Below are 72,089 nucleotides of genomic sequence, written 5' to 3'. Positions count from 1 at the left end.
AAACTGTTAAAATTGCACTTCTTTTTCTCTTGTTGTGTCTCTTAGTGAAAGTGCAGAGGGTCATTTTTCTACTGTGCCGTTTGAGTTATTCTCATTTTCGATTCTAGTACAAGGACTCACCATTGTCACAGATAATGGTCACAGATAGTGTGTGCTTTTAAAAAAAAAAATTACCCAAAGGAATATAATTTATTCAGTCTGTTCTCCAAAATTGGCTGTGACTCAGGTCAGGTTGGGTTAACTAGCAAGAGGTACTTGGACCTGAATGTAGGCGCTGGTACACACCAGGTGGATGTACAGGCAATTTACAGCAACAGTTGGGACCAGACACGTAGGTCAAAATCAGAGTATCTGCAGATTGGCTGGACGTCAAAATCAAATCAGCCAAAAATTATTTCTGACAATTGCAAAAGATAGCAGATGGGAACAGCTGAAATGATAAGGGATGAAGATAACACAGGAATCGAGCTGGTACTGATGACAGGCCTATACTGCTCTTGAAGGAGTGATTGACGGCTGAGTTAGACCAAAAACCCATTATATTTTGTCCGAAGCCATGTAATGCAAACACAAGAGGAAGGCTCGACTGGATGATGTTTGGTTACAAGTACATATTTGTATTTTTTTTTACAAGTTTCAGTTTGGGTATGATCTTTCTATGTGTAACCATTCTGTCATTCAGTGCACAACATGATTGAAAAATGTCCGAGAGAATGACGGAAAAGAAAATTAGAGCCAGCGAGGGTGAGCGAACGAATAAAAGGGTGCAAGATGAGAAAGGAAGAAGGCATTTTCCACGTGCATAAGAAAGTTAAACACGTATCTGGTGAGAAACACAAATGAAATTTTATGCCACACTGGCACCGCTCAGCCATCAGCTTGTCCACTCGATCCATCTTAAAAACATGTAGCTTACTGCAGAGCCCCAGACAGATACAGGTACTGTAGAATACAAACTACAACAAGCCCCAGAAGGATTGTCAATCCACATAGACTGAAACAAGACTGAGCAGTTCTCTCTTTGTTGCATTTAAATGCTGATAGTTCAACCAACAATTAGATATCATTTTAATAATCCTGTTAATTACACTGGCAACTTGCAGCAGATCAGTGCATTTTAACTAAAATGAGATTTTTTTTTTTTAGCTCAGGCTGTAATAAAAAGATATCCAGGATAGCTTCACTGAACACAGGCAAAGCATTTAGGACAGTAATCACATTAAGTGGATCGGATGGGGGCCATGAAGCAGATCGTCTGCTCTGTTCGGTTTAAGTGGGACAGACTTCAAGCCCCCACTACCACCGCCTTCACTATAGCAGCTACATGAAGCAAAGAGCGAGGGCACCTTTGTCTCAGACAGAGACACAGTGGTCTATTTAAGTCCAGTGGCAACAAGGCGGAAAGGAGGGACGTTAAAGAAGTCTCTGATTTTTCAGCTTCCACAGCGATCAACAGACTGTAGAATTAGATAGATAGATAGATAGATAGATAGATAGATAGATAGATAGATAGATAGATAGATAGATAGATAGATAGATAGATAGATAGATAGATAGATAGATAGATAGATAGATAGATGATAGAAAGAATATGAACAGACACAGAGAAAATCTTTACATCTGTCTCATCCTCGACCGTGTTTACCACTGGGATTTCAGCCAGTCTGCTCTCTTTCTTCTTGCCACATGTCTTAATTAGACCACTGTGTCTCTGTCTGGATCTGTGGCCAAGGTGCTCCGAGTCCTGACTCTGCTGTAGCTCCTTCTACTTGGCGGTCAGACCACATCTGTCACAGCCACTTCATCCTCCACCCCCACCTCCGTTGAAATATATTGGAACTTTGAACCATGATTACACTAAAGTACTGCAGTATTTCTTTAAAATTAAACACCAAATAGCCACGCGCAGAAAAAAAAAAAGTCATATGATACATCAGTGCCATGTCAAATTCTCTCCTGTCACGGTTGCTTGAGGACTGAATCATCTTAATGCTCACCATAAAATTAAGAATATAGACATGAAATGCACTTGGAGATCGAACACTTCCATTTCGCCGCCAACTTTCTTTTTTATTCCTCCTCCCTTTCCCTCACGTCTCACTGAATTACAATGCATTCAGGTCCCGTAAAGCAAACAAATCACTCCCCTGCCCTCATGTTTCTCTCTAACTGCTTGCCTGAGTCACTTTGTCCTGCACACACTCTCATCCTGCTTCAGTGTCTTGCTCACACCCACACACACACACGGTCTCTCTCTGCCAGTATGAGTTAATGAAATTGCAAATGCCAGGCAGCAATCGAGTCTGGAATCAATCAGTGCAGATGTGATGAGCTTGATTTGATTACATATAAAATTGTGATTTAATGTTTGGCTGAGGTCTTGTGGTTATTATGGCCACCATTGACAGGGGTTTGAGCAGGCAGACTGGAGTAGCTATTTAAATGACTTATTGACCTGTTTGTTTTTGTTTTGATGGGTTATTGGCACTAATGTGTCATGATAATAAGACTTTAGTATTGCCCCTTTTGTGAGGTTGAAGGCTTTTGAAAGTCTGTCATTGTCCTCTAAATATGGCAGATGTTTGAAAAAAAATAAATATGAGCATAATATTCTGATCCAAGAGCAACGGCTTCAGATTTGTGCCTTTGCTGTGCATCTGTCTCAAAATGAGCTCATAGGGTCATAAGCCATGACTGCTTTGCTGTTTTCCACTGTCACTCTTTCATGCTCTAAGATGGCATGTGTGGGATCTGATGCCCAGAGATAATGGACCTCTTTTCACTACAAAGTGCTTTATGAGGCTGGAGGAGTGCCAGTGTGGTAAGTCACAAGTTTGCCAGCCATGACATCACAATTGATCTGCCAGTATTTGGAGTTTTGTGCTTTGTGTTTTGTATGTTCGTCATTCATACTTGTTGGTGAGGTGTAAAGACCAAAAAAACACATATAATACAAAAAAAATATTAAATAAAATACTTTATACTTTAAAGTTTAAGTTGAAACACTTTCATTAAATACAAACCCCCACATCCTTAAAAAATTGCTCTGAGTTTAAATGCGATGCAATGAATACCTTTACAAACTTTGATACGTATAAGTTGGGAGTATCCATATCCATCCCACTATTACAATAAGGGTATGTGGGGTATCATAACTGTTTTTAATTCTGTAACGTCCAGTATATCATATTTGATACATGAGTTTTTGCAGCTTTTTGAGACCTCTGCATCATCAGTGTGATTTTCCCCCCTGAAAAGCCTAAATAAATTGCTCAATACATTTTTTAACAATAAATTGTAAAAATGTAAATTTGTTAAAAGGTTCAATGAACACTCCAGTTTCCAACAATGTTAATTTTCTGTCAATTATCAAACAGTTCCGGCTATACAAGGTTAAATTATAACCACTAAGTAAAGAAATAAAAATATCAAAAATACTGCATTTGAATTTCAAGATGAATTTTTGACCATTTAAAGCAGATCAGAAGTCAGCGAACACAACACTGGCTCACATGTATGGCAGTTGTGGTGTATTATTTACATAAAGTCATGGGCACTTGCAGTTCTTTTTCTTTTGCCTGATCCCTTTAGGGATTTAGCTCCATCTCACTCTATCCCTAGCATCCTCTTGTGTCACACCGGCGAGCCACAGGTCCTCCTTCAGCACACCCATGAGTCTTCTCTGTGGAGGTCCTTTTTTCCTCCGTCTTCAATATCCTTTACCCGATGTATCCACGAGCCCTCCTCTGCACATGCCCACACCTTCTCAGCCTCTCCTCTCTAAATCTGTCTCCAAGCTGCTCATACTGAGCTGTTCCTCTGATGTACCAGCAGTACGTTTCAGCTATGGAGACACTCTGCAGTTCACAAACCCCTGTTGACTCATGATTGTCTTACTGGTTAAGCAGAATTTATCACTTACTTGCATTCATATTATTTGTTTTAAAAAAACAAACAAACAAACAAAAAAGAAAACCTGACACACATCCACATACAAGACACACGTATTGCCACTTTATTCCAGCTATTTATCACACCTTACAGTCCACACTTTAATTATCCAAGTTAAAAAGTGCTAAATGTGACACCAAGGAGAAGAATGGAGGTCCAGAAGACCTTATGCATCCCAGTCCTCATGATTTTTCCAGCCTTTTAACAGAATGAGAGTTAACTCTACAGGTTAACTCTACTTGGTCTCTGCTGTGATTTAATGTGACTGTTGCTACAGAATAACCAATACCTCTTTGTTTGGAAAGTAAGATGCTAATATATAAAGTAAATAAGGGCATAAGATGAGGGGGAAATAGTCTATAGTATCAGCAACTTGTTTCTTGTCTCTTTTTGACATCTGTAATATAGGCCAAAAGAGCTGAGAGTTACCAAAACTTTATACGTGCTTAGAAGGACTATAAGACTATCTGCTTTAGTAATAAAGGGATACAGGCTCATCCCTCACATAAATCTTCCTCACTAGACTCTGTTTGACTCATACTTATCTATTCCTCAGTGGTAGCATACAATTACCCCTTGAAAAATGCTGCATAAGGCATCACTCGCCTTCCTTATCAAAGGCAGCGCAGCTGTGCAGACAGATAAAGAACCAAAATAATAAAATAAGTGTCTTTTCACACACACTGGATTGGCCAGATGAACTTCTTGCTGAAATTTTGACCTGTGTGTCGTACAATATCAAGGCGAGACACTTGCTGATAGAAATAATAGAATGCCAAAAATTGAGTTTAAATTATTTATCAGTTATTACTGACTTTAGTTCAGTCATACCCCAATGCATTTATTTTTACATAGTAGTTTATTTACACGGAAAACAGTTCTAGATCATTCAACCGTGTAACAAACCGTCTCGTTATTCATCTGAGAAATGGGCTAAATCTATGGTTCTGCCTTGATTGTTGTCTGTCTTCTATAAACTGTACAGATGAAACTGGTGAAAGCAGTCTAAAGGGGTGGACATGACTGGCAGCAATGCTCAGGCAGGCTGTGGTGTGCCAAGAAAATATCCCCTACACATCACCACCAGCAGCAGTCTGAACCGTTGATACAAGGCAGGATGGATCTATGTTTTCATGTTGTTTACATCAAATTCTGACTCTCCCATCTAGATGAAGCAGCAGAAATTGAGACAAGGTCAATTTGGGGGACAGCAAGGTGTTCTCCAAGCCAGTTGGAAGATGTCATGTCTCCAGTCCGTCATGGGGCCTACACCTGTTGGGACATGCCTAAAGGTTTACCACTGTCACCACTGGGATCCTCTCTTCTTAACAACAGTCCATAAACATCTGAGAACCAAAGGGACCAGCAGCTGGACATTTGGGAGAGGAATGTCCCAAAAGAAGAATTAAAAAATTTGTTTGTTTTTCACTTTTCTACTTTCCACCCTTTTGTTTCCCCAGTCCAATGTTTTTTCAAGAGTTGCTGCTGCCATCAAATTCAAAATATTTTTCTTAAAATGATATATGTTCCCACTTATTTCCCACTTCCACATATTATTATGTGAGAGCACCTTCAGGTAAATATTATTTAATTAAATCTTTATTTGATTAGATCCGGTATAAAAGAATGTGATCACAAATCACGACTCCCCAAATAGTGTAGAAGACAGAGCAGTTAAGCTGCCTTTTGTATTTTAGCGATATGTTTTATAACAAGTGTGGTGTTGATGTCTTTTCACCTGCAACCGTTCATGTCTGCACAAAGGGGGTTGCGCTTGACTTCAGACTTGACTGAAGAACTTGTAACTTGACTTAAGGCTCACACTTCACTGACATACTGCAGTCCGTCATTTGGACCTGTTCCACTATCTCTTTTTGAACCTGACTTGAACGTTTCTGCACTCAGCTAAAAGTTTAGTTTCAAATCAATAAAGAACCTTTGAGTTTGGAAAAAAAAGGCTAGTTTTCAGTACCTACTGCTGTTCTCCTTTGACTTTTTCCATCAAATGTTTGGCTTCAGTTCCTTAAAGCAAAAAAAGAAGAAGAAAAAGAATAAAAGTGGAGTGTGGGTTCAGGTTTGTTTCTTACCAGAACATGTCAGCGTGAGGACGACGGTTTGTGATGTCAGTCTGTACCACATGACCCCACCAGTCTTGAGATGCTGCAGCTCATTGTTGCCTGATGGCAGAAACAAATGTCTCCTTCCACTTTCACTCCCTGCAGCATGGCACAGCCTCTGTGAATGTTAACTGTAGTGATCGATGGATATATTGCTAGCTATTGCAATATGCTAAATATATTATCAACTTCATCAGTGAATGGATTTAATTAACTTTGCTGTAAATTATGTGAACTCTTCTTATATTGCTGTTTTTGCTGTAAAACATTTCCTGCCTTAACTGTGTGAGACTCTCCCCCCTCCACCCCCACTCCTTACAGATTTTATATGATTAGATAAAAAAAAGTCTGCAACATAATTGGATATATGGTGTTATTAGAGAAGCAATTTCCTTCCAATCTATTTCTACCCATAAACATTTGGGTTGCAAGACTTTGTGTTTAATAGACACTCGTGATTTTAATTAAATTTAGTTGATTATCGACAGATTATTTTTGCCTTTTTTTAAGAGTCTCATTTGCAGAGAAAGATTTAAGAGCTTTTTAACTTCATTAGGAGACAATTGTTGCTGTTTCCATTATGCAATGCAAATGTGATTAAAAACCTCTATCGACCAGATAGAAGCAGAGGCTGGAAGGAAAAAGTTTTGAGTCATATTACTCTGGCAGATGTATTTACATTTTTACATTTATTATTTCAATAAAAAAAATATGTATATGAATTGTCGATATGCTAAATAGTAAGCATTGAGATTGGGGTCGGAGGTGTCATCTGATTGTTGGGTATATCTGTTTTCTTTGTATTATTGCAGGGTCCTTACCTTATACAGCGCCTTGGGGCAACTGTTGTTGTGATTTGGCACTATATAAATAAAGTTGACTTGAACTGAACTGAACTGAATTGGACACCCAAGACAAAGTAGTTCCAGTTGAGTAGACCAAACTTAACAACACCCCCGAGCCCTCTTTGGACAGCAGAGTGCTAAAGTTAGATTGAACACATGCAAAATCTTTCCAGCATTTTTGGGCTTGAACTAAAGGGACAGGTTTTTAGAAAATATTGCTATTGCTCCAATAAACCCATTGGAGAATAAAGCGGGCAGGAACTGAACCACCAACCTTTAGTTGGTGGATTAGTAGATGACCTACTCTTCTTCCTCAGCTACAGCCACCCCCTTAAAAGTGCTTGCTGTAGATTTTTCCCTGAAATACATTTTAAGACTTCATAAAGGGAGCAGGGATACAAGTTAAGAGATAATGCAGTCAGTAGTATCAATGCTTACTGTAATAGTTTGACACTGGTGAAGTGGTAACATATCTTCTTTAATAATCTAAGCATTACAGCAGGAAGCCGAGCTAATACCAAATAGGGAAATGACAACAGGTAAGCTCATAAGAGGGGATTACTATAGAAGGGGAAAAAACAAACAAACCATCAAAAGCAAAGTGTGTCGGTGTCAGCTGTTCATGTTTTTCTGAAGGGAGGAACCATTTTCACGGCCGGAGGCTTGAAGCAGCTCTTCTTTTATTCTCGTTACGTTTCTGTAGAGTTTCCCTGGTGGCACGGGGGCAGAACTGAGTATTAATGCAGTCAGAGGAGGTTTTGAACTGCTCTCTGTAGAGATTTTGCATCAGCAGGAGCACTAAGGATGTGTGTGATGGTGCATATAGAGCACAGGAACATGCTGACTTTGGATGGCAGAGCACTTTGTTTCTCCGACTGAAGAAGTTTTGTCCTCCAGATGCTATCGCGTCAGGTGATCTGAGTTATTGCGCTAAATATCCCTCAAGTGTGCCTAACTTGAAAACACTGCCATGCTGGTACACAGCTGTAACTCACAGTTAATGTAATGGATTATTATCACCTTGCCACAGCGTTGCAGGGCTCTGCAGCGCTCTGCTCAGGTTGCTGGAGCAAAACTTTAAATGTGAGCAGAACAAACAGAAGCATCAGTGATTTTGTAATTAGTTGCCTGTTTGAAAATAGGTTTTACGTTTTAGTGATTAAAGACATGGCTTTAAATGGATTATGGTTCAGAACATTTAATCACCGGTGAGCCAGCGCTCGCACCCCAGTAATTCGAGCTCGAGTTTACCAACAATTTCTGCATCCTGGTTTAAGTGAGCACTGGGTCGCAAGGGCCATCGCAGCAGCTGCCTGGAGGGTATGAGGCAATCAACAGTTTTCAAGGTTTATGCTGCTGACAGTAAACTTTATACAGTCAATAGAGGTTATTGCTTGGGGGCAGGGAATCTTTTTTATTTTCCTTATAAGCTGGGCACCCCAAATAAAGAGAAGAAGAGAAAAAGACTTAGAGGGGGGATAAATGTGCTGTTGAGCTTTGCACACCTGTCTTAATGGAGAGGGAGTCACAACAAAACCCCTTTAGAATTACTTGTTTCTCTGCTTTAATTAGTTTAACAATGTCACCTAATCCCCAATAACACACAGACAATTACAGCATTTCATTCCTTTGTTATAAATGTCGACAAATAAATACTTTAAATCTCTGAAATTACTTTGTAGTACTTAGTGGTGGGACCTTTCCTTTTTGATTGATATCAGATAATTCAGATCAAACTGAAGATGTGTTTTCAGTAAGCTAAGGCAGCTCTAACATAAACTTTCAGACTTGTTTCACTAATTCCACTCATGCAGTAAGTGACATACTAACCCCGTTCAGTGGTTTGCTTCAATCAATATAGAGACAAGAACACCACCGTGGCTCTTTTTGTTAGCTGAAATTGATTGTTGGTAGTTGCTGCTCATACAGTGCTGTGCAAAAGTCTTGTGCCACCCCAAATGTCTTTATATTTTACTAGAAAAATACAAAGTGTATAAGGCAAAAAATATTTTTACAATTCTAACAAGATTGAAAGTCCATATTTGGTTTGATCACCTTTATTCTTCTACACAGCCCGAACTCTCTTAGTCAAGCTTTTTTGTAGTTTCTTCAAGAAGTCTTCAGGGATAGTTCTCCAGGCTTCATGAAGACATTCAAAGCTCTTCTTTGGATGTCGGCTTCCTTTCGTTCTGTTCTCTGTCAAGATGATCCTACACTGCTTCAGTAATGTTGAAGTCCAATCCATGGCTGGTACTGTTCCAGTGTTTGTGCTTTTTTCTTTGCAGCTGGTTTTGCAACTTCAAATCTGATGATACTTTTCGACCTTCGTTTAATTCAATTTTGACAAGATCTCCAACACCACTGGCTGCGGCCCCAATGACCATTTTAAATGAAACTCAGATGCAGCTGAACTCCCGACTGTCAGTTTTAATTCAGGGGGCTGAACAAAAAGATTACATAAAAATGTGAGGAACTAAAGTATTTTTGAATACACTCCCTTCATTTCAGGGGCTCTTAAGTAATTGGACAAATTAAATAACTGAAAATAAAAATGACAATTTCTAATACTTGGCTGAAAACCCTTTGCTTACAATGAGACCGAAGTCTTAAACTCTGTCCATCTGTATTATGGAACGCTGCTCAATCAATTTGACTGCATTTAGCTGGATTTGAGCAGACAGTATGTCTCTGAACACCTCAGAATTCATTCGGCTGCTTCTGTCCTGTGAGACGTCATCACTAAACACTCTAAACACTAATGTCCCAGTGCCACTGGCAGCCATGCATGCCCAAGTCATCACACTGCCTCCGCCGTGTTTTACAGATGATGTGATGTGCTTTGGATCATGAGCTGTTCCACACTGTTCCAAATCCAGTTTTCCTTTCTACTTTCCTTTCTTCCTTTCTATTCCTGAGACTTATGAGTGGCTTGCACCTTGCAGTGAATCCTCTGTATTTACTTTCATGCAGTAATCTCTTTATGACTTGGATATCGATACGCCTACCACCTAGAGAGTGTTGTTCACTTGGTTTGCTGTTGTGAAAGCATTCCTCTTCACCATAGAAATGATTCTGAGATCATCCGCCACTGTTGTCTTTCATAGACATCCAGGTCTTTTTGTGTTATTGAGTTCACCAGTGCTTCCTGTCTTTCTTGTTTACTCAAGCTGTACCAAACTGCAGTTTTTGCCACTTTGACATGTTGTCTGTTCACAGTAAAATCTTCCAAATGCAAGCACCACACCTCAAATCAACTCAAGCCCTTTTTTCTGCTCAATTGATAATGACATAATAAAGGAACTGCCCACACCTTTTAGGCTTTGAGTCAATTGTCCAATTACTTATGGTCCCTTTAAAAAGAGGGTGGCACATGTTAAGGGGCCGAAACTCCTAAACCCTTCATCCAATTTGAATGTGGATATTCTCATAAGAAAGCCGAGAGTCTACACATTATAACCATGTCCATTATATGACTATAACTGAAATATGTTTCAGTGAACAGGTAAAAAACAAAAAACAAAAAAAACTTGTGTCATTGTCCAAATATATGTGAACCTAACTTTTTTTCAGGCCTGAAACTTCTTCTGTTCTCCACTTTTCCAGGCGGACAAGTGGAGGGCAAGTATCTTAACTACACAATACACAGCAAGCTAAAATATGCTGAGTTTTTGGGTAATGGCTCTGTGTAATCACCTTATTGTTGCAAAACCACTATTTTATCCCTGTCGAACTGTGTTAGCTTTGGCATTTTTCAAAGATTTTACTAAAGAAATGGTAACAGATTATGTGTTTGTGTGACAGGCTGCTGTAACAAAAGATATTAGTTTGTAAAAATATAATTTAAAATTGGTTCTTTGTTGCCTGTTATATGTAGACAGAGCACTCATTCGTCCCTTGAGGTGGCGCCATTTATAAGCTCAAGTGATTCTTAGATCAGTGGCTTAACAAAGAATTTTTTTTTTTTAAAGAGCCAATTTCTGAAACAAAATATAATGAAATGAGGTGTTGCACAGCACTACATTTTAAACACATTATTAAGAAATGCTCAGGTTATTACTAATTATATATATATGTGTGTAGTTTCTTGACACCTGGTTATGTGGAACTCCCACCAAATGCAAGACTGCATCAACAAGGTTACATTTGACTCGTGGGGAAATTATTACATTGCTACATATATGATACACTTGCACAGGAGGTTGTGTTGTTCCAACATACAGACAGAATCTATTCACAGACACACACAAACACCACGTCAAATCCGCGTTTGTGGCGATTAGAAGTGTCTTCCCATTCACAGAAAATTCCAGTTTCAAATTTTATTGATCACTTTTGATCACTACATAGTACGACTCCCCTTTATATCTCGACACTCAGACTTTGATCAACCACCTTATTTTGAACTCAGACCCCTCAGATCAGAGAATCAGTTACCATCACAGGTTCCAGAGTGCAGAGTGCTTAAATCAAAGGGGGAGTTATATTTGTGCTGAGGGTTTGCTGTGGGATAAGCTCCAGTTTGATTTTTCCCCTCCCTCTATATATATTAATTTACTTCTATAGAAATAGACTGGCTTTCTTTTTTTAATAATACATGTCATGTCACTATGGATCTTTTGTCTTTTTTCCCTTACTTAATTTCTGTGAAACACATTTTAAGTGTTTTTGAAAGAAATACCAAGGGCATTATCCCAGCTGGTGAAGAGGGAAAGCATCCTAAGAATAAATTATGACACTTCTACTTAGTTTGCAATCTCCAAAAATTGATTCTGTTCATCTGGACGTAGCGTTTTGTGGGAGAAACGTTTCGTCACTCATCCAAGTGGCTTCTTCAGTCTCAGCTGACTGCAGGTTTCCCCAAACTTATAAACAGTACATTTGCATAATGATTGAAACCAGCCCACTGAAGGAACAATGGGCTGGGAGTTCCTTAATCTTAATTATGCAAATTCTCATGACCATTGATCAACAACCACTGATCAAAGACCACTGATCAATGGCCATGAGTACCATTCACAGAGAGTTGGGGAACGGCTGCAATCACAGCATTGTAAGATGGTGAAAGATGTACCCTTAGGCCCCCTCCTCGATTCAGAGATGGTCTTTCTCTTTTCACGTAAATGGCCTCCTTGACTCCGCGCTCAAACCAGCGTTCCTCCCTGTCCAGGATGTGTACATCCTCATCACTGAAAGAGTGTCCACCGGCCTGTAGGTGTGAAAAGACTGCAGAGTCCTGGCCTGACGAGGTAGCTCTTCTGTGTTGTGCCGTCCGCTTCGCCAGAGGTTGTTTGGTTTCCCCGATGTATAAATCCTGGCAATCCTCCTGGCACTTAACAGCGTACACTATGTTACTCTGTTTGTGTCGGGGGACCCGATCCTTGGGGTGGACCAATTTTTGGCGCAGCGTGTTTTGGGGTTTAAAAGCCACAGAGACCCGGTGTTTAGAAAAAATGCGTCTCAACTGCTCGGATACTCCTGACACATACAGGATCACTACAGGTTTTTGCTGGGGCAGCGGTTGTCCTTCTCTCCTGGATTGGCTGGAGCTTCCTTTAGGTGCTGGGATAACCACATTTACTCAGGGCCTACTTGATGTGCTGTTCTTGCCTCCCTGGCCGCTGTGTCAGTGGGGATGGTGTTCGCTCTGTGTTGAGTGACGAAACGTTTCTCCCACAAAACGCTACGTCCAGATGAACAGAATCAACTTTTGGAGATTTACTTTCCTGGATGATTGAGAATGCATCATTAGTTTCTAATCATTTTATATTTGAATATTCATGTTCCAATTATGTAATCTTTTTTTTTAGCCACAAGTACAATTTGTCCAATATCTAATGCACTATAACAACCTGCATTGTATCCATTTTCTTCTCCTGACAATTTTTTTTTTTTTGTTAAAAGAAAACAACTGAAGGCCACACGTAAATCATAAAGGAACTTTTATTTCATTTTGGATTAGAAAGTTGTTCTGCATTCAGCCCATTACAGTACAAACCAGGAACCAAAATTCAAAGGCTGCACATTGCAGCTGATGGACAGAGTAAAAACAAATTACTTCTCAGGTAGTAGAGTAGGCGCTGAAGAGAAAAAGGAAATGAGGAAAAATGATGGGAAAATTAAATTATCAAAACATAAGCCTTCATAGAAGGAGAGCTTCCAGATTTCCTGCAGCTGATGCTGCAAAGAGTGACTCGTAGGAGAAAAGCATCTCAAAACAGGAGGCAAACATTATTTCACATTTGATTCTCCGTGCACCAAAAACATAGCTGTGACTTAATCTCCTGTCTTATGAGCGGTTTTCTCACACCGGCCGTGAAACCAGGTGCTCAGGTTTCACTTCAGCGTACTTCACACTTACGACTCGGCACAAGACGTAACACAATCAAACTGAAACTGTCGATGCTCAATTCTTGATGAACTGATAAATCATGGATAAACAGAGGGCTCTGAAACAGCTGCGGGCCAGATAAATCTCCAGGAAATCGGAGAATACCACTCGCCTGCAGGCAAAAGTTGTCACATCCAGAAGAAAGCAACGTCCTTTTTAAGAATTGGGAGGCTGGAAGGTCTTGGAGGTGGCAAGCATGGCTCGCACTTTGGCCATCAGATCCTGCACAAAGAAGACGAAGAGAGAAAAACAAAGCATGAGATGAGTTTTAATGTACAGCTTTCCCACTAAGACCCCCAGTACAATGTTGCAACTGGCATGGCAAGAGATATGCCATGCCTCAGTGGGTGTAATAATAATACAACTAGTAGTCATTTAGTTTGATCTAAGCAGATCTACTAAATCAAACAGAACCGATCAAAATTTAGGAGCGGAGCAAACACACTGCACTGGAAGGGGACAAAACAAAGCACTTTATTTTGAAAGAACTACAAAATGGAAAAAGTAGATCTGCCAACGCTTTTCTTTTCTTGTCACAGTGTGTTACTTCTCCTTAAAGAGGAATAATTTCTCCTGTAATTCTTCAGCAAACTATTCCCTGCAGTACGAAAGAGCTGCTAGTAATGGTGTTCCCACTGAGAATCAACCATGCAGCTGACAGAAACACAAGTTCATCCATTTGTTTTTTTGTTGCTGCTTGTGGGATGAATGAAGGCAACACTTCCATTCATTTCATAGAAGAAAGAAAAAGTGAAGGAAGGAAGAAAACGAGTATGCAGGAATGTATAAATAGTGACTGAAATGTTACACCAGCCTCAAAGTTTTGTTGCACTGCTATACATTTTAAAAGATTAACAACAGAATCCCCTTAAAGGCAATTAGAAAACACATATATTAACTCCTTGGCCAACCCACACATATCCCTGACAACTGCTCTGTAAACAGGTTATTTACTTAAAACAATATAATTAATAGGAAGTTGCAACGAGAGTGCACAGCAGGGAAACAGAAACACAGTGGAAGAAACTGCCAAACAGCAGTTTTTCATTTCCACTTTCTCCTCCTTCACTCTTCAGGTAGAAATGTAAACTATGCACACCACAGGGGCAAGTGCTTACGCTGCAGAATAGGAAGTGTTAATTTGCATCGCGGTGCACGAGCGATTCATGCACGCATGGACAAATATCCACCCTCAAGCTCTCCTGACAGATGAGACGAATTAACAGCTGTAATCACAAGAGGGGGAAGGAGCTGTCATATCAAATTGCTCTAAAGGCCGTTTCTCTCAAAACCCTGATGTTCTCGGATATACACAGATAACGGAAACACACAATGACAACGCTCAGAATTATCATCAAGTGGCTGGACGTGTGCTCTAAATTCCTATTACTAAATTAATTAAAGACAGACACCTGAGTTTGATGTTGAACATTTTCATAAAGTTCACATTTGACTTTTTTGTTTGATGCTGGAGTTTTAGTTGAGTGTGACAGTTAAATTGCCAGCTGTACTTATACCTCTGTAATAATGAACAGGGATACCTGTAAGAAAAGCATGTTTTTTTCTCCACACTGTAGCACTTGTGCATAATTTAAGTCCTTATCATTTTATTATATTTGCCTCATCTACACTGGAGTAAAGACCGACGGGCAGCTGCTACTCCACAACCCCACCACATATACACTTTACACCAACAGAGACGACATTTAACGACCTCCCCGCACCCATAATGACGGTTTTGACACCTCAGTATACATCAATAAAGATACAGTTTGATGACCACTAGAACAGTTTTGGGGTTTTACACGGGTACCAGCAGAGGAAGAGACCACCCTGACTAACTTCTGACGCACACCCACTCATTTTGTTCTATAAGAAGGCCTGAAGACACACACTGGTCGCTTTACACAACGCAACTACAAAGCTACTTTCTAATTGTGTGTCTGTGCTTTTAAATGCCGCCTGGCTTTACGCTGAGAAGTACAGCACAGTATTTCCTTATTTGACTGCAAAATTACACCAAAAATGTAAAAAATTTTTCACAGGAAGCTTTAGTATTAAATGTAAACATTTGTGATATCGTAACATTTGTATGTTGGTAATAGTGGGGAAATAGAAGGAATAGATCGTGCGAGGTGCACACCTTCATCTACTAAAGAACACGGCCTCTATTTACACAGTTTTGCTGTTGTGTGTGGGGTGGAAATCAGATTGTGGCTGCGGTTATTATTGACCGGCTTCTTTAGAAAACAATGCGAGACTGTTTGGAAGCAAACAGATATCACTCCTGCCTTTCTGTTGTATTTCTGATAAAGCTGTGCCAGAATCCTGTCATGAAATTAAACAAAAGGAAATGTCACACATTACAAGGACAGCTTTATTTTTTCACTGAATTGGGATGTTGGGTTTTTTTCCTCATTAGGACAAACTATTTTCCTTGTATGCTGTCAGTTAACCACATTTACCTGTTTAGGATTGGAACCTAATGTTACAAACACTAGGCCTGAAAAACTAACATGGAAGCACTATTTATAACTCTCACTGGGCCCTTAAGACAGTTTTAAAACTATAACCAGTGGGTCAAGTTAGGAAGTGGGATTACAGAAATAAGGGCGTCACATATTTGCTTTTAACGGCAACAACCGTTAAAAAAAACAAACAAACAAAAAAAAACTGTTAGGAAAATCTTGAGGGAGCAATGTAGCAGCCACATGTATTGATATCTAGCCTTTCTGTCATTAGATTCCCCTCCAAGAAACTATGCAGTGTTTGAGATACCCACACTCCTAATTTAAAACACTCCCAGTCCCAGTGCAGTTCACTGTAAAGGTGAACAAAGTATCTTTCAAATGTACAGCAACAGGGAAGACGGGAAAGAAGACAGAGGAACACAGACAAACACGAGAGAAATAAGAGCTGGAATGAAGCAAATAGCAACTAGGCACCCGGAGGGAAGCAGAGCCCATTAGGCAGATGAGGATGTGCTGAATTATTCAAGATGTGTTTGTAAAACATCACAGATGGGGTATAAGTAGTTAGCGGTTTTGAATCAGAGTATGTTGCAGCAGCATGTTTCCACCAGCTAGCTTGTGTTGCTATGTTGAGATGAAGGTGGGAGAAGCGACTACGAGATAATGAGAAAGAAACCGAAATAGGACTTTTTTTTTGTTGTTGTTGATGACAGAAGAATCAAGAGATGTTCATTGTGGAACACACACACACACACACACACACACACACACACACACACACACACACACACACACACACACACACACACACAGAGCCAGGTGAGCGAGTTAGTTTCACTTCAGTTGAAGTTATTCCAGTGTTCATAGAAGAGTTAGTGTGAACGCAGAGGCAACAGTATCGACCTGCATTACATCGACTCCCAGAAGCTCTAGAAATCCAGCACACTGCAGCCTCACTGTAAGATGCTGTCTAGTATGTACAGTATTCAATACATGTGAGAGCACCGCTGTGTTTATTAAATGACTTAAAACTGTATCGCCGCTTAATTAATGCATTAGTCACAACCTGAAAAAGAGTATCTCGCCTTTTAAATGGCGTGGATATCGTGATGTGAACCGGTGGCTTCTGAAGACTGTCTTGAATCCTTGAGATGAACATTTTCACCATTGCTGTCTTAGTATTTTAAAATTGGATGTGAAACTGCATGCCCATTCGCTCCTAACTCTGCTCTAGGCTCATCTTTTTATATCGTGTCCAGTTTTACACCTACAGTGAGGTGAAAAAGAGCTTTTAGTCACACTAAAAATGTTTCAGATCCTCAAACAAATTATAATATTTGGCAAAGATAATCTGAGTAAATACAAAATGTAGCTTTAAATGAGGACTTTATTTATTAAAGGAAAAAAAGTAATCCGAACCTACCTGGCCATGTGTAAAAAAGTAATTACCCTCTTGTGAAAGTATGGATTAAATGATTACTCACATTTATGCAAAGTTGAGTTCAATTTCCCTCACCACACCCAGGACTGATTAATGTCAGACTTACTGAATAATGAAATCACTTAAACAGCACCTGTCTGACAAAGTAAAGCCTAAAAGATCCTAAAAGCAACTCATCATGCCATGATCTAAAGGAGCAGCTGGAACTGACATCCATCAGTCTGGAAAAGGTTATAAAGACATTTCTAAGGCTTTAGGACTCCAGCGAACCACAGAGAGAGCCATTATCAACAAATGGAGAAAACCTGGAACAGTGGTGAACCTTCCCAGGAGTGGCCGGCCTACTAAAATTCATTTCCCATCCAGGAGGTCACAAAAGAGCCCAGAACAAAATCTAAAGAGTCACAGGCCTCGCTTGTCTCAGTTAAGGTCAGAGTTCACGATTCATAACAAGAAAGAGCCTGGGTAAAAATGGCATCCATGGGAGAGTTTCACAGCGAAAAACAATCTGCTGACCAAAACGTACAGAAAGGACACAACACACACACACACACACACACACACACACACACACACACACACACACACACACACACACACACACACACACACACACACAGGCTTTGGAGAGTCTGGACCAACTGACATGCTTGGCATGACCTTAACAAGAGGAGCTATTAAAGTGTGACTAATATGCAAAAGAGAAAAAGCACTGAATGGGCTGCATCTGTCTAAAATCATCACTGATCTAACAGTTCTTCAGGGAGACTAATGATACATTAGAAAAACAAATATTAAACACAGTTGAAGCAATAATCAGGAGGTAGAGAACAAGCCATGGTCCCACTCAGAATCAGAGTGGCTGTTCGCTGCCAAACACACTGAACTACTTGCACATCTTTGAAAACAGACGGACAAGTGCTTTACCCTGGGCACAGGGGTTATCGCTGGAAATTACAGCTTCTGTGTTGGCTCAGGCAGTGTGAAGAAAATAGCATAACATCAGCTTCTATGGACAGTGCCCCCCCAAAAATACCATTTGCTCTTCAACATAAATGTGCAAGATTACACTTTGCTAAAGTACCAGAAAAGAAGCCTGATTGACACTGGGAGCACCTCCTTCAGTCAAATGGGAATATTTTTGATATTTTCCTCTGATGAAATTAGGGCTGCCACAAACGATTATTTTGATAGTCGACTAGTCACCGATTAGTCGACTAATCAGATCATCATCCATTGGACGTACAGCGTACAGCTTATTGCACCAGCAGCATCTGCTCTTATATAACTATCATTAGCTTACAGCTTTGAGTGTTTAAGGTATGTGCTAACTAAAAATAAAGACAAGATGATAGTTTATTAAATTTTAATGAAATTTGCAGATTGTTTCGGTGAAGTTTAATAAACTCCTTGCTATCTAAAATATAACAGGACGGAGTATATTCTCGACCATCTCACACTTCTGATAATCAGTTGTCTGCTTGACGTTTATTCAGCTGTGTAAAAACTATAACTTTAATCTCAGCCAAACAGATTTTACTCAGGAACAAATAAAATACTAAAAAAAGCCAAACAATTACATTTTTAAGTTATCCAAGTGACTTATATGAGTTTAACCTGAGTAGCGAAAGACGGCGGTGGGTTTGAAAACAATCTGCCGGGAGTCCGGTGTTCTCACGGGCTCCAGTGAGCCTTGCCCCCGGCTAGCTATCGAGCTAGTGGGTAACAGACGTCTCCGAAAACGTCGGAGCGCTTTTGAAAACATGTGGTGTCTTGATAAACTGAGCAGATATTTGAGGTTTACACAGTTACATTCTCGCCTGAAAATACGTTAAACGTTTATTTTGTGACCCAGAAAGAATAATAAGAGTAATATTAAAACTAACTAGCTGCTGCCATTGTTGGAAACTGAGCTGGGCTGTGCTATGAATTCTGGGACAGAGCTAGTGATGTGCGGATCGATCCTGAAATATCGATTCCTCCGATACCAGTCATTTATGTTCTAGAATCGATTTTCACATTAAAATATCGATATTTTAGTAATTTAGGGTAAATTTGTAGTTTATCATTAACAGGAACAGAGTGGAAAGAAACTATAACATTCGGATTGTCTACATTCAAAGGAACTACTTCCTCTTCCGCCTTTCATAAGAAACTGTGCGAAATACGGCTGTATAAATGTCTCGCAGCCGCTGGCGTGCTCACTCACAACAATGGCTGAGCGTAGTTGGAGTCATGTGCGGACGTATTTTACCTCCACAAACAGCTGAGACGTGGTTTGCGATACATGTGGCAAAAAAAGTAAGGTGTTGTGGCCATACTTGCCAACCTTGAGACCTCAGAATTAGGGAGACATTCGAAAGGGCTGTTGGGGGGGTGATAAATACATTTTGCAGTGTTTATTTATCGGATACAATACGTTAAATGTCACCGTTGTTATTGGCCGGCCCGGAAACAGCGGGGGTGTCCAAATTCAGAGGCTGCTTCCACCTGAGGACCCGGCCTTCGCGGTCTAAAGAAAGCCGGGTAGTACGTCACGAGCTCCCTCGGTGGAGTGAAACTCTGCCGTCTGCTCCTTGCTATCTAAAATATAACCGGGCGCTGACTTAAACTCTCGACCGTCTCACACTTCTGTTTAATCAGTTTTCTGTTTGACGTTTATTCAGCTGTGTGAAAACCCCGGAGGAACCCTCCCGAGGGATTAATAAAGTTTTATTTAATATAATCTAATCTAATAACTTTAATCTCAGCCAAACCGATTTACTCACGAACAAATAAAACACTGAAAAAGCCAAACAATAAAATTTTTAAGTTATCAAAGTGACTTATACAGGTCCTTCTCAAAAAATTTGCATATTGTGATAAAGTTCATTATTTTCTGTAATGTACTGATAAACATTAGACTTTCATATATTTTAGATTAATTACACACAACTGAAGTAGTTCAAGCCTTTTATTGTTTTAATATTGATGATTTTGGCATACAGCTCATGAAAACCCAAAATTCCTATCTCAAAAAATTAGCATATTTCATCCGACCAATAAAAGAAAAGTGTTTTTAATACAAAAAAAGTCAACCTTCAAAAACTTATGTTCAGTTATGCACTCAATACTTGGTCGGGAATCCTTTTGCAGAAATGACTGCTTCAATGCGGCGGGACATGGAGGCAATCAGCCTGTGGCACTGCTGAGGTGTTATGGAGGCCCAGGATGCTTCGATAGCGGCCTTAAGCTCATCCAGAGTGTTGGGTCTTGCGTCTCTTCTGGCGCTTCTGCCGCTGTTTCTGGTTCAAAAGTGGCTTGACCTGGGGGAATGCGGCACCTGTAGCCCATTTCCTGCACACGCCTGTACACGGTGGCTCTGGATGTTTCTACTCCAGACTCAGTCCACTGCTTCCGCAGGTCCCCCAAGGTCTGGAATCGGTCCTTCTCCACAATCTTCCTCAGGGTCCGGTCACCTCTTCTCATTGTGCAGCGTTTTCTGCCACACTTTTTCCTTCCCACAGACTTCCCACTGAGGTGCCTTGAACAGAGGCTGTTGCCTCTGTGAACAGCCTATTCGTTCAGAAATTTCTTTCTCTGTCTTACCCTCTTGCTTGAGGGTGTCAATGATGGCTTTCTGGACAGCAGTCAGGTTGGCAGTCTTACCCATGATTGCGGTTTTGAGTAATGAACCAGGCTGGGGTTTTTTAAAAGCCTCAGGAATCTTTTGCAGGTGTTTAGAGTTAATTCGTTGATTCAGATGATTAGGTTAATAGCTCGTTTAGAGAACCTTTTCATGATATGCTAATTTTTTGAGATAGGAATTTTGGGTTTTCATGAGCTGTATGCCAAAATCATCAATATTAAAACAATGAAAGGCTTGAACTACTTCAGTTGTGTGTAATTAATCTAAAATATATGAAAGTCTAATGTTTGTCAGTACATTACAGAAAATAATGAACTTTATCACAATATGCAAATTTTTTGAGTAGGACCTGTATATCATGTTTAACCCGAGTAGCGAAAGACCGCGGGGGTTTGAAAACGATGTGCTGGTCGGCTTAGATATTTGAAGTTTACACAGCTACATTCTCACCTGAAAATATGTTAAAAGTTTTTTTGCGACCCAGAAAGAGAAATAAGAGTAATATTAAAACTAAGTCGCTGCCGTCATTGTTGGAAACTGGAATTGGCTGGGCCGCACTATGAATTCTGCGATATGGTTTTTCAATTTTGTTGTCTGGGTGGAAAATCGGGAGATTTTCGGGAGGGGCACTGAAATTTGGGATTCTCCCAGAAACATCGGGAGGGTTGGCATGTGTGGTTGTGGCAACATCATTAACCTTGTCAAACACCTCAGAGTAAATCATATCACAGAATATGACGAGCTTTTGTTGAGGCGAACTGAAGAAGAGGACAGGGACAGGTGCTGCTAGGGCGAGACAGACGTCTCTCATGGAGTCCTTTAGTGGTGCAGGCAGGCAAGGTGTTCAAATAGCGCACAACTTCAGGTTTTTTTATTTCTATATGATGAACTCTGCATTATTAAGTGATAAGAACAAGAAATCTGATGTCCTGTAATCATTATGACGCTATAATTTGAGATACAATAAATAAAATGTTTTTGTACAAAGTATCGGTATCGGATCAGTATTGTCGATACCACCCTGAATATTACTTGGTATCGGATCGGAAAGGAAATCAGTGGTATCGCACATCACTAGACAGAGCTACTTCTTCTTCTTCAGGGTTTAACGACAGCTGGCATCCTTGTACATGCAGTGCTGCCATCTTCTGCTTCAGTCCGTTATTACACTCTTAAATCCTACTACTTATTCCTGCGTCTTTTGTGATCTTACAAAGCTTCAAACGACGCGTCGACTATTAAATCATTCGTCGACGATTTTGATAGTCGACGTAATCGTGACTAGTCGACTAATCGTGGCAGCCCTAGATGAAATCCAGCAGGCTACACATGAACCTGCCCAAGACTGCCACAGTGAATACATAGTCATAAGAGTAAAGAATGGAGGTGGAAATAAAGATGAGATGGGCTGCACGGACACAAAAACTGTTGGAAGAGGACACAGATGTCACCGTGAATGCCTGAGGATATGACAAACTCCCGTCAGACGAGATGACCTCCAGCCTCCAGAAGCACGGCAACAGAGGAATATTCCTGCATGATAACAATCTAAAGCACACAGCAGACACACTGTGATGTGGTTAAGTATGTCACCTAATGTCAATCCAATATACCTTGGGAAGATTTTAAAGAAAGGCAGAGCAACATAAACCCTCCAGACTGTCTATGAATAATGGCAGAACACTTCTCCAGATTTGGCGCCACATAAAAATCGATGCGAAAGACAATTAAAAAAAGAAAAAGAAAAGTCAGTGGACAAACAAAGTACAGAAGAAATAAAAGATCCAAGTTTACATGCGAGTAAACGCTCTGCTCAGCTTAGAGAAACACATTCCCAGTAAGGTGACACAGTTCTGAATAATCAGTCTTTTAGGTGATATTGCACAGGGCTGTACTCCCACGTTTGACACTTTATGTTTACCTGCATGCTAGGTTTATTTCGCTCAGTTGGAGGAGAATCCGTGTATCAAAATAATGCATTGCAGAGGCAAGTATAAATTAAATTACTGACATTTAATCAGAGAGGTTTATGGTGATGTAGACTTAAAAATCAAAGTACGTACAGACATTTTTAGGCTTCTCAAAGTTCTCCTAAGGTTTTCAACAGCAGTCAAATACAAGTAGATTAGGAGCAAAACACTTGTGTGCTTTAGGAAAGAGATAAAAGCTACATAATAAATATGAATCTAAATGAGCACAATGTCCAAATGAGGACTGACAGGACTCAACAGTAACTGCTCGTGTTTTTGCACTTTTGTTTTGTGGATTTTACAACAATTTTAAGGAGAATCATTAAACAGACATGAATAAAGACAGTGTTTAAGAATATCAATGATCTCTGTGGATTATATAACGCTTCGTCTGTAGAAGTGATACGCGTGAATGCACTTATCTGAGGTGCACTTCTGAAAGCAACAAAATAGTGGCTATAAATTGTCTATAGCAATTTAAAAACATGCAGGCAAGGACAGTGCCTGCCAGGGGTCAGAATTTATTGACGAGCCGTGTGTGAGGTTACACTGTGAGTTACGGGTGTGTAGCACTTACTCAGATGCAACTGTTTTTCATTTTTCGCACCCAAATGAGACAAAACACCAACACAGCCTGCCACTTATCTACATTAAACAGGCCCAATATGACCCAGACGCACTATAACAATACAGCAATAATTATGTGACACCAATAAACACGTTGGTTCTCCTTTGGTCTGGAGGTGCCTCTCACTGTCAAAATCAAAGGAGAACCTGATGCTACGATGTGCTTTTATATTTTGAGGCATTCTGTGCTTCAGCAGTTTGAGGAACAAATACCCCGTTGCATAAAACAAGACCGACATTTTTAACTCCAGTAATCTGAGTTTGTCTTGGAGGAACATGAGCGGTCTGCACAGAGCCGGAAACTGTTCTGGCAACACAACGCCATCAGTTTTTGGGAATGCTGAGATGCTGCACAAGCGCTAATTGTACTGTTGTGTTGTTTTGCGTGTGTTCGCAGAGTTTTCAGCCATGCAGCCTATTTGTCAGCCACAAAATGAAAGGGTGGACTAACTGGCATTGTCCCATCTAGAAAACTACAGGATAGCTGCTGTAATCCATGTCAGTGCCACCTTATCAGGCTGCATCAGAAACAATTGTATGCAAATGTTGGATTACTGTTAAATGCATGGCACTGATGTAAGCAGTGTGTAAAATTCTCGCACGCACGCACGCACACACGCACGCACACACGGTATTTTAACATTTGGTTTAGTCAACTGTCAGAAAGTGGCTACACGCAGAGCTCTATGTGCAGTTACTGTAATTTTACAGCTGGAAGTGTCTATGCTGTGCTCATCACTCAACAGGAGACTATGGGTTGCATTAGGGCATGACGACAGTGGCAACTATCCAATCAAACCTTTTCAGTAAGTTTTCTTTGGGTGTTTTTTATTAAAAGAGAAAAGAAAAGCCTGACAATTAATTTTTTTAAGCAATTTGGGGAAAGTGACTTCTCATCCTGCGCTCCCAGGATGAGATGCGCAGGGCCGAAGAGCAATCTGGAGCCAAGATGCACTGCCACGATGAGAAGTGATGAGAAGCAAAACTGACACAAGGTTCAGCTTTTAAGTTGAAGCGACAACTTCTTAGCAAACACTCGCTTATTTACACATCATGTGTGTCGTTTAGTGCCAAGCAGGTAGTGTATGGCGAGCTTTTACAGCTTTAGGCTTAAACCCAAGCTTCCAAAACTGTGGGCTTAGTTTTTACACAGCTAAGTAATAAACTAAAAAAAGTTATAAAGTTATGTGAAGCCAACCTCTGCTTCTCTGTTGCATTATAAAATGTAAAAGAAAAAAAACACATGGGGTATAAAACCATACTGAATGTTGAAACCTGCCATTTTCTTAACTTGAACTGACAACTTGCTGAACTTGACCTTGTGTTTCTCAGCAGTAGTGGTAATGGTCCTTCTTGTCTGAATTTACAAGTACCACTGGAGAAAACATTTTCAAGACCATGTGCTGCTTCTGCCTCCTTCCTTTGCAGTGAAGTGAAATCCATCTCCCAAAAGACTTCGGCAAGTTTGCAGAGGTTTCTGTTTTTGCCTCTCGCTTCATCGGTGCCAACTAATATTCAGTCTCTCTTATCCTAAATTCTTGGCGAAGCTCCCAGGATGAGATGCGCAGGGCCGAAGAGCAATCTGGAGCCAAGATCCACTGCCACGATGAGAAGTGCTGTTTGTTTATTAAAATAAGAGCACATGTACCCCTAACACCGGTAAACAAGACCTCAGCAACACGGTTCAACAATGTTATCCAACAAAACACTATTAGAAACCTGCGCCTCCGCCATCAACCGGTCAACCATCAGTCGACTATAAACTTAGCAGACACTTTTAACAAATCGAGGCCATCTGCAAATCCGTTCTCACCGCTTTGTTTTGACAAGTGTTACTTCCAAGGTTATGAGAGAAATTGTCAAGTTACATTTTCATCCAAATCAAAACGGATGACAAGTCCCAGAGGCAAGCAAAATCATGACGGTTTAATATCGGTCGTTCCGTGGCAACGAACCAAATTCAATTTGCTGCGGATGATCATTCAATATGGCTGAAAGCGAGTGAACCTGGAGTCCGCACAGTTTTCTTAACGACAGTTTCAAACTGTCAAGAAACAAAATCAGACTGGCAGTTTTTCTCCAGGTATGATGCATGAGATTGGATTACACTGCCACTGAATACAGAGTGCAGCTTTATCACATTTGCACCACATATAAATGTAAGACAACGGCCTCCCCATGGTTCAAACAAACAAATATAGCACACCGACGTGCTGTAAAAACACACAGAAGGTACAGGGAGAAGTGGATAAATATAAAATGAGTTCAAGTCCAAAGCTCTAAAAACTAGCTATATTTTGGTGTATGAAAGAGAACAGCACTTTCCATCCTTCCTCTTTGCATGATGGAAACAAAGAACACCACTAAGTACTTTCATTGGATGGGATGGAAAAGTTCAGCAGGGGATGCATCTGGGATAAGAGCAAAGAACAATACCTGAGTTATTTTAGACTGAACAGAGGATACTATGGATGAGGACACTGCCTTGTCTTTCTCCAGAGAACCACCCCTGAAAAGAAAACAGAGGAGAAGGACACAAAAGAGTCAAAAAGCATAAAATCAATCATGTAAACAGGAGAGAATATTCAATATTTATGATGTTTCTCTGAAATGCCCAAAGTTCGACAGGCATCGAGAGCGACAGAAAGAAAAGATGGAAGGAAGGAAAGAGGTGAAAGAAGTGTCCTGTAACACTGAAATATCCATCTAGAGCTAAAAGACCAAACACAGACAGAGTATTTAATCATGCAGACAAATTTCAGGCCTCAAGTTCAGCTTCACGGCTCCGTCCGAAGCTTAAATGTCTCTACAGTCCAGCATTTCATAATTCATCAAGAGATTAAAAAAAAGGAACAAATCATGTCCAAGTTGATTGAACACAACAGGTGAACACAACTGCAGAAAAGACCGCTGCTCATGATAAAAATTTTAGCCTTTCAAACGTTTGTGCGTGTGCACGGCACTCAGTACAAAGTACTACCTGCCCCTCCCGCTGTTATTATGGCATCATGATCTAGGTTCCTTTCCCCGGAGAAAGTAAACAGCAAAACCTTTCATGCTTTCACCCACAGTTTAGGAAGAAATGGCAACAAAAGACTGTCTTCTATTGGAATGACTCCTGCGTCTGCCAGGATAATTGCGCCCCACATGAAAAGACGAGCATTTGCTAAATCTATGGAAGAAAAAGCATTCTCCTTCGTAACAAAGCGCATGAGACGGCTGATATACTGGTTAAGCAGAGCTTTTAAAAACATTAAATTATGGTGCATGCAATACTTCAGTTTGAACATAAAAGGAACTGTTGTGTTTTTCAATTTTGCAGAAGTCAAAAATATTTACATTGTTTCCTGTTTTCCCAGAAGCCTGTTTTTTAATGACGGCAGATTTTAAAAGTTATGCTGGGTTACACAAACTAAAGACTGAAAAATAAAACTTTTATACATTAAACTACAAAACAAGTGAACATCCACAAACGCACCGATTGGTATCAGCTAGAAGGCATGACGCTTAAAATCTGGAAACTTTGCAATAAAACTTTGGAAATAAAAGAGGTGGAATTTTAAATATTGTTATTTTGTAATTAACAGGCTCTATTTACCAACAAGCCACAAGTTCATAATAAGTCCTTCTCTTTTAGTTAGATATTGAAGTGAACAGAGTGCGCCTGGCCAACATTTAATCTTCTTGCATTGAAAAGTCAACACGCTGCTAAAGTGGCAGACTACCAACTGCAAGTCTTATCAAGTCTGTGGCCAAGATCATTAATGCGCTTTTGCCCTTGTGATCTTTAAGCTGAAAGACCCAAGCTGTGCGCTGTGATATCAGGAGAGCAAACACTGTTCAGTAGAAGGAGTTTAGAAACACAAAAAAACAACAACAACAACAACATAAAAATAAACATTTCTAAATATTAGTCAGTGAAAAAGAGTGCATCAGCATAACCTCTGTTAGGTTCTTAAAACGGCAGCAGCTGGAGTGTTTGATTATCAGACCTAAAGGAACAATCTATTGTTGCAAATAAGAGAGATTTAAATGCAAGAATACATCTTCTCATTTACTTGAAGCTAAAACAAAAACAAAAAAAACCCAAAACAAAACATTTAAGCCTTCAGTAAAGAGACTTTCATTTACATCTACATGCTGGATGCAAGCTGGATTATTGACAAGCGTCTGGAGGGGTTACCTTGAGTGAGCCAGGCTGGAGGCGGGGCTCGCTGATGGAGACAAAACTCTGCCGGGTGAAGAGTATGGTGAGAACGAGGAGGCCGCAATTTGCATCTGTCCTGAGGATGACAAGGAGCTCCTCTGCTGTTCAGGAGGAGACCTGACAAAAGCAAGAAGAGCACAGCAGGAGCTAAAAACTAAAACGTCTCAATCAGATATTAACACTGCACAATAAACAGTGGTGGTTTGTATCTGCCAAGCCTTGCATGAAATATTGGTGTACTCAAAACAAAATAAACATCTTTAATTATAATTTAACTGAGCATATGAACTGCTGTAATATACACCCTTAACTTCACAGGCCAATTAAACTCTATTTAAGAGGCATTTTGCATAGTTATTCCCAGTATCTTACTCTGGTTTGAACAATTCCCTGCAAATTTCATTCAGTTACAAGATTTTAGAGGATTTTCTTGCTTGTGCTGTTTTTTGTTTATAATATTGTAATATTAGTATTGCCTTGTGGTAACAACTAGTCCATTTCATAAGGCTTCATTCTTTCATCATTATCGTGATGAGAGGTCTGTTTCTGGTTTAGCTCTTTCTTTTGGACGGATGCCTTAAAAAATCTTTAGAGACTCTTTGGTATGTTGCAGAATTCCCAGGTGAATCAATGACAGGAGGCTGCCCAGTGCCTAAAGCAGTGAAACGCTAGTGAGCATATTTTTTAAAAAAAACTGTACTTCTATTTTTTTGTAACAATGCCTATTTATCTGTCGGTATCAAGCGACTGTTGTACAATTATAAAGACAAAACTATATTTACTGGGATGAACTTTGCAGTGCATTTACCAAAACTTCCTCATGCCCTCCCCTTTTTGGGGAATCAAACCGTCTTCTAGTTACATGAAGTTGGCCTTAATGACACATGGAAAACCTTGAACACTGATAACGGTTCCCCTGTTGCTTTTGTAAAAATAAAGAAAACTAAAGAATATCAAGAAAATATGGACTAACCACCCAAGAGTTGCATCATTAGTGCCCCTCTCAGCCTTAAAGGCTGCAAAAATCAATGTTTTTAGTGTGAAAACAAAGCTGCATGTGAGGACCTATGACTTTTTTCGCAGCACACGGTGAAGACACCTGCTGTTAGATTTACCTGGATCTTGAAAGCCCCCTGGGCAAGTTGGAGCTGCTGCTGGGATGATAGTGTTCCCGCTCTTTCTCCTCGCGTCTCCTTTCTGATGAGTTGCCCCTTCTGTCCTTTCTTCCTGGGGAGTGTGAACGGGATCTGGACAGAGAGCAGAACAAAGAGAATGAAAGATGGAAGAAATCGTTAAATATCAGAAGGCAGAACATGAGAGAGAAGCAAATGTATTGGAAATAAAGAAAAAGAGGAGAAGAGTGAGGCAGAAAAAAAAATGATAAGCCTAATGGAGTTAAAGTGAAAAAGAAAAAAAAGGCGACATGAGGGCTTTGCACAACTGAAAATGAAGAAAAGATAGGTTTGAATAAGACTTTTAATTATTTCAGTAAACTTTTGGAAGACCTGAACGTGGTGCAATTTACAGATAAACACTGTTTAAATACTGAGGAACTGAACAGGACAAAAAAATCATTATTCAGTTCATTACTTTAATACAAGTTATATAAAAGGACTCACAAAATGGAAATACTACTTTTATTCTTAACTAGGCAGAAAAGCATTAAGTATTCATAAATATTTTAAGAAATTAATAACCTTGTCAGATTTCTTTCCATAAAGGGCATAGCCAAATTTATTTTGTCCCACTGCCCAATGTGCAGAACATGCATGCCATTTACAAACACAGCATAGCAAGGCTGGAAAATGAAACAACCAGGATAAGATTAAGAATACAGCCTGCGTGTGTGCGTCTCTTTCCTATCACAATGTTCTAATAGTTGAACCTCTCAGTTCAGTTACCTTGCTCAAAACAAACAAACAAAAAAAAAAAAAAATCCCCAAACCCCACAAATCTGTAGAAAGGCAGCATAAACTCAAAGCAAAACATAATGACAAAAAAGAAATAACAGAAGGTATTAAAAGCTTCTTTTCAGCCGCCTGTGGCTGGAGTGAGCAGCATCACTGTTGCATTCATTCTGACTTTTTTGTGGTGGATTAAAAGAAATAAAAAAAGACTGAGTTTTTAGTGGGAGCGTCTTACCTGGACCTGCGGGATCTCCTGTAGGCACTGGGAAGGGAGTGTTTGCTCTTTGATCTCGATGCTGACCTGGATCTTGACCTCCTCTTGTGTTTTTTCTTCTTTTTGTCTTTGTCCCTCCCTTTGTTCCTATCCTTGTCTCTGTCTCTCTGTCTGTCCCTGTCTCTGTCTCGATCTCTGTTTCGATCTCTGTTTCGATCCCTATCTCGATCTCGATCTCTGTCACGATCTCTGTCACGATCTCTGTCGCGTTCTGGACCTTTGGAGGAGGTAATATACGAGGAAGATGATGATGACGAGACGGATGGGGGCTCCCTGCTGTGGTGGCTTCTATGGTTCTCCACAGACGATCTTTGATCCTGAGCATAAACAGGTGGTGCAGGGGATACTTGAGGAGGTGCAGGATCCGCGAAAGCAGAAAAAGCTTCTTGCAGCTAAAGAAAGACAAAATAAGTACAGAGAGCAAACAAACGTCAGTATTATTTTGTTGTTTATTTCCCCCCACATGCACAGTACCTTCCTATATCTGATATTGTGGACAATTAACAAGCTCGTCTACTTAAAAAGATGAAGGCAATGGACAACCCTGGCTGGAATGTGTTTACCCCAGCTGGGGGAACACTGTGCAAGTAATTAGGTTAACTGGTGACAGATCAGTAACATAACTGGGTATTAAACGAGCATCTTAGAGAGCCATTGTTTCTCTAAAACATAGGCAGAGTTTCACCAATCTGCAAAACACATACGTCTACAAATTGTGGAACTATTTCAAAATCCATGTTTCTCTGTACAATTCTGAAGACTTTGAATATATAACATCAAAAGATTCCTGGAATCAGTATTGGATGCTTGTGATCTTCAGGGCCTTGAGTGGTACTACATTAAAAACAGGCATAATTCTGTTATGGAAATCACTGCATGAACACAGCTCACCGTGACATTCACAAATGCAGGTGTATGATTTATCGTGAACAGAAGCCACAGATAAACATGAACCAAAAACGCCACTCTGGGCTAAAGCTAATTAAAAATGGACTGAGGCAAAGTGGAAAACTGTTGGTCAAATGAATTTAAATGTGAAATGTCTTTTTGGAAAACATGAATGCTCCGTCCTCCAGACTAAAGAGGAGAGGGAGGATGTGGCTTTTTCCAAAGCAAAGTTCAAAAGCCTGCATCTCTGATGGTAGCTTGCATATCTGGAAAGGTGCCATGAAAGCTCAAAGGTATATACAGGTTTTAGAGCAACATATGCTCCAATTCAGACAACAACTTTTTCAGGGAAGGTGTTGCATATTTCATATCATTCCATATTTACATCTAGATGAGGCCTTTCTCAGCAAGACATTGCTCAACTGCATACTGCATCTATTCCAACAGCATGGCTGCCTGCAGTCCACACCTTTGACCAGCTGACAGCATTCGTTGTATCACTAAATTTACAATCCCAGAAGTCCCACAATTGTTGAGCAGTTAGCTACTATCAGACAACAATGAGACAATAGTCCTCTCTCAAAGGGGGGGGGGGGTGTTGCTACACAGTGGCCTTGTCCCACGTTTTTTGACACATGTAGCTGCCATCAATTTTAATATGCCCTTTTAAAAAACAAGAAAAAGAAAAAGGACATATACTCCTAGAAATATTTGATATATTCTCTGTTTTATATTGTAAGTAATGATTGCATTTTGTTTTTATTCACATTTACACAGTCACACAAACGTTTTGGAGGTGTGGTTGTATTACACTATATTATGCTATAGATAGCGGAGATACCACGGGAAATATAAGGGTAAAATATGTCTAGTCTGTATTCACGTATGGTGGTTAAAAATGCTTTAGATAAATTTGATTAATTGTTTTCTTAATTTTCTAACTTGACTTATTTTCTGCTCTAAGGCCTACAGCTGCACAGTGTCTAAAATCACAAAAGGTGAAGAAGAAAAATGTATTTGAGGGTTTTTTTTTCTCTCTTTAGAGACGGTACTATAAATAGTCATATGCACACTGAAAGGGACAAGGGATTGTAACAAGGCTGGCTCAGGAAAAGTGAAAGTTTCTTACTCTCCTGGGAAATTATTGCTCATATTCTCTCCTTTAAAACAGAAGGAAAACTGTGGTTACACAACACAGTGCAGCCCTCTGGCTACACACTGTGTTACAACTGTCAGCTGCAAAGTGCCTCTAATTACCCCAGTGTGAGTCTGTCTGTTCATTTCAGATTGGTCAGCTGCTGGATTCACACTGAAAAACTGGCTTCAGTCCATCAGCGGATTAAATATAGCAATAGATTTTCCAAGGACAGACTTTATCTAACAGGGTTAGGTCTTAGATTGCTCCTGAGACGGCCAATTTTAAATTTGTGTATATTCCCGGTACTAAAGGGGCATCTGGATGAAAAAGAACATCAAACGGCATCCTTTATGCGGTGAGATAAAAAAAAAAAAGATTATGAGTTCTGCAATAAAGCAATCCAAATAAATTTTTCCAACTTCAGCTTAGTATCAACAGAGCTGTCTCATGGATCTAATTCCCCTCACCCTCACCCATCTGCTAAAATTTGTCAGAAAAGAGAGAGAAAGGGACAAAGAGAAATATGGGGTGAGAGATGATGATGATGAAACAACATGAGAGAAGAAGCCAAAAAAATAGAAAGAAAATGTGCTCATGACAGAAGAAAATAAGTGTCTTAAAACAGACAGAAGCAGAGAAATGGAGGATATTTATTACACTGCAGTTTTTACACCCAATCTGGTGTCTAGCTTGAGGGAAAGATAATGAAATGATAGGAAGAAACGATGGTTTCAAATTAGGATTGGCATATGGGAGGCTTATCCCAACACCAGGCACACAAAACGTCTGCCCTCTCACACCTGTTCTAGCAAGATATAGAAGTTCAGACAGTAAGAGGCGCGGGAAAGAAAAGTACTGTCCTGGGAGCATAAAGGAACAGAAGCAAAGGGAAACTACATTTTCCAAGTCTTCGAGATTTCTCGTATACTAAAAATGACCTCGTATATAATAATAAAGAAAGCATTTATCACCTAAACCATGTGACCAACAGAGAAGAGCTCTTACACAGAGAATGGTCGTTAATTAAGCTGTCAGTTACTGAGCAATCATTATCTGCTACTGTTGGTAGCCAGTTAGGGGACCGAAAACAATATCGCTGCTTCATCAATGCCCTCCATTTCACTCCTCTTACCAACAGAACCAAAAGGTGCCATCTTTAGCACTGACATGTTCGAATGAAGCTGTAAGAGCAGCTGAATTAACACACCAAATCAGCTGAACAGATAAATGACACAAGCAAAGCCAGACTGAATCTGTACCAATCTCTGAGTATATCAATCTGCAGGAAACACAAAGCTACATATCCACCACCGTCACCATTTCAGCCAAAATGTAATAAGAAATGGCTAAAACGGCAGCAAATCACAACACTGAAAGTGTCACTTGGAAAAGGATAAATTGCCTGGGCCTGAAACGCTTAGCCAGCGGGATCCGTTTACTCATGTCAGTTTACACTATCCACTACACTGCTGCAGGATAATCAACATGATGGGTACTATGGGAAACATGGAGCGCTTACATCAACAGTTCCAAGTCAGCTCATTTTGCATCGCATCAGCAATCACATCTGTCCTCAAAGCTACTAAGAGTTCCACCAAATTGTACTAGTGAATGATCCTTCTTTGTGACCCTCCAAATTACTGCCCCTAGGATAGTCACAACAATTCGTGTTAATCACATTAATCCCTTTCGATTTCCATACACTTGCAACAAATTCAGGTAAAATTTGTTCTTCAAAGTGACTCTCCAAATTAATAAATTGGTGAACATGTCTTACTTAAAGGGGGTTAATCTGCAAAAAGCTTTAATAGAAACTGAAAAACCTATTGACTCGAACAATTACACTGCACTACTGTCTGCCTTGAGGATGTGTGACTTTTTACAATGTCCTATTCAATGTGTACCTCATATCAGCATTACGTAGATTTTACTACTTTTTCCCACCACTGAAACAAAATACTTTGAAGACTGAATACACACAAAACTCAACCTTTTTTTTTTTCCAAATATTTAACTAGTACACAGCTAATTTACAGTAGGCTATTGGCCTGACTCTTTCCTCAGGATATTTACGCTCTGATAGCCACTGCAGAAGACGGAGAACATCTGGTAAAGAAAGAAAGAGCTGGCACAGTAGTGACAGCAGGCTGTCCGTTGCCACCTGGTCTAACAGGCAATATTCCAGTTCACCACAAATCAGTTGGGCTAACATGAGGAGCTGACATGCAACATCCATCACACAGACAGGCAATCTACACATCAAATGACCACTATCAGAGACTTATTTACACTATAAAGTATTGCTGCGTTTTTGTGACAGACAAAAGGCTTTAAAAATTTGCATTATTGCAACACCTTCGTAGTACTTCACAAAGGAGAATTTTAAAACAGAATCTCCGTACCCTACATGAGGTACGGAGATTTGAGAAATAGAACAAAGGAGTGAAGAAAAGAAGTTTTCTATAATTCAGTTTGTATCTTTAGAGTGACACTGGGATTTGCTGATAGGCTCTGCTCCTCTCCACTGGAGTCTATAAACATTTTAGGGAATCTACAATTTAGGTAACTACAGCTGCATTAAGAAATTTACATACATTCATCACAGGCATGTATGTCAGCCTAATTTTGGGCTTTTAATTATTTTTTAACAGTTTTTTCCCCCCGGCTGGAATGAGTGTACAGCAGACAGCTTTAATGACTAGGAAAAAAAAAACTGGGTGCATTTTGTACTGTATTGTGTATTTTGGATTTTTAAATTATTTGTCTTGACATAAATGCTAGAGTTTATCAAAATGTGTTAGTTTTTCAGCACGGACCCAGCTTTTAAGATCAATCCACATATTTTCAATAGGGTTGAGGTTGTGGATTTGGGAAGGACATTCCAATAGCTTAATGAAGGCCTGCTTTATACAGTCCAAAATCAGTTTTGATGTATATTTGGGATCATTGTTATGGTGGAACACCTGATACTGGTGTTTCTACCATTTATCGGTGAAGTTGACGAATTTGGAGGTAGTCGTCTCTCTTCACTACTCCATCCACTTTGTGCAATGTATCAATACCACTGGCAGCAAAACAACCCCAGAGAATGATGCTACCACCACCACGCCTAAGAGCTGGTACAGTGTTCTTGGGTTTGAAAGGCTCACTGAGGAGAAATTCAATTTCACCACAGTCATTTATATAGTTATACCAAGGACTCTAGAACAAAATGCAAAGAAAGTAGCATTTCCCACACTTTGAGTAAGAATAACAAAGTTTAGTTTAGGACTCGTGGCCGTGTAAATATGCATGCAAAATGTGGTGACTACATATGGTGGGTATGTGCCCCACTATATTTATGCCATTTTAGTTTTTGAGTTAATGTAGACATGTGTAACATGAATAATGATTCATATTACACTTACTATCATTTGTTAAAAATAGAAACACACAGTGACGAACACTATGCAACCTTTGCAACCATTTACCTACCTCGAGTTGAGCACATGCATCTAGCTCAGCTCTCTTTGCCTCAGGTTCTCCAGCGAATGGGCTGCGGAGAGTCTGTAGGAAGAGTGCTGCCTTCCTCTTCCTCTCTGCCTGTAGCTGTTTCTCCTTAGACTCCTTAGATGCCTGGGCCAGCTTCTCCCTGGCTGCCGCCGCTAGACGATCCTCCAGTTTCTGCTTAGCTAAGTGACGAGAGATGAGAGGGTAAACACAGGAGACATGGTTGGATTGCAGGCATTGTCCCTTTTTTGTTTTTCTCACTGCCAGATATGCAGCTACTAAATGGCGGGAACAAAGGATTGACTTGCTCTGAGAGAAAAGTGAGAGAAAAGGAAAGCTTGCTCTGGTCACAAGTAAATTCCCTGTGGAAATAAAAGAATTAAAAAGAAGAGAGAGCAGAGGGACACGGAATGAAACATGAAGAGATAAACAGTGCGGGGAAAAATTCACATTTGTGAAGCGAAAAACAAGCAAAGACTTTAAGAGTACATTTCTGCCCTACCTAAGGTAATGTCTGGCAGTTTTCTGACTTTCCAAGTGCTGAAGACTGACAAAGTTTCTACTCTAAAAGATAAGGCCCGACAAAATCCCCGATGATGCATAATTTCATGCAATTCAAGGTTTGTACAGAGTAGGAGGGAACGTGGGTGGAGAGGAGAAGACAGGCATCTAACTGACAATGGGAGTGGAAAAAAATGCATGGTTTGAGAGATGAGGAAAGGAGATGAAGTGACAGAGATGGGTAGGGGATACATAGGTAAGAAGAGCACAGCTAATGTAATGGGGCATGAGCGAGCAAAAAAAAAAAAAAAGGGAAGACAAGACAGTATAAAAGCAACTACTTGCGGAAAAACAAGTTGCATAAGTTATGCAACCGCTGGGTCTACTGTTATCTCTTTGGGGTTAAAAATAGGCTGGCTGCTAAGGCAAATCATATTTGAGTACAATGAACAACAGCCAAGTGGAGCAGAATCGGTACCCTAGACCAGCGGTCCCCAACCCCCGGGCCTCGGACCGGTACCGGTCCGTGAGTCGTTTGGTAGCGGGCCGCGAGAGTTGAGACTCAGGTGTGAAATGTATAGTTTTCAGGGTTTTTATCGGTTTTCAGCGTTATTTTGTTATCGTTTTGATCGTTAACTCGGTTTTCCTGGGTCTTTTCACTGTGTTGTTATGAATAAATCTTCTTTTTTTCGGTACCAGTACTAGTTTTATTTTGTTGTATTTATCCGTGACACCTTAAAGGCCGGTCCGTGAAAATATTGTCGGGCATAAACCGGTCCGTGGCGCAAAAAAGGTTGGAGACCGCTGCCCTAGACACTGACATAGTCCTGCCTAGCCTCAATCTGACTCCTGTATTTATAGATACATTTGACTAATGTAATAGAACAATAAAACTAAACCAAACTCCTTACTTCCGTTTACTTCCACTTCATCATTTGGGGCTCTGTCAAGTCGTTATTTCAGTCATGTATCAGGTAAACTGTCAAACATGATCTACCTTTAACTGTTTTTCTCGGTTTAACGCTTAAAATATTTAATCAATATGCTTAAATTAAGACATGAAGCCTTGTGACTGTTAAAATAAAAGTTTATTAAAGCCTTTCTTGACTTCTTGCAAAGAGCCAGAAGCCCAAAAAGTGAGGCAGCAGGCATTTCCTGAATTCTCCTAGCTGGAGGCTTCAGGTCGTCTTTTCTTTCCTCCAACAAATTAAGAAATGTCTCGGCAATCGATATGTTCTGCCAAACACCTTCCTCAGGCATTTCAAATAAAGTACCTCAAGTGGAGAAAAATTCTCTTTCTTCTACCCCACACGCTCTTGTTCGTCACAGAGCCCGTTCTTAGCAGCAACCACTGCATTCATATCAAGCACAAAATGGGTTACGCCGCATTTTTGAGTGTTGGGGTGCACTCACCATCTTTAGTCAATACCAATTCCATGTGAATGAAATATAATAATGAAATGAAAATTGTGTTTGTACAAAGACTAAAATCACACACATTTAGTCGAAAATGATGGCAGTCTGAACAATTTATGCAGCTCTCCCTAAAAACCGGACATGATGGCGCTGTTCCAGGCCATCAACACAGATTAGTGTTTTGCAGCCTGCCACCGTTTCTCCTATCTGATCAAGTTAGGCCTGCTGACTGACAGCCACTTTGCCATACAGCAAAACCAATTCAGTCAGCTTTTTATTAGGGTCTTCCAGTCTTTCTCTTTTGTCTGTCAGCTCCAGGAGAGGCCATTACACTCCAAGAGTGTTCCACTGAACCTAAACGGCACCCGTCAACTATCTTGATGCTGAAAAGTTACACATTTGTCTTTGACTGTCTGTCCGTCTATCGTTTCAGGCTCCGTTCTGCAGCTAAGACATTATTACTCTTGCTCTCTATCATCAGACATCAATGCGGCATTCTTACAGACCTAAGATGTCTGTTGGGCATTAACTGGCAAAAGGCCGGCATGTCAATCACATCTCTCTGACAAGCATGGGGATAGACATTTAATAACACAGGTTTAAGTCATCAGGGAAGGTGTCCAGTTTTGCTGAAGCTAGGCACCGATTGCAGGTTTCTGAAGTTGGCAAATTATAACAAGATTTAAAAAAACAAAAAAACAAAAGAACTTCAAGTACATCTGTTTTCAGATTCCAATAAAATCAATTCATAAATACATAAATAAACGATACAGCTTTAAAATAAATAATCGAGTGGATAAAAAGTTTTTGAATAAGTGACTAACCCTGAAAACTTAATGGGCAAATTCTTTTCTTTTGATTTTTAAAATCTTTCAATCGTTTGTGAAGGACATTCTGTAAAAACTATTACAGCACGATCGTCAAAGCCCTGATCAGACCACACAGTGTAAACTTCTTGGAGAACAAAGGGGGATTTTCTGTGTATGCATTAGGATGCAGTATTTCTATATTTTAGGCAACATATTTTCTGTTGGAAGACTTTGCTGAGCCAGCATGATGACACTCTATATCTATAATTCCATTATGCCTTTGGGGGAGATATATATCATGCACTTTACTATACTATATAGCTAGATTCTTACCTTAGGGTACACCCTGTTAAGGGAATTTATAATTTAGACTTTTGTGGATTTATGCATCTTCTCACTTCTTTTTTTTTAATTTATTTTCTACCAACCCTCCCAAAAAGCCAGAAGGTGTGAGAGAAATCACTTGGAAGCTGAGCTCATTTACTGAAACAAAAACCTCACTTTTAGCAGGCCTGCATTAAATCGCCATCGAGCTGGGGAAATCATCCCGTTTTTCCAATATCCTATCAACTGTACAGGCAGTGGGGCAGTTTGAGAGCACGAGAATATTTTATGACTTGTCCAAAATTATTCTCCAAATATATTTTATACTGCTTTCTGTTGCAGACATGGCTAAAATTAGCATTTAAAGAGCTACAGAGCTTTCATACAGTCATTGCATTATCATTTTTTTTTTTAGACCTTTACCTTGCTTTGCTTCTAACTCCTCCAAACTAAGGGTGGGTTTCTTCTCTTCTGGTACGCTGACTGGAGGAGGCTCCTTATCAATCATCTCAGCTCCACCCATCACAGCTTCCAGCCCCTCCTCTTCCAACAACTTCAAGCAAACACATCAGAATTTATTCTTAAATTGGCACTAAAACAAAAATGAGTTTTAAATGTGCAAAAACTACCCCAAGATCTAAAGTGAGTGCAATAAACAGACAAAGCTGAGCTAGACCTTGTCCTCATCCGAGTCATCGTCCAATCGAACTCTGTTCTTCTCCAGTGGCAGCATGTCATTTTCCTTTGCCTTGATGGCAAAAGAGATGGGCGCAAAAGAGGCTGTAATGGCACAAAGACACGAGTTAAAATGATTTGAGAAAAGACCAAAAAGGATTCAGGTGAGTTGATATTGGAAAAAAAAAACATTGCACAACTGGATTTTTTTCTTGACAAATCCAAGTTAAAAAGAAAAGTGAAGTATGGAAAACATTCAGGAGAGACCAGACTTTTGAAAAAGGGACAGACAATAAGAGCACAGAAAGACAGATGAACATGAGAAAGACTGACATGCACAATGAAAGGTAGCATTTTATAATCAAATATCTGTGGTCTACTGGAGATGAAAGACATCTATTGTTTCCCATTCCCCCACATAACCTTAATATAAGATCCTGATTCTTATTGTGGAGGGCTGGATAGTTTACTTGTGCAACTAATCCAACTAGTTATTAGTTTTGCCTCGCGTGCACCCTGATATACTGCGTCTGAGGAGTCTGTGAATGTGGGCCTTAATTTGAATATGCGTGCATGTTTACGGCTCCCGCCAGCGTAGTGGTAAGCAGACTCTTTCATCTTTGCATAGCCATTTCCGGCCTGATATTACCAAATGAAATTGCCCGCATAAATACCAACAGACTCACAGGCGGCTATGCAGAGACAACAGTATATGACACATACAAACATCCACATGCACACCAGAGCAAATATACTCATATTTCCCCAAAGGCTTTGCATCCCATTCACTGAAGTAATAAACTAAAAAAAGGGAGAGAAAAAAAGCCCAAAACAAAAACTGAAAAGTGCAAGCAGCCCTGTGATCTGAGAATGAGTTTATTTTTGCATGAGTTTGTGTCCTACCTTTTGTCAACTTGGACTCCTTGGCTGCCTTGTCTGACTGAAGCTTATTAGAATCCTCTACCTCTTCGCTCTAGATGATGAAGCACAAGAGAATAAGGAGAGAAAATGAGAAAAGGATCATCCTGCTTTTCTTTAAAATGTTAAAAGCTAAGCCATTAACATTTTCCAGAGGCTTCACAAATTCTGTATGTCTAAACCTTGTCTAAACCATTTTTCAGCAATGAGTCCACGTTATGGGTAAACCAGTAGAACACGAGACAGATGGTGTTGTAAATGGTATTTCTTGGGAACTTGCATGCCTTCATTTTCATAAAATGTACTGTAGATTTGATATAAAGCAGCACAATGCAAAAAAAAAAAGTTAGTGCTGGGAAAGTTTTTAAAAGATATACCGTCTATCCACTGTCGGTACAAGTAAACAATATTTAATTGGCTGGGTGGTTGAAAGAACCAACCTTTAGTGTTGGTGTATGTTATAGTCAAGGTATAAATTCATGATGCATGGATCACTGAATGAGTCACTCCTGTGGTTTCCAATGAAACAATAACTCTTGTGTATAATTATTGTAATTATCCATCTGCAGGGACTTTCACAGTGCGCTAACTATTTTTTTTCAGGGTATTACAACTTAAAACCAACTTGACAAGTCTGAAAGACGTGAAGAAGAAAAAAAAAAAGGAAACAGACGAAGACACATTACGTTTTCTCCACATAATTTAAGTAGTTATTAGAAATAGTTCTCCAGGCTTCTTGCAGGACATTCAAAGCTCTTCTTTGGATGTTGGCTGTCTTTTGTTCTGTTCTCTGTCACTGCTTCAGTAATGTTGAGGTCCAGGCTCTGGGGAGCCCGATCCATGACTGGCCTGTTTTTCTGTCCAGTGTTTGGGATCATTGTCAATATTAAAAATAAAGCTGCTGTTGCCAATTAGACACTCTCCAGATGGTATTGCACGGTGGATCAAAGTATGATGGTATTTTTCCGTGTTGATGATTCAGTTTTTGGCAAGATCCCCAACACCACTGGCTAAAATGCAGCTCCAAACCATGACAGAGCAGCTACCAGTTTATACATGGCTTTAGATACTCACTGCAGGACCTCTCATGACAATCATCTTGTTACTATTATAATACTATTGAAACTTGGCTCTTTTTGAAGTCGTCTGTTATATGTAGAAAGAAAACTCGTTAATCCTTTGAGTTAGGTGCCTTTTTTAATGCTTGAATGTTTCATAGGTCAGTGTTAAGTGGCTTAACAAACCAAAAACAACATTCCTTTGAAAATGGTCGGGTAGCCAGTGCATGAAGAAAAGCTTTCAAAGACAGCCTGCAGAACTATTGCTCAAGACCACATTAAACAATTATAAGAAAGTCTGATTTCGTGGAAGCAAAATGTATAAGAATGAGAGGTAGCTCAAGGATACCACTGACAATAGCTCGGGAATGTGATGAGATGTCAACTTTTATGTACCCACTGCATAAGAAGAAGGAAATCATTAACTTGTGTGCAGCAGTAGTCCCCTAAGATAAGTGAGAGTTTGTTCCTGCACTCATGTCAACATCAGCACCTCTTGTATCTAACTAGAGAACACAGCACTTACTGGAAAATCATTGGTCCTTGAATATGGTTTGAGGGGGAAAGACACTGACTCATATCCTTCAAATACTTTTGTTAGGAAAAAAATTATAGTAAGAAATGAGATAAATTAGAAGACAAAGCCTGTGATTTAACAAAGAATTCACTTTTAATTATTTTTAGTTTATTTCATTAGATAAATAGTAATTTAATTTCCTCAATTTTTCTATCAACTTCCGAAGCTGTATTCATCACAGCATAACCTTCTGCACTGCAAACTGTAACGAACATTTTCTTTTTGTTTTATAGCAGGAAAAAATTAAAAACAGATTTTTGAATATTAACTGATACACCTTAAGTAGTTAGGCATTTCATTGAGCACTCATTTCTCTGAATGATAACTGTTTATAACTCAAGATCAATTAATATCATTTTTACAAGTTTAATTTCACTTCTCGTTCTCCGTTTTCACTCCCATGTACTTAATTAGAATCGAAATTACACCCTTATGTTGCCTTCTAAAATTCCTCTGTTTGGTCTGTTACTCAAATCAACAGAGTATCTTCACAAAGCCTTTTTAACAGGCTTGTGTGCACAGACCAGATCAACAGAAACCCTCTGTAGTAATACCTGTGGACCAAGTGCTCTTAGCTGCTATCCCAAATTTAAACTACTGATGGGATGAGATGGAAAATTGATGATGAAGCCAATGCCACAGGAGGGAAAACCCTCAGGAGAAACATTTTATCATGTTTGAAGAATGCTTCAAAGGCAACTATCTACTATTCAGCTGTAATTGAACAGTGCTTTCAACAGTCAAAGCACTGTGAAACGCCCAGAGAATAAAACTTAAGGAAAAAAAACAACTTTCAAGTCAAAGCTTACAGGAGAAGCACACTAAAACATTCTGGAATAACCTCAATTGTAAAATGCAGGAATTTGATTGCTCTCACAATTACACCTTTCACTTAGCTTTTACAGTCCTTAAGTAAACGTATCCGCAGGTAACTCTTGAACACAGAACAGTTAAAAGGGTAATAATCCCTCCTTTTCTGGTGCAGCGCTCCAAACTTGGGCTACTCAAGGAAATTGGTTGGATTTCATAGAGCTTTATAGCAACACATTTTAATACTTTCCCACAGCCTACAATTGACCCTTTGCCAAATGAAATAGATTGAGGTCCCTGCTTTCATTCATTTCTCTGATTTGTTCCAAAAAACACTTTAGCCCCTATTGACATTAAACTGTCAACTCAATATAAAAGTAAATTGGAAAACAGGCACAGCTAGTGTGACATTTTGTTTTTGAAAATTAAATGAATTTAATCTCACTGAAAATTTGTCACATTATAGTTTTCTAGCAAATACAGAACATTGTACTTGAGGCGCAAAATTGATTAAATCATGGTTAATATAAATCAGAGGGAATGAAAACAGCTGTGCTGTAGACCTTACATGTGTATGTGTCAAGTGCTATGCGTAAATTCAACCTGTCAGCTTGTAACCCTGATATAATAGCCTTACAAATCTGACTTCAGTTTCGTTTTATTTCAAAAAAATAAATAATCTGTTCATGGTGCAAATTCTAATCCCAGTTAGACCGTCACTGAGATACACCAATGTTTTATTATGTATTTATTTTTTCAATTATAAGATGCTTCCATAACTGATGCAAAAATGAAAGCATCCATTCAAATATTGAAAGCTTGGGCTTTCAGAAGGTGTCACATTCAACCTAGAATATCAACATAAAAGTGTGAGGAAGGTTTGGACTATTTACAAAAAAAACTCATTTTAATATAATTCCGTTTATACACTAATAAAGTGAAGAAAATTTCAAAAATTAAACATTTTATTGACACTATACGAAGCAACATTAACTTTTTTCATCAAGTATGAAACTACAAATAATAGCACTGACTGAGAGCAGCAAACCTCATCCCATTAGCCAGCAAAAAATAAACACAAGACAGATTTTCTGATAGAAAAAGCCAAGCACTGCTTGTTGAAACAGCCTGTGCTGTGTCATAATGGACCACACTTCTTTGCACTCTGACAAGCTAATAAATTTGATTTGACATAAAACAAATCGCTCCTTACAAAATTCACTTACTTCTCACCATTTCTTTCTAGCTCTGACATAAAGCCAATATATAGTATATGAAATATGCTTATGTATTCATACGTATGAAGGATCTCTCCATCCATCCATTTCACTGTTGACATCACAGAGGCACCTCCCGGGAGCAAAAAAAAAAATGGACTGGTAGCGATCTGACTTACAAACAGATGAGAGAACACCAATGCTCAGCTCGGAAACTCGAAAAGCTCCCAAGCTGAGGGACACTGAGCATGTTAAGCAATTTCTTAGTAACTCAACTTAATATCTTATTTTTTGATTGCTGTAAAGTACCAGATGAACTCAAAGTGAATCAAATTTCTAAAACATGGGAGACATTTCTGGTAACAGGTGGGATTATCTCAGCAGCAAAACTTTGAGCTTTAGAAATGTTGAAGGTACAGACTGAAAGACAAGTTAAGCTGCTGAGCTAGTGTATTACTTTGCTTCTCAGTAGGGTGGCTGGATCCACCTCTTGTCATTTAATCTCTTCCTTGTTCCCTGCGTTATCCTCATTTATCATTTCCAAATTCTGGTTAAAGATATCTGTAGTGGATACGCAACAAAAGGAACCAATTTCAAAGTTGCAAAAGCATTAATTTAAGAAAGAGAAGTAAAGTTTATTTATTAAGCGCTTTTCATAGACAGGTAGTCACAAAGCGCTGCACACAGAGATTAAAATAAACAGTACGATAAATAGCAAAATGCACAATATACACAATATAGAGTTTAAATGTAAATTAAAAATATAAAAATGTAAAAAGCATTGGTCAACAGAAAGCTTGTTTGAACAGTAAAGTTTTAACTGTTTTTTAAAGGATTCCACAGAGTCAACCAAACGTAGTTGTAGAGGTAGAGGTGGCCTTGGTGCCACAGACTGAAAGGCTCTGTCCCCTTTCGTCTTCAGACGTGTTCTGGGAGCAACCAACAAACTCTGAGTCTGTGAGCGGAGACGGCGAGCAGTAGTGTATTTTGTGAGAAGCTTGGATAAATAATATGGGGCTTGGCCATTTAGTGCTCTGTACGTTAAAACAATAATTTTAAAACGAATTCTAAAATCTACTGGGAGCCAATGTAAAGAACATAAAATAGGAGTGATGTGAGCTCGCTTGCTAGAGCGAGTTAGTAGTCTGGCTGCTGCGTTTTGTATAGCTTGGAGGCGGGAAAGAGATGATTTATCCAAGCTGGTAAACAGGGAATTACAATAATCTAAACGCGATGACACAAATGCATGGACAATTTTTTCCAGTTCAGCTAAGGAGACCATATGTCGCAATTTAGAAATATTCCTTAAATGAAAGAAACAGGAACGAGACAGAGATTTTACGTGTGAGTCAAGGCCTAGAAAAGAGTCAAATATTACTCCAAGATTTCGAATATTTGGCTTAGCAGAAGAACAGAAAGGGGCAAGAACCTGACTGATTTTAGAATATAGATCAGGAGGAGCTATGATCATGGTCTCTGTCTTGTTCATGTTAGAGAAACTACAAATAAGATGACAATAATCCCAAGCATACCTGAAAACCATGAACTACATCGAGAAGCACAAGCTGAGACTCCCCAGAGCTCTAACTTTTATAGACACTGAGGGCAAGACAGACTAAAAATATCACATATGGAGCCCATCCTTCAAGCGCAGCTGAAAATTCTAAGATCAACAATACATGGGGAAGAAATAGTAAGAAAAAGGAAATGATAATACACATACTGACCTAGGAGATTTCGCTTAAAGTCAAGTCTGATTAATTGATTATCAATCTTATTTTGTTTGTGTAACATTTATCCCTACTCTAGCACATAATGTCTTCTTTGGTACTTTCTATTGTGCATTTAATGTCGTCGCTCTGGATGAAATTTAAAAACTTTCCATTGGTTTGGTTTAGTGATTTTTGAAAAATTAGTCACACTGATCTTTCTGTAAGAAACATTTCTTCACAGTCTTTGTAAAACTGCTTCTAGTCAGTGTCCATGACAGCACCGCTGCTTGTGAGCCACAGCTTTATTAAGCTCTTAAGGGCTTTATGAGGTAATCTTGATCATTTATGGATCTGTAGCAGCAGTGATGCAAATGAGAGAACTGCTTCAGTGCAGTCATTATTAACTGTTATTAGGGCTGCCACGATTAGTCGACTAGTCACGATTACGTCGACTATCAAAATCGTCGACGACTAATTTAATAGTCGACGCATCGTTTGAAGCTTTGTAAGATCACAAAAGACGCAGGAATAAGTAGCAGGATTTAAGAGTGTAATAACGGACTGAAACAGAAGATGGCAGCACTGCATGTACAAGGATGCCAGCTGCCGTTAAACCCCGAAGAAGAAGAAGTAGCTCTGTCCCAGAATTCATAGCGCAGCCCAGCTCAGTTTCCAACAATGGCGGCAGCTAGTTAGTTTTAATGTTACTCTTATTATTCTTTCTGGGTCACAAAATAAACGTTTAACGTATTTTCAGGCGAGAATGTAGCTGTGTAAACCTCAAATATCTGCTCAGTTTATCAAGACACATATTTTCAAAAGCGCTCCGACGTTTTCAGAAACGTCTGTTACCCACTAGCTCGATAGCTAGCCGGGGCAAGGCTCACTAGAGTCGTGAGAACACCGGACTCCCGGCTTCAAACCCACCTCCGTCTTTCGCTACTCAGGTTAAACATATATAAGTCACTTAGATAACTTAAATATTTTATTATTTGGCTTTTTTTTAGTATTTTATTTGTTCCTGAGTAAATCGGTTTGGCTGAGATCAAAGTTATAGTTTTTACACAGCTGAATAAACGTCAGGCAGACAGCTGATTATCAGAAGTGTGAGATGCTCCAGAATTTACTCCGGTGTCCCGTTATATGTTAGATATCAAGGAGCAGACGGCTGAGTTTATTAAACTTCACCTAAACAATCTGCAAATTTCATTAAAATTTAATAAACTATCATCTTGTCTTTATTTTTAGTTCGCACCTTAAACACTTAAAGCTGTAAGCTAATGATAGTTATATAAGAGCAGATGCTGCTGGTGCAATAAGCTGTAGTTTTACGTCCAATGGATGCATGATCTGATTAGTCGACTAATCACAAAATTAATCGGTGACTAGTCGACTATCAAAATAATCGTTTGTGGCAGCCCTAACTGTTATAATTCATTATTATTCATTATGTAGGAACAATATTTAATACTTAGAAGTTTCATGTCTGTAAAAGTACGTATACCATTAACCAAACCACACACCTTGCAGGGTATTAAAAAAATAATTAAAGTTTTGATTGAAGGAACCAAGGAACCATTGTTACATTAATGTTAAATGGCAAAGAAAGCTAAAGAGAGTTAGATTAATACGCACAGAAGCATAATGTATACAGCGCAATGCTTATATTACCTCTGGCAAGCCTTTTCCTTCCTTTTGCATGAAGTATTTCTTCTTAAATTCGTAATAGGTGTTGTATTGATGCCAGGACTGCAGAAATTCAAACCTACAGTGCACAGAGAGAAGAAAACATACAAAGATGAGAGGCAAGCGCTCAGAAAAATGAGCCGGGGGATGATAAAGAGGTTATGCCATATCTGCTGGCAAAATTACTAACAGGAGTTCCTAAAGTGAGACCTGACTGGAACAGCAGGTTTATTTCTGGTAAGAAAACTTACCGCGGATCATTCTTGGCACGGACGCTCGCCTCAAACTTCAGACCATTTCTTGCAACGTACTCAGCCAGCTTGTCTATGACCGGCTGGATGTCGGGTGGTGGGGGAATGATGGCTGCTGCTGATGGGGTGGAAACTGGAAGTTCAGCTTTTGAGCTATTTGGAGGGGAAATTTAAGATGTGAATACAATTTATCTTTGCAAGTTTCAACTTTTAATATGGCATCATTTTCATTCTTGTATTTAAATACACTATGTAATAATTGAATTTAAAATGTAATTTCAGACAAGATAAGCAAAACACTAACTTAGCTTTTTGGGTAAATAACAGTCATCATTATGCTTGATCAAGGTTCTTAAAGAAAACACGTTTAATCATTTCTGATTAAGGCAAAATTAAACTAACTGATGTCAAGGCTACCATAAAGAAAAGTGAAAAGCGTTTCCATGCAGTGTCAGAGCCCACCTGATTTCTGGTACACTTGCTGGAGGAACAGAGCTGGAGTCCTGAGTAGGGGCTGTAGCTGCTGTTGCTACTGTGACAGTTTCAGCAGGGGTGGGTGCAGAGCCCAAATTAGCCACGGCCTCGGTAGAAGCAGGTGGTGCCATGACAGCTGAGGTCATATTGTTATAGTATGAGGTGGCATCTATACCTGGGGGAGGCGGAGCTAAGCAGAACGATCCATCTGGCAGCATGTAATATCCATAGTACACTGCTGCTGAAAACAATTGAGGCAGGAATTAGATCAAATACACATGCCTCCAAGAAACTATTTAACTGTGTGTGATAAAACAGAAACAACACCCCCACCAAAATGAACTAAATATATCATATATTGTCAGTTGATGCCTCTTTGTTAAGAAACAACTTTCACATTTATACCCAAACATGCTGTAGCCAGTCATATGAACATTTATTTAGCCAGGAAAAGCTTCGGTGGTATGCAAATATAAACTATTAAAAGTTAAATAGCAGCACACGTCTGAAAACATCCTCACACACTCACTGCTAAAATGCTGCCACCTGTTGGTGGAAATCTGTCCAATTCTGCAGCTGATAACCACAAAATGTACCTTTACTGACTGACATACATGGATGAATACACAGCTTTGCTGTATGACAAGTATGAGATTTATGAGTGAAACCTAAATGCTTTATAAGTAAATGGATGTCCAAACCCAATTTTGAATGCGGTAACAAACTGCATGACCTAATTCAAACCATTTCCACACTTATCCAATAAATAATAACTTTAGGAGGATAACCAGATTCCGCTTTAGTTAGGATACACTTAACCACTCAGGCAACTTGTCCTTGAGTGTGGAGCACTTCTTTTGTGTCCATCTCATGTGCAGCTAAAGTGAAAAGTGTGAAGAACTGTGAAATAGCTGTTGAGATTTTATATAAATTGATGGGGCATTTATAATAGATTCTAACATGATGAAGTATTTCATTTCAGACTGAATTGTGCAAACTTTTCATTTTAACCTTGGTAAATAACAACCACAGGTCAGACAAAAGTCACCTCTAACTGAATATGGAAACTGTCACACCAGGCTTGTTCGGTAAGCCTTTAAATAACTGATACATTTTCAAGATTTTCAAGGCAGGGAAAATGGGAGAGGTGGAGAAAGACAGCCTCCACTGATCACAGCAAGAGTGTTTTTCAAGTTTAAATTGTTTCTAAACCAACATTTTTCACCTTTTATATAAATAAAAGGTATCTATATATTTTCTGTATTTGTTGATGTGAAATTCAAATGAACTTAAATTGTTTATAGAGGTAATCACAAATGCATGTTTTTCCACAGACTTCTGCAGGACCAGAAATCTCTTTTTGCAAAGGTACCAAAACTTGATCGTCTTAAAAAGAATGCAGTGTTAAGGAACTTCTGTCAAAGTCAAATAATCTCTTCTTTTAACATTATAAGTTCACTAAACAATCAACATGCAGTTATTTCGATTGGACCATGTGAGAGATCTCGAACAATCCATATACAAAGGCATCTGCAGTTAATCATCCTCCATCAGGTTTATCGAAAAAACTCAAAGTTTTACTTTTTTTAGTGACCCGTTTCAGTCATCTTAGCTTGAACTGAACTGAACAGTGAGCAAATGTTATAGAGGACCTTAATTAAAAACTTAAAAACAAGAAAAATAACTCCACAAAAGATCTGTTGCAAAAATAAATGTAAAACAATAAAACTTTTTAGCCAGTTTTATTAATTAATTAGTTTTTTGCTAATCATTTGCAGACAGAACTCTAACTGTTTTACCTAGTCCCAACTTACAGAGGTTTACAGGTTACACAGGTACATATTCAGGTTAGGGTGGCTCTGCAGAAAAATAGTGCAGCCACTAAACTGGCCTGCCTGCTGTGCAGCCACGACACCCATTTAGTGTCATCAACTGAAAGCATTGATAGCAACTGGTCTCCATGTTCCCAGAGTGTTGTCAAAATTCTGTACTGCATCATCGTACTACTGTTAAATAAATACAGAATTTAAATCACTGGCAAATTTACAAAGACTTCCAGCTATTTTGGCAACTGGGTTATAAAACTTAACGTGTGGCCCCTGTCCAAGAAAAGTTTCTCAGTCATCAGCAGGTTTATGTCACAAAGACTGTTATTGAAAAAGAAAGAAGAATGTGCAATAAAGGGACGAGGACAAAATAAATGGCCAGTGTCAAAGTGGAGGCTGGGATATATTAACACATTAGTCACTAAGCTGGTTGACTTTAATGACATATCCAATTTTCTCTATCAAGAAAACTGAAAGTGTTTTTAGGCGTTTTGACAGATTGCCTGGGGTTTTCACCCTTACATGCAAAAGACTTGTTGCACAACATCACCCAATGAAAGGATGTTCGCTCTTAAATTCAGAGAGATATCCCTCTTTTTAATATTATATTTGAATACCCGTAGCTAGGCGTAATAACATCCTCAGTAGTCTGATGTTTTGGGCAGAAATATGGAAAAGTCTTGATGTTCAGACCTTGAACATCGAACATTAGAAATTGATTTGATTTTTTTCACCCTGACATTACTGCTATCATCCAAAAGAAAGATCTTAATCAGAACTGAAACTCAAGATACTGGAGTGTGTTATCAAGAGAAAACCATCAGTTTAAGTCACAGCATGCATTCAAGTCTTGTGCTACCTTGAAAGTTATAGTAAAATCCCATTATGCTCTGACCTGACGGTCAAGTGAACTAGGGTGGCATTCATGCACGAAGCCATGTTTAGACGTTATCAGGTTAACTTAAAAAAGAGTGAATGTATTTAAAAAAAAAAAAAATACAACTCAAGCTTTTTTAAAACTCTTTAACTCATTTCATTGTTTGCACATTCATTACTTGAACTATTCTTTAAATTTCTAGGATACTCATTTTATTTATTTTTATCTTGTTAGAATTTTTATTTTGTTATAGTAGAATTTTTTTTAATGGAGTCTGGCAAGATAAGGATTTCATCGAACAATATAATCTCCCTGTGTTTATTTATACATGAAGTCTGAGCAATCACTTTAAAATCACATGTGAAACAGTTCATTCAAACACTCATCTGATACCCAGATTAGCACTGCAGTACACGTTTATCATGTTATCAAGCCTTCGATCTCTCTGCCTGTCATGACCCCAAGCCAAAGGTCTTTGTGGATCTGAATACTGGCTCAGGTCAGGTTAACCGTTTAGTACGCCTGGCCTACCATGGGAAAAAAAACCCACTGAATTCAGTATTTCTTTGCTGCAGAGACTGGAAACCATTTTCCTCAATGATAGACTACACTCAGTATTTGTTGAAGGGAGTTTTGATGAATAACTGGCAGTGTATAAGACAAAAGCTGAACAAAATAGTACAGAGGGACTAAAAATGTCAAAATGCGTTTTTCTATCAGAATGACTCTACTCACGGTCAGCGCTGTATTGTGTTGGTAGACTAGCTGGAGCTTCTTCTTGGTTTGTTGCCACTGCTGCTGTCCCATTTCTTTCCTGTTGGGCTTTTTGAATTAGTGCTGCCAGGGGATGATCTGGGTCCATTACCTTAAGAGGCTACAAGACAAAAAAGACCAGTCCGGTGAAAATAACATTTCACACCATTATGTTGTTTGTTGCAAAGCAATACTAAAACATTTGAGTTCCCGCAAGCATTACATGAGAAAGGAGCATTTAATGCATTAAAATATCTTCAAAGCCCTCTAAAATGGCATGTATTTAAATATCTTGCATTATTCAAATCATACACAGTCATCGTCCTTATTGTGGTATTACAAGTCTACAAGATTTAAGCTTTAACCCCATGAAACCTTAAACATTAAAATATGAGTCTTCAGTAGAAAATTACAGGGGAAAATCTGATAATGAATCCCTCTTGATGGGAGACAACTGTTAGGCAGCTTCTACTAAAAGAAGCTCATTATGTTTCTTTAAAGAGGCATGCTCCCATTATTGCTGCACAAAGACTAATGGCTCTAATGACAAGGCACATGAAAGCACTAACAACTGAAGTAGCATGAAGACCAGGAAACAGAGTAAAGCTCTAAGATATTAGTCTCAGTAACAGACTTGGGTTGCATTAAAGGCATGTAAATCAATTTTAGATGCCAGATGGTGCTACTGGTTAGAAATGGATCATTCTTACAGAACACCCCCCATCCCACAAAAACCCACCCAAAACATTAACTTATGTTCACAAATAAAATTATGCAGCTCAACATTTGAGTATCTTTTCAGAAAAATATCAGCATTATATTTGGCTGAGAAATTTCTCCTATTAATATTCCAGTCGACCTAAAAGAATTCTGTGGTAACAAGCCTGTTTGTGGAAAGCTTTCTACTATAAGAAAAAAACAGAAAGAAAAAATTTACAATACCTTCATTAGCTCCTCCAGGCGAGAGCTCCTTTTAGGGGCAAAAAGGCTGGGATGGAGGTAGCTCCCATCTCCATCATCATCTGAATCATCAGAATCAGATTCTGCAGAACGAAAAAAAACAATGTACAGATGAAACAAATTAGTGCCAATAATGAATGTTTTTAGTGTATTCCGCACTGTGTGACTACTTATACGTTGTGATCAATCTAACAATTACACATTAGTTACCGTACGAGACACATGCATATGTAATGTGGTGGATCCAGTGAATGCTTTCTGTAACTCACCCTGCGACTGCTCCTTCTTGCTGTCAGTGGCAACATTGTATCGACCTTCCTTCATGGACCGCAGGATGTATTTGTAATAAGGGTTCAGGTAATGGTCAAAACGAAGGAAGTCAAACTGGGAGTTACCAGACTGCTTCGCCTTCAACACTATCTCAAACTGAGCCCCCTGCTGACAGACAAAGTTGGCCGTCTTCTCAATGATGTTGTGGGTCTTGATGGTTGCCGGCTACAAAAGAGTCAAGAAATTAATAAATTGCATTTAAAAATGCAGAGAGTTTCTATTATTATGTTTCAGTTTCTGAAAAACACACATTTTTTTTTTTAAATTTGCAAAGGAGAAAACTTTTCTCCTTTAAGACACGTGGTGAAAAATTTGTGACAAATAAGCATCGGCACCACAGATGGGGCATTAAGATGCAACACACAGTACACCAAGAACAGAGGCAATTTTGTTACAGAAACATTTTCATGCCCAGCACTCTTATGCTCATTGTGATGACATTAATTCTGAAAATACACATGGGGTGGAAATCAGTGGAACAAGAAATGGTCCATTATTCATTCATTATTGGTCGCCTTGTGTGCTTTCAATGATTAATCTTTGCCAATACCTAGAGAGTACAGAGAAGTGCAGCAGTCTTCCAAAGAATACACATATCCCATCAAGTTGAAAGTCATAATAAATACCACCTTTCAAAACACTGCCAAAAAAAGACTGGCGTCCAACAAAAACAGATCATTATTGTCTTTTAAGCTGCCAAGGACTTTCTGACATACACAATCCCTTCTCACTTCCACTTACGAACTTGGCAATTAAGGGAAAAGGGTGTTTGGAACTTTTACGTACTTATTTTATCTCATAAAAAAAGAGGAGAGCATGGTGCCTCGCACCTATTATTCTGCAACACTGTTACCCAAAGAATAGCCATTAGGAATGCCAATGTGAAAGTAATGTGTAATGTTTACAACCATATAGAGATTGAAAATGTGACGTCATTCAGGGGTAAAACCGCAAAGAGTTCTGGGAACTCGTGGCAAGAGGTACTAGGCACGCAGGCTTTCAATTGAAATCAGTTACACAGCGATAAAAAGAAACACAAAAAATGGCAAGAAGCTGTTGTATTATTAACTGCAATAGCCGGTCGCATGACAGCCACGGGAAGCCGACGGGTAAAGAGATCGGTTGTTATCGGATTACGTCGTTGAAGAGAAATTGTTCGAGCCATGTTTCCGAAGTAACAAAGAGGCAATGGATGGCCTGGATTGCAGCAACTCAAAGACCAAATATAACGTCCCAGAACACTCCAGCTCACATATTAGTCTGCTACAAGCATTCCCACAAAGGTCAGTGTTTTGTAGTAGTTAATACATCATTTTTCATAACATAATTGGTGATATAGGTTACAAGCACGTCTGGCGCTGAACAGAAATTGTCGCGCTATGCTCCTTTGTTTATTGTGCATAAACAGTGAATTGTCCTGACACAATATTGTGTTTCGCTTCTGTTATTACCATGGTACACTGACAAAAACATATACTTTTATTTACAGGATAAAACAGTTTTTTTGTATCACTAATTGCCCAGTACGATTACAGCATACAATATTATTGTCACTGCTACATTTCTGTGATGCATACCAGAAATTATTTCCACTGCTAATTAATTACCGCTGAGCTCAAAGGTCCTATTAATAAACGGTTAACAAATGTGTATTTATGAAGACGATTTGTGAGACTGGTAAACTTATGATACGTACGATGTTCTTTCGTTCTACACGGTGCATTTCAAGGTCCTGTACCCATCCGTCAGTAAACTGTACCTGGGCTTTTTGCAGTGACCTGAAGTTACTAAACTTCATGAGTGTATGCACTCATGAAGTTTAGTAACTTCAGGTCACATTGTTCTCCTTCGTTTTGTACATACCTTTTTTGGGGGGCAAAAAAAAAGCAAGAATTTATTGGAACCGGAGAATGAACGTTTTGCGGTGCTGCAAATGCTTGCATTTGATGCGGTACTTGGATTGTTTTGCCACGAGTTCCTGGCATGCAATGCGCGAAAGTCACGTGGTCTGTCAATCTCTATTGTCTCTCAGTTGACAAAGGTTAGTGAGTAGAGATTAATTTGCACCTGTACTTATTACTAGAGCTGTACTAAAATGTGACACCCTGACCTTATCTAAAATGCTCAAAGACATCCTTGGCCAAGGACCTTTTGAGGTAAACTGCTCTGCTCTCTCTCAGTGTTTCCTATTATTAAGCTATACTTCTGAAAACAAGGGCAAATCTAATAATCATAAAATAATTAATAACGGCAAATGAAAGTGGCAAAAGTCCACCTTAAGACTACTAAAACAGAACTAATCTAATTAATGGACTGGTAGCTGCTATAATAAAAATGTCTTTTTCATAGCATATGAATAATTTAATTTTACCAGCTTAATAATTTTGAACCAGGCCTTGAATAGTTTCATTAAGAAGCTTGTGAGAAATAAGGCACGTCAAACTGAGCCATGCTCTTATTTTAGTGTGTCACAGACATATTTATCTATCCTTCAGGTAAACATTAGAATCCCATCAGGCTGTGTTGTGAATTTGCCCAATATTCAAGGGCTTCTCCTGGTGGTATTCCCTACAAACCAAAGAGTAGAGATTGATAATATATGCAAATCATACACAGCAGCAGCTATGCTGTGTTTGTATATATGCAAACACAAGGTTGTTTTGATTCTCATATACCCACCATGGTATAATACTGGCATTAAAGCATGCCTTTTTTCACATGCAACATTTGCCGAAGCATTTCCTTAGGGAGGTGTTATGCTTCCCGACAAGTGTTAATCCCTGACAGGGGAGAATGACTCTTTTATATTCATCTTTGAAAGAAGGAAAGCAGGAAAAGCGCATTCGTTGCTTTCACATAAAAAGACTCTCCCTATACGCTGCCACTAATTCCTAAGTGGGATGGATCACTTCTCAACATCTGTGTACAACGACAGGAGAGACCAACTCTCTTTGCATAGGACAGTGGCTACAGGGAATCATCAGGCTTCTGCTCGTGGATATCAGACACAGCAAAGCAACAGAAAATTTTATATTTTTGTATTACTTCAACTGTTTCCTTCTTTAGATGGTATGTCAATGTGAAACATTATCTTTTGGCACAGAAGTGTTTTTTTCACAAACAAAAACTATGTGGCATTCTGCCTCAGAGCAAGGCTGGACAGCCATAAAATGTAATACTTTTTTTTTTTTTTTTTAAATACACAAATGTCAATAATATAGTCATCACAAGGCAAGTTATTTCAGTATGTCAGCTGCTTTCCACATTTGCAGGACAAAATCCCCTTTCAGCAAACCCCTGTGAAACTCTGCTTGCAGTATTTTCAACTTATTGCAGAGTCAATTAATTGAGTCATTTCTGTTGCTTTGGTTTGCGTGTTATATAGAAAATATTTGAATCTGTGATTCCAAAACCAAGGAAGACAACACAACATAAATCTATAGTTAAGACACATGTAGAATGTCGTGACATCGCATTTAAACATAGAGCACACTGTACATACAGCTCATTTTGAAAGTCTACAGATCATTAAGTTTTCCATATTTCTGCATAGTTAGTTTATTCACTGAAAATAAATGCCTGAATTTGTTTTCATATGAAGTATTCGGATCCTTCCCATATTACTTGGATTTTGGACAGACTTAAATCTTCTTGGGAATGATTCTACAAGCTTGGCACACTTCTCATTTTGAAGTGTTTTCAACTAGTAAGTAAGTGGCAGCCATAATAAGAGGCAGCTGAATTCTCTGAATACAAAAGAAAGGCGCTTTTCTTTATTAGCACCTTTAGCACAGGCTGCACCAGCCTATTCTTCATGAAGGAAAAGGAGATACAATTCAAAGTGACCGCCACTCGATCATCTACAAAAGCGAATGATCAGCATGTCTGACAAGGTTGCAAATCGGCACATGAATTACATTTCTGTTTTTCCAGCTCATCACATTAGCTAGTATTCTGATTTTTTGTTTTTTTTTTCTAAAGCAAAGTAACCGCAGTGTATTCCCCAGCTTGGTTTTCACTCTGACACGCCATCATCTGTGAGCTCACTACTTATTGTGAAAGTAGCGAGCATTTGTTAAGTGTGTACAGTATTTTTGTTTTTTAAATACTGTGATAATAGGATTTTGAAAATGTTTTTTTGGTCTGTGAGAAAATGAGAATGAGAAAAAGAAAAGAATGAACTGAACTCATTTAAAGATCCACCTAAAAAGACAGAAAAAGTCAGAGTTTCAAGAAAACGAAGCAGAATATCTAACACTCACCAACTCCACATCAGGAGGGATAGAAAGCCCTGCGGGAGCAACGAATGGTTCTTCACTCTCTTCAGGCTCTGCCTCCTCTACACAAATGAAGGGACATGAGAATGGAAAATAAATATACCGATAAACAGATTAACTTTTGACAATCATCGGCAACAAAAAAAACTAACAAACCCCACTTTATATCTACCCAGTTGAGCAATAACATTAAGATTATTTCTGAACTCCTAAAACATTTTAAAAATGGATGAAACTCATGCCCTCTACCAACCTCCCCACTACATAAATACATCAAAGCAAAACAGCACTCTAGCCTTTACCTTCATCTTGATGACAACATACAGGTCAGGTGGAAACGATCTTAAATATTTAACCAGGTACTGTAGGGAGTTTGCTCCAATAAGGGGTCCTTTATATTAACAAAAGGCATCTCTGAAGCAATTAAAAAAGAAAAAAAGCAATGCTTATGGATTCCTCTTGGGTGCATGTGGAAGGTGTGCCATGGCAACAATATGTAATCGACAGGCTTATAAAGGGCTATACAGTAAAAGCAATAAAAAAACAATACTGTTCAATATAGTTATATAATAGCACTGTTATCAGGGTTAAACTACTTGCAACTGGATAATATAGCTTGTTCTTAAATCGTATATAAAGTAAATCTCATTGGTAATTACACATTAAAATAAAAACCACTGAAACGGATCATTTTTAATGGGAAGTCCAGCATTGTCTTTATTTAAAGCCACACTACAGAGTAGCTACTCAGTGAAGACAGAGTGAATTATTTAAATAACCTCAGCAAAGAGATACTGCTTATTCAAATTAGCTTCGTTATTTTGACAGGATGTGAAACTAATTGGTATATTGTGAAATGACTGGCTAATGATTGGTGTGGGGTTTAACAGAGAGGCTAACAATAAGACGCATTTATCATGTTTTAACAGAACATGTAATAAACTGTACTGAATTTAACCTTCTGGTTTGGCTATCAATCAGAACCAAATAATTGAAATATAAATCCAAAAAGTTGATTCTGTTCATCTGGACGTAGCGTTTTCAGAAAGAGAAATGTTTCGTCACTCATCCAAGAGACTTCTTCAGTCTCAGCTGACTGCAGGTGAAACCACTGATCAGCCATTCCCCAACTCTTTGTGGCAATCATGGCCATTTGTCATTGATCAATGGTCTTTGATCAGTGGCTGTTAATCAATGGTCATGAAACTGACCTCACAGCCCATTGTTTGTCAGTGGGCTGGTTTCAGTCATTATGGAACTGTACGGTTTATAAGGTTGGGAAACCTGCAGTCAGCTGAGAATGAAGAACTCACTTGGATGAGTGACGAAATGTTTCTCACACTGAAAACACTACGAACAGATAAACATAATCAACTGTTTGGGATTTCCTTACCTGAATGATTGAGCTTGGTATATTACTGTGATATATTTCCTTAAGCTCTAATGCTCTCTTTGGTAAGAGGGAAGTTCTTGACCACTTTTTTATTAATGTTTCAGAGTTTAAATAGAGCTCGACTCAAACTAGATCAAATGTGAGACCTTTCTGACTTTTTCCACGAAGTCACCCTCTACAGGCATCTGAATCTTTAGCAGATGTTTGAATACCATGGGGTCAGCTCTACAAATTCACCAGAGACACAGAGAGGCATCTAGTCTGCTTAACTAGTCTGTGTGTATATCAGATATTTAAAGCAGAAGTAACTGTGTCAGGGTCAGTGTCTATCTTTTAGGAAGCAGTCTTAATTTTTTTTTCTTGAGCATGAGGATGTTTGGGAAGTCATTCCAGACATGACAAGGGTGTGTTGGAGGGCAAAGGGTCTGTTTAGATGACATTTGGGAAAAAGACTGTTAGTTTAACCTCCTAGGACTTGGCGTCCACATATGTGGACATCACATTTTGGGTTATTTAAAAATACTCAATTTTGCTCTACAAGGGCCTGATATCCACTTACGAGGACATTATACTGCTACTGTTCTATCGAAATTTTAAACAAATATCCTCATATGTGGCTCTCATTTTTCTTAGAAACAAAAATCAGGTAAAAAAAAAAATCTGGTCATTCTTTGTTTTTACATTCATTGGGTCCCAATCAGCCCAAATATCAAAGAGAAATCAAAAATGCATGCCGTGGAAGAGTTCGGGTCTTAGGAGGTTAAGGTTTGCACAAGGGAGCAGGGAATCCATGAAGGCTCCTCACAAAATAACTCATAACAAGAAGTCACAAACAGCTAGAGGACTAAAAGTAACACAGATGGTGCGAGGTGATTAGATGAGGTGATATTCTAGTGCAATACTGAATTTTTTGCACATTTGTCATGAGCTTTTTTTGGGGCAAAAATTAAACTTCAGCAAACACCTCAAGTGTATGAATGGGCAGATGGCTGTTTGGATTAAAAAAAAGTTGGTTTTTGTAAATGTTATATAAGAAATGTTATATATCAGAAAGAGCTGCTGTGTTCTTCACAGCTGACTGCAGCACACACAATCAACTACAATTCTAGACATGACACAGAGCCCACGGTAACTACATTACTCTGGGAAGTTGTGATGAGTTCTCACCTGATTCCTTGTTAGCATCCTCCTCCTCAGTGGGCTGAGAGGGGTCATAGTAGTCAGCGCTGTATTTAAAAGCCACGGCGTTGTAAGAGCCTTCATCAGCCAGAGCCTCACTCAGACGTTTATACTCCTCCTCTGTGAAGGATTAGGAAACACACATAATCAGGAAAAAAAAAGAGACTGCAATGTTGAAGAACACTTTAAACCAGTCTGCACAAACTGATGATGACTTTTGATTTTGATGGAGGACATCTATCTGTGAAGATAACGAATGTTACTCTTTTTAAGTTGATACTGTGTCAGTTTTAATTAGATATACAGTATACAGACGTGTAGTGGATGAAAAATTAAACAAACCAATGACGCAGTCCTGTCTTGTGTGTTGATGAGACCAAAATAAAACTTTGTGGTTTAAATGAGAAGCATTAGTTTGCATTATTTACTGCATAGGTAGAGTAAGAACGTCCTGCTTCCCATCTTTGAAACACAGAGGTTGTTAGCAGTGTCATCGGATGGATCTTTGTGTGTCACGCTTGGGCCAAAACAACAGACCATCATTAATAGAAAAGAAAAGGGAATTCTGAATAACACCAAGGAATACTAAAAGAAAATGTCAGGATGCCTGTCTGAGCTGAATCTCATGAGAGAGTTGGTCATGCACAAAGAAAGGTACCTTTTGCACACAAATCAATTGTACAAAGAAAGGTAAAAGATGAATTGGAGTGAGTACAACCCCAACTGCCCTCCAAAATTGGGATGTTATATAAAATATAAATAAAAACAGAACATAATAGCTTGTAATTTCCATAAACATATATTTCATTCATAATAGAATATAAAAAAATATCAGATGTTTTACCTGAGAAAATATTACATTTTAAGAATAAAACAAGGTCACTCTGAATTTGATGGAAAAATGACATATATCAGAAAAGCTAGGGTCAGGCTGTGTTTATCACTGTGCAGCATCCCCTCTTCTTTTAACAGCAGCCCGTAAACAACTGGGAACTGAGAAGACCGTCGGACTTCTGTGAGAGGAATGTTGTCTCATTCCTGTCTGATAGAGGATTCTAAAAACTCAACAGTCCTGGATCATCTTTGTTGTATATTTTCCATTTCATGACGCGCTAAATGTTTCAGTTGGTGAAATATCTGGACTGCAAACAGAGCACTTCAGCGCTTAGACTCATCTACTACAAATCGATGCTATTGTAATAGATGCAGTCTGCGCTATATCGTCTGGATGGGAGCGTATGTTGCTTTAAAACCTGTATATAACTTCCAAGACTGGTGGTGCCTTTCAGATGTGCAACATGTCAACTCAGCCGCCCCCATCAGAGATACAGGCTTTTGGACTGAATGCTGGCAGTCCATTTGAACTGAGTTTAGGCTCAGGGGAGATGGCAGCATTTCCGGATCACGTTAACATATGGCTTCTTCTTTGTATAAGAGCTTTTGTGGATGCAGGCAATGGTTTCTGACAAGTGTTCCTCAGCCAATTCCATGATTTCCATGAAAGAATCATGTCTATTTTTAATGCAGTGCCACCTGAGGGTCCAAAGATCACAGGCATCCATTATTTATATCTGGCATTGTCCCTTGCACACAGAGATTTCTTCTGATTCTCATAATGATATTATCTACCGTATATAATAAGATATTCAAAGTCTTTTATGATTTTATGTTAAGAGACATCATTGCAACATTACTGTTCCACAATTTGTAGAGAGAGTTTTTCAGCCGATTGGTGACGTCTGTCCATCTTTACTTCTGAGAAACCCTGCCTCTCTAAGATGTTCTTTCTCTAACCAACGATGCTACAGATCTGTTACCAGTTAACCTAATTAGTTGCAAAATGTTCCTCCAGCTGTTTTTTTTTTTAGTACCACTTACTTCTCCAGCTTTTTGTGTCCTCTCTCCCAGCGTTTTTGAGATGCCTTTCTGCCATCAAATTCAAAACGAGCTAATATTTTTCGTAAGGTTGTACCATATTGTTGTTAATTGTTTTTGTGTACTTTTAGGACATACTCATGCAGATATATAGAAAACTTTAACAGGCTCACAAAATTCTTCTTACAATTGTCCTTTAAAACCTAATGTTTATTTATTCTGGTCAATGAATATGAATGGGTTTGAAAACTTGACATATCTTCCCTTAGTTTGGTTGCTTTTCACCCAGAAAATAAATATATGAACTAAATTGCATTTTAAGAGCCACTGAAGAATGTTTACTCCACTCCGAGATGAAAGCAACAACCTATACAAAGCATACAGCTGGCAAGCAGCGCACAAATGGCTTGTTGAAGGACTGTACTTAAGTGTGTCTCAGTAGCCTCTGTATTATATATAATCTCAAATAACTCATGATCATTAGGATATACAAATAGTTATAATGCTACCAATGTAATATATAAAAGGGGACAGGAAGTATACATGTTGGACGCTGTAGCCAACCCTTTTCTACTGAAATTCACTGAACTCTATAAATATTTCTTATGCTTCCCACTGCCCCTTAAATGGACAGATGGGTAATCGCCTCAGCAAAATGGGGTCAGAATCAGATCTCCGAATTCAAGGGCAAACCGGACTGCAAGATCCACCTTCTGCAGTGTGTGTGTATGTTTTACACAAACCATTAGCTGATTCCTTCTGACCTGTCAGTTTGAGCATAAGAGACCATATTTCACTTAAAACTGTGGCTTATTAAATTCAATTACAGTCATTACGTCTGTCTTTTAGAAGGATGCTTTGTCATCAAAACAGCCAGTTTCATTATATTATGTAAAATGAGTGAAATGCAAGTATCCTAGATGAGTCAAATGTGATTTCCATAGAAATTGCAGCTCTTCAACTCAAGAGTTAAAGCCAGCCCTTTTTAAGAGTCTAAAAGCTGAAAAGGCCTTAGAAAGGGGGCATCACTCAGCTCTGAAGATTTGGCCTGGGAAAAAAAAAATCCAGGGATTTTGTTAAGAAGCATAGATTAAACTTTTTAGCAAATGTGACTTGTCAATTTTTTGTTGGGATAAAATCCAAGTTTTATGTGCAGTGGCAGTCTGCAGAAGAAGTCTCATAAGATGATGCATGCCTGAAATTAAAACGCACTAAATAGTAATTAAAACACTGTCACAGACTGCCTTTGAAGAGAGTGAAGATTTCTAAACTGTGAAAAAGCAAGACAGGCATGACACGAGTTCAAAAGAGGACCTGATAAATTGAATTAGTGTAATATGACAGGCATGACAGAAGCAGCAATAAACATTAACCTACTAAGTTTGTAGTAGTTTTTCATAATGCAAACGTTCCGTTTCACCACATCCCTAAGGTGCTCTAATGGATTGAGATCTGGTGACTGTGGAGGCTGTTTGAGTGCAAAGAACTCACTGTCATGCTAATGAAATAAGATTGAGGTGATCTGAGCTTTGAGATACACATGTGTCATCATGCTGGAAAGCCATCAGAAGACGGGTAATAAAAGGATGGACATGGTCAGCAACAACACTCAGGTCGGCTCTGCTGTTTAAAGTTGGTAACAACGAACCCAAAGTGTGTCGAGAAAATATATCACACCAATACATCAGTGCCGCCAGCCTGAACTGCTGATACCAAAATAATGGATCCAAGCTTTCATGATGTTTACACCAATTTCTGATTCAACCATCCAAGTGTCACAGTAGAAATAAGGACATCAAGATCATTGGTTCAGTTCTAGCCAGAGACTTAAACTCCTTCCCAGCAAGAATTCTGGCTTCCACAGACTGTGTCCATGTAGCACACAGAAGATACTCAATTTGTTTCATTCCTACTTTTCCACCAGGGACAAGATCATAGACCTGCATAAGGCTGGAATGAGCAAACTGCTTGATGAGAAGTTGATAACTGTTGAAAGAAATCAAATGAGCATCAATTATTCTTGCAAAGCCCACAAAGTCCCCCTGCTAAAGAAGGCACGTGCAATGATCCATCTTTAGCTTGCCAGTGAACATCTCCAAGGCTTGGGAGAAAGTGCCGTGGTCAACCCGACGTGCAGCGTTTGGGGAAAGAGAAATGCTGATTATCACCCAAAGAACACCATCCCCACAGCCAAGCACAGAGGTGGTAGCATTATGCTTTGGGGCCGTTTTTCTACTAAAGGTACAGGATGACTTCACCACATTGAGGGGCTAATGGGTGGGGCCCTGTACAATAAGATCTTGGATGAGAACTTCCTTTCTTTAGCCGGAACACTGAAGATGGGTCATAGATAGATCTCCCAGCATGACGATGACCCATAAACATCCGATCAAAGCAAAAAAGGAAGAAGAAGCACATTAAGGTCATGGATAGGCCCAGCCATTCCTGAGTCCTACAGAATCTGTGGAGGGAGCTGAAGGTTTGGGTTGACAAACACCAACTCTAAAGCCAAAGGACTTAAGCGTTTCAACAAAGAATCCCTCCTGAAACATGTGCACACGTGGTGAATAACTACAAAAAAAAAAAACATCGTGGAGCGACCCCTAAGCGTGGAGGCTTAGGGGTCTGGGGGTGCTCCGCCCACCGGTCTGGGGTGCTGGCCGGGCCTTGGGGGCTTGGGTCCTGGCTGTTGTGTCGCCGGAGCAGTGGGCGGGTGGGTGCAGGGAGGCTCAGCCCCAGTGCAGGGGACCTCTGGTGCATCGGCCCAACTAGGGGGCTCTCTAACTGGTGGGGAGGTTGTTATATCTTTGCAGGTGGTCTCCTCACTACAGGAGCTCACTCTGCAGGTGGGGGGAGAGATATAGGAGAGGGGGAGAATGAACTCAACCTGGGTGTCTATTGTCTTGTGTAGTTTGGGAGATGATTGGATGATGGGGTGGGTGCAGTTTTCTCTGGGGTGGAGTCGGGTGGGCTGCCCCGGACTCTGTGGGGCTGGGCGGTGCTGCTGCTGCGGGTCCCGGTCCGGATGGGCCTGGGCCCCCTTGCCCTGGTGGGTTCCAGAGCGTGGGGGTGCCTACTGGGGTCAGCGGGGGAGCTGGCCCCAGGGAGGGGCCGCTTGCCCCTCCCTTTCTTCCCTCCCCATCCTCAGCTGCCTCCCTATTCCCGCTCTACCACACCCACCCACACACGCAGGGCTTGGGGTGCAGGTATGTCACCAGGGTGCAGGGGAGGCACTCCCCCTCTGTCCCCTTCTGGCCGCCTGTGCCTCAATTTTATTCTGCAACCTAGACATCCACATTACTCACACTCTCACATAACACATACATATAGGGCCTTGAGGGTGGGCACGTTTTACAGCATCCAGAGGATGGTCGTTGTACTCCAACCCAACTCTGGCACTGGTGCCCTACCCTCAATTTTAAATGCATTTAGACACTAAGGGTTTTCGGGAGGAGCCGTGCTGCTCTCTGAGAGGAAGCTAGTACCATGCTCTCCTGAGTTTTAAATGCACTTTAGAACAGCACACAGCAACACTACATATGAGCGGGCGTAGGGAGGTTTGAGGTCTTCACTCACCCCGGTTCTGTTAGCCGTCAGGGCTGGGGGGCTGGGAGGAGGTGCTGGCCGTCAGACTGGGGTCTGGGATGCGGGGCCTCCCTGCTACTGCAGATAAGGAGGTGGTCCGCTTGCTTCCACCCCAGAGAGAAGGGTTACATCTCCTGGGTCTAGGTGCGGCTTGCCCCTCTGGGGGCGGGGGTACCTGGACCTGGGATATAGTGTATGTTTGGGGAGTGCGACTGTCTGTGCAGTGTCTATTTGTGTCTGTCTACACGTTGGGTGAGTGCCGAGTATTTGGTTGTGCATACAGGGAGTGCAGAATTATTAGGCAAATGAGTATTTTGTCCACATCATCCTCTTCATGCATGTTGTCTTACTCCAAGCTGTATAGGCTCGAAAGCCTACTACCAATTAAGCATATTAGGTGATGTGCATCTCTGTAATGAGAAGGGGTGTGGTCTAATGACATCAACACCCTATATCAGGTGTGCATAATTATTAGGCAACGTCCTTTCCTTTGGCAAAATGGGTCAAAAGAAGGACTTGACAGGCTCAGAAAAGTCAAAAATAGTGAGATATCTTGCAGAGGGATGCAGCAGTCTCAAAATTGCAAAGCTTCTGAAGCGTGATCATCGAACAATCAAGCGTTTCATTCAAAATAGTCAACAGGGTCGCAAGAAGCGTGTGGAAAAACCAAGGCGCAAAATAACTGCCCATGAACTGAGAAAAGTCAAGCGTGCAGCTGCCAAGATGCCACTTGCCACCAGTTTGGCCATATTTCAGAGCTGCAACATCACTGGAGTGCCCAAAAGCACAAGGTGTGCAATACTCAGAGACATGGCCAAGGTAAGAAAGGCTGAAAGACGACCACCACTGAACAAGACACACAAGCTGAAACGTCAAGACTGGGCGAAGAAATATCTCAAGACTGGTTTTTCTAAGGTTTTATGGACTGATGAAATGAGAGTGAGTCTTGATGGGCCAGATGGATGGGCCCGTGGCTGGATTGGTAAAGGGCAGAGAGCTCCAGTCCGACTCAGACGCCAGCAAGGTGGAGGTGGAGTACTGGTTTGGGCTGGTATCATCAAAGATGAGCTTGTGGGGCCTTTTCGGGTTGAGTCAAGCTCAACTCCCAGTCCTACTGCCAGTTTCTGGAAGACACCTTCTTCAAGCAGTGGTACAGGAAGAAGTCTGCATCCTTCAAGAAAAACATGATTTTCATGCAGGACAATGCTCCATCACACGCGTCCAAGTACTCCACAGCGTGGCTGGCAAGAAAGGGTATAAAAGAAGAAAAACTAATGACATGGCCACCTTGTTCACCTGATCTGAACCCCATTGAGAACCTGTGGTCCATCATCAAATGTGAGATTTACAAGGAGGGAAAACAGTACACCTCTCTGAACAGTGTCTGGGAGGCTGTGGTTGCTGCTGCACGCAATGTTGATGGTGAACAGATCAAAACACTGACAGAATCCATGGATGGCAGGCTTTTGAGTGTCCTTGCAAAGAAAGGTGGCTATATTGGTCGCTGATTTGTTTTTGTTTTGGAATGTCAGAAATGTATATTTGTGAATGTGGAGATGTTATATTGGTTTCACTGGTAAAAATAAATAATTGAAATGGGTATATATTTGTTTTTTGTTAAGTTGCCTAATAATTATGCACAGTAATAGTCACCTGCACACACAGATATCCCCCTAAAATAGCTAAAACTAAAAACAAACTAAAAACTACTTCCAAAAACATTCAGCTTTGATATTAATGAGTTTTTTGGGTTCATTGAGAACATGGTTGTTGTTCAATAATAAAATTATTCCTCAAAAATACAACTTGCCTAATAATTCTGCACTCCCTGTATGGGGTGGGAATGCACGTTTGTGTCCGCGTGTGCCTGTTTGTCTGTGTCTATATGTCAGGTTGGGTCTTAGACTCAACCTCTCTGGGTACATCTCAGGCCCTCTGAAGTACGGAGGCCTATCTCCCCTCACCACACTCCCTGCCGGTGGCTGATGCCCTCAGACGTTGGTGTGTTGGTGGTCCTTGTCGTCTGGGGCTGGGCGCTCATGCATGTACCGGCTCACTCCTGGTGGCCGATTGGCGGGGCCGGGCGTCTGTGGCCCGGCTGGGCTCCTTCCGGGGGGTGGGATGCCCTCAGGCCTCTGGGCCTGAAGCTCGGTCCTCTCTGGCGCAGCTGGCTGCCGGCGGAGCCCGCGGGCACGCCACTGCAACCCCCTCTGGCCTCTGCTCCGTAGCTGCGGGGTGACCTCTCCTTTGGGGCTCTACTCAGCTCTTCCCAGGAGGGTGGCACGGTTCCCCCCCCTTTGGTGGTCCTCCTCGGGTCCTTGTACTCTGGGGCCTCTGGATATCTGGGGCCTGGATCTCCTCCATACCTGCTTCATACCCTGGTGGACGGGGCTATGGCTCCCCACACTCCCTAGCAGATCGTTACATGGAGAAACCTTTGGAATACAAGCATGCTGATCCACACAGGTATGCACACAGGTGTACACACGGGTGTTCACAGACGCGGACTACACCTTTCTTGGCTGCTGCCTCAAAGCACATTGTGCGCTGTCTATCTTGCGTGCTGCACAATATCGTTTATTATTTAGTATCTACTGTTATCTACTGCTAGCTAGTTTATTGTGATGGTGCTGTTTTTATTATGTTGCTCTTTGTTGTTTGCTTTCTCTTCTGTTTTTTTTCTCCATACAGGTGATCCAGGTGTTTTGTTTGTTTGTTTTTTCCTTTCTTCCCCCCCTTCTCACCGTCTCTTCTCCCCTTTGGTTTTCTTTCTCTCCCTCTCTTTCTTTCATTCTTTCTCCCTGTCCTATCCCCCAGTCACGTCTGTCCCGTTTGTAGCAACCGAAAATAAAATAAATTCATAATTATAATAAAGGTCAATCAAATGGACCAATATGGCAAGGCCATGATGATCCACTTGGTAAAATAAATCCGCTTGGCATCTTTCTTGGCCTTAAGACAACAATTCTGACGGCTAAAGATCCAAACGGGACACAAAAAAAAAGAAAAAAAGAAAAAAAAAACAAAAAAACATCTTACCGTTGTGCTTACCAACAAGGTATTTCAAACAAGTCATATTTTGCTTCGGGATCAAATATTTACTTCACTCAGTGATATGCAATTTAATTTATAACTTTTTTTCCTGGAGTTTTGCATGATATTATGTTTCTTTCCATTAAAATCAAGCTACCTCTTTACCTGACTGTTCATTTTTTTGTAAGCAAACAAATTTACAAATTCAGCAGAGGATCACTTAATTTCTTCCCCCAGCGTATTGACAACAAGCTGTAACTTAGCAATAAGTAAATGTCAGTGTTCATCACAAATGGGAAATCCTAAGAAGCAGTAGACATTACCTTAAAATTTCTACTGGCGCAAAAGATGAAGACAGCAAAAATGCTGTTAAGTGAGCATCCCCTGACATATCAGCCCATGCAACTACATCTTTATTAAAAAGGCCTGACTACAAACGGAAAACAAGTTTGAGCTACTGACACAAAATCAGCTTTTGAAAACAGATTACGAAAGTAAGGTCATGATATCCTATTTAAGAGCTCCAGCAGATTTAAGGTAAATAAGATGTTTTGAAATTATTTTTCCTTGCCTTTAATATCACTCTTTTTTTTTTTTTTAACTATTACTGCTAAATGTTTAAACAAGCATCCTGCTCACCTTGTCTAGCTTCCTCTTCCAGCAGGTCAGTGTGCAGTGCCAGGTACCTCTCCTCATCGCAGAGCGCCTCAATCCTGGCCTCTTCCTCTGACAGCTGGTAGGATGTATTCCATGACCCACTGTCATACTCTGAAAGGTCATGTAAGTGACCACGTCCATCATATCTGTTGGATGATAAAAAGGATTAGAGAAAAGGAAGTAGACAAAACTTTTCATACAGAACATGGGCCTACTTACCAAGGTTGTAAAACCTAAAACCCACAATATAAAAGATATAAAACTGGTCTACCTCTGTAAGTCCTCCCTGAATGTTTGCTCAAAATGGATACGTCACAATAATGATACTAATTAAGTCTTTGGGAATTATTTTGGATAGAGCTCTGATATACCTAGCAAGTTTTCTGTCTGCATTTTCTTCCTGGTTTTACAGGCCAACAACATTAGAAATGAAAAAGAAAAAAAAAAGACAAACAAAGCAACTCGCTTCTTACCTTACAGGGTTCAATAATCCCCTGTAACACTCATCATTACTTCTAAATCTGCAAAGAAAGTTACATTCACACAAACCCGAGCACATAAATACCTATCCGTAAGAACCCAAATGGACGACATTTTCCAAGGTTCGTCCCTCTACGCCATCTCTCACTTGCAGTTTCTTCATGAAGACAAAGAAATCTGGAGCTGAGGTTGGCATTCAGGGTTTGGAAGGACCCCTTAGCCTACCTTGCTGTGGAAAAACTGGGTTATGTAATAAAGACACACAAACAAAGGCTGTACAAATGAAACATAAGTTGGGTCTGAACACTAAGGTGATTCAATTGACTTAATATGTTTAAAGAAATACAAGACTCAAGGAGGTTTACAATGACTTTGCAACAAGGACAATTTCTGTGTAAAAGGTGGAAGAAATTAGTCAAAATGATACACTGAATCACCTTAATGACAGTAACTTTTGTCTTTGTTAGAATTTGCTCTGGCAAACAAAAGCATAGTAAAATACCAAGTTTTGTAGGGACTTCACCACTTTATATTAGAAAACGTCCGTTTGAAAAGAACAGGAAAAAGACATGTTATAGCTTAGACATATTATTCATGTGTAAAGCATGAAAAAAACTTCTAGAGGAAATTCTCATAACATGCCAAGATGCAAAGCCGATTTCACAGATAACTTGAGCATTTTATACATTTACTGCAATTGCCAATTTAAGAGGTACATTTAGCGCGAACTATGCAGGCCTATGTGGTCTCAAATAAACTTTATTCAATCCATTTGTCCAATGTTCTCTTATAATGTAAGCTGGAGTGTATAATAACCTGACAGCAAAATGCATAAATAGGTCAGTCATGGCTAACATTAGCAAAGACTGACAGGCATTTGCAAGTTAGCATGTTACCGAAGAAACTTTAGATACCAGGTGTCCCCCCCCCCCCCAATTTCCTTTCTTTTTTAGTTCAGGACATCCAACAAGACACGTTAGGAGGTAAGAAATAAAACAATCGTCGCGAGTTGCAGGTGTTTCCAAGCTTCAACAAGCAACAACTCCAACGTGGTCCCTTGAATTTTGAGACAGGCTAGCGGACAGGAGAGATTGTTAGCATAATGTTTCGGTCTAAGTTTGTTCAACCGACCTATCAATCATGATGCTCTTGTCCCCCATCCATGGGATAAGATGCTTTCCGTGATCATGGTAAAGAGCCCTTTCGTCGTCTCGGAAGAGTTTGCAGGCATAGCCGAAAACCAACAGATCGGCGTATTTATCACTGTCACTCACATCCTTCTTCACCGGCTTGCTGTCTTTCTTTGCCGCTCCGCGACGATACATCTCCCAGATAGTCGAAGGAATAGATTAGCTTAAAGGACGTAACAACAATGACGGTATCGTGATAGCTTTTTGTTTACCAGGTGGCTACCAGGTCCTCCAAATGTTACATTAATCCGTGGGATTTTGCACCAAAACAAAACACTACACGCCAAGAGCCGCCATGTTGAAAAGTGAGTAAATGCATCTGTGTATCCGGTCGGCACTTACGACAATTTCACGAGAGCACTGTTAAAGTTTACACTAATGTTCAGTAAGTAAACGTCCTAATGTGTAGCTAAAAATGACCACTGTTATGTTATACTTTTTGCTTTAAAGTACTCTGTATATAAACCACATTTTGTGGTTCCCAAATTATCGAAAGTGCTGCAGTGAAATACCCTATTATATTAAGCTTTTGTTCAACAGATAAATTCCTGTGTTCAAGGTAATTCAACAGTTAGTGACTTTAAATATATGGAAACAAAACATTTTTATCATAATCTTAAAGTGGATTTGACAGCACAGCTGGATGTTTAAGATTTGTAATTATTCAGGCTGTTAATTATTTTTGATAAAGCTATTAAAATATATTAATTAAAATTTTTAAAAACTGTGTTGCAAGCGATGTGTTTTGGTGTTTAATGAATTTGGATTTGCATAACTTGATTAAATCACATGATGCTGAGTAGTTCAAGGATTTACTAGAGACATTTTTTACATATGAATTATGAGTGAGATGTCAAGCACTTTGTGATGAGAACAGGGGCAATTCTAGGATCAGAGCTTTGGGGGTACTGAGCACCCAGAGAGCTGCCCATCCAGGCAAAGTAAACTTTACTCGTCACAATGAGACTTCTTCCCTGTCTCTGTCAGTCCCTGCATCCTTAAATGTCTCCAGTTGTCCCGAGTTTCCTCTGACTGTCTCCTTGGTGCATTTAAACCCGTTCCTCCCTGTCCTCATCATCTGTTGTCTTCATCTCCGTTATCAGTCATCATAATTTTACCCTCTCTGTGCAAGTCTGCAAATTTCTTTATTAAATCATAAAATTCTTAAATTCATCAAGTCTCTCTGTGCCTGGGTCCTCGTCACAAAACATGACATCATTGTTTTGTACATTTTAACACAATTTAATCCCCACATTTGTGAAAGAAAAGCAAAACACTTTTTTGAAAAGTCTGTAACAAAACCATCAAATCTGATAAAGGTTATTTAAATGCTGCTAAAGAAGAATGGATTGGAATAAAAGAAAAAAAAATACATATCCTAACCTTAATTACTGCAGGAGAATAACGAATGATGCTCACAGTGAGTAAAAAGTAAACTGAGTGCATTTTTTGGACAGAGATTCACTTTTAAAGTGTATGTATAATATAATACACTTACATAAAAAATACACTCCAAAAATAGAAGGGTCCTTGAAATGTACAAAATATTATTAAAAGATTAGAAAAATGGAGACACCCTGGCTTATGGTACAATGTAAACAATGTATGAAAAGATCTTTACTGCAGATACTACTGTGGCTCTGCAGATCTTTGCTTTTCTTTTAACCTATGTCGCCTCACCTTGAGGTTGGCAAATCTGTCTATCACATTTTGGTGGTCAAGTCTCTCAAGCATCTCTTTCTCAACTGACATCACAGCCAGGTGCTGGAGTCTGCTTTGACCCATGGTCCTTCTCAGCCAGGTATGGAGCTGAGTCAAGACACTAAAAGACCTTTCACAGCTATGGCTGCTAACTGGGTTTGTTAGGGCAACCTGAATAACAGTTTTCAGTGTGGGGAAGATCTG

At 39.7% G+C, this 72,089-nt stretch overlaps 1 protein-coding gene across 3 annotated transcripts; it reads right to left on the bottom strand.

The window, feature by feature from the left end:
- Positions 1 to 12,835: 12,835 nt before the first annotated feature.
- Positions 12,836 to 70,509, bottom strand: sfswap (splicing factor SWAP). Of its 3 annotated transcripts, none has more exons than XM_084935035.1 (19): positions 70,126 to 70,509; positions 68,497 to 68,660; positions 59,353 to 59,484; positions 56,778 to 56,854; positions 52,455 to 52,680; positions 52,168 to 52,268; positions 51,208 to 51,346; positions 47,758 to 48,010; positions 47,296 to 47,448; positions 47,030 to 47,123; positions 39,970 to 40,039; positions 39,068 to 39,171; positions 38,815 to 38,944; positions 35,327 to 35,523; positions 29,788 to 30,218; positions 28,761 to 28,892; positions 27,622 to 27,762; positions 25,875 to 25,947; positions 12,836 to 13,523 (listed from the first exon to the last, which is right to left on the bottom strand). In XM_084935035.1, the coding sequence occupies exons 1-19, from the start codon at positions 70,317 to 70,319 to the stop codon at positions 13,458 to 13,460; spliced, it is 2,877 nt and encodes a 958-aa protein (XP_084791161.1). In that variant the 5' UTR covers positions 70,320 to 70,509; the 3' UTR covers positions 12,836 to 13,457. The 3 variants fall into 3 exon arrangements, with proteins under 3 accessions (XP_084791161.1, XP_084791163.1, XP_084791164.1); XM_084935037.1 differs by having other exon boundaries at positions 47,758 to 48,007; XM_084935038.1 differs by having other exon boundaries at positions 69,080 to 70,244.
- Positions 70,510 to 72,089: the final 1,580 nt, after the last annotated feature.

This window comes from Perissodus microlepis, chromosome 7 (genome assembly GCF_051167445.1).
Source record: "Perissodus microlepis isolate ML-2025 ecotype Zambia chromosome 7, ASM5116744v1, whole genome shotgun sequence".
Classification (NCBI taxonomy): domain Eukaryota; kingdom Metazoa; phylum Chordata; class Actinopteri; order Cichliformes; family Cichlidae; genus Perissodus; species Perissodus microlepis.
This window is presented reverse-complemented; position numbering and strand designations above follow the sequence as displayed.

Excerpts from the sequence above, each read along its gene's own strand:
- sfswap (XM_084935035.1), bottom strand. The coding sequence starts at position 70,319 with ATGTATCGTCGCGGAGCGGCAAAGAAAGACAGCAAGCCGGTGAAGAAG. Across the intron at positions 30,219-35,326 it reads ATGCATGTGCTCAACTCGAG|CTGCAAGAAGCTTTTTCTGC; the intron begins GTAGGTAAATGG and ends GTCTTTCTTTAG. Across the intron at positions 27,763-28,760 it reads AGGGGGCTTTCAAGATCCAG|GTCTCCTCCTGAACAGCAGA; the intron begins GTAAATCTAACA and ends TGCTTTTGTCAG.